A 70,679-nucleotide genomic window follows, 5' to 3' on the forward strand; every position below is an offset into this window, starting at 1 on the left:
CTATGCAGAAGGTTTTCTAGTGAAAGAGATTTTTCTAGTGATTTTCAAAGGAGATTTTTTTTGAAAGAGATTTTCAAAGCAGTTATTCAGACACAAAACATCATTGTGTTGATATTATCACCAAATCAGAGAAACAAAAGGTGTTTGAACACACAGGGACAATTCCCCAAGTCTCTCAGACATCTCAGCTCTTTCGTATCAAGGACCATTCACCGTGGAACCACGCAAAGCTGATAATGCCGTGGAGCGTATCCATTACTTTTGACTTCTGGTGCAATGTCTATTTCTTCCCGCTGCTCAGGCGTTTTCAGATGGAAGTTTTGCAACAGCGTTGTAAGGAATAAGAAGATTTCCATACGGGCCAAACCTTCACCAAGGCAAACTCTTTTTCCTGGAAAAGCAAGAAACAGGCGTTCCATTTATATATACAGGGTGAGTCCTAACCCAATATTTCCCAGGCCATACAATCCAACATTTTTTGCTCTTCTTTTGCATCCCCCTCTCTTTCCCACTACAGATCCTTAGATTCCCCCTAAGGTTAAGCCAAGCCAGCCCTCCCATACGCCCCCTCTCTCCATTCTGGACACATAAAACAGAGGTCCATCACCTGCTCCAAATGGCAGAAAAGCATCCACCTTCTTGAAGGCCCCAGTTTCATCCAGGAAGTGGCCAGGATTGAACTTCCTGGGTGTTTCGTAGTACTGGGAGCTCTTCATGATGGATGACAGGAATGGAATAATGGTGGTGCCCTGCAGAGGAAAGACAGAGACCCCGGAGGCAATGGTTACTGCAAGCGACCCGGTTCAGATATTTCCTCTTTAGCCTGCCTTTATCCCTGGTTCAAATCCCTTAAGGACTGGAAAATGCTCTGCTGATTAGGAGATGGTGCCTTCCATAGGTAATCATTCAATTTAAATGAACCTTAACATGTGGCCTGGGAAGAGTCTCATGACTTGGCAGGAGCCAGGGACAAACATGGTTCTCAAACTTAATCCATTCCAGGAGTCCATTCAACTCCTGAAACTGTTCAAAAACTGTAACAGTTACAGAACTATACATGGAAACAAGTTTCTATTGGAGCCCTGATAGAGGTTCAGTTAAAACATTGCATGTCTTGCCCTGGGTAGCTGCAGAACCATGGCTTCCTCAAGACCCCACCTCTCTGGATTACATCCTTCCAGTTTGAGAGTTGAGTACAAACGAAACAATCTCTCATTCTCCAGCACATAAGCTGTGCATGTGTAGGAACAGTTCTCACCGTGATGACCCTGCCCCCTGGTGTAAATAAACCAGCATTCCCACAGCTTCTGGAAACTTCCAGTAACTTTATCAACTTTGCATGTTCCTTCTGGGAATGAATGGCTCACCCCAACACTCCCTCCACTGTCAAAGGCAGCAGGCCTCAAACCACCAGTGGCTGGCTGACACAAGCAGGAAATAGGCTCTTGTGCTCCAGTTCTTCCTGTACACGTCACATGGGCATCTGTGGGGTGAAGATGCTGGACTTGTTGGGCCTGTGACCTCATCAAGCAGGTTCTTCTTATGTTTCCTTTAAAATACTAGCATTACTTTAGGTCAAACTACTTCAGATATAGGAGTAAAGATTGCTGAAGTTATCTAAGGTAGGTTAGTGCAGTTATTACAGGATGTACTGATGTATACTGATGTACATCACTGCCCTACTAGAGTCCTTTCCCACTGATGTGGGATTGCTTTTAGGCAATTGGGGAAAATATGAACTGTGAGTATATTGCCTCTCCACTTAGCGCTTTGGGTGCTGCAAACTGACAGCTTCTTCTTCCTCTAGATGCTTCCTCCTTCTGCTTCCTCTACATCTGGGCCACTGTTGATTTTGAACTCATGGTGATGTGAATACCTGGCTATTGTTTGGAAAGCAGACGTGCACACCTCCATCTCTAAGATCTTATCAAAACTTACCTTTCCTCTGCTCTTTCCAGGCAAGGTACATGTTCCATGTCTGAGTGCTGTGTTCTTGTTCTTCATGTTGTTGTTGCTGCTCGGGAACTTTCCGTGTGAAAACACACTCTTTAAAGCTCAATAGGAGCAAATGGCAACCCACAGAAAACCCAAATTGATGTTTGCTCCAACTGAGTGGCAAAGAGGAGGTTTTCGTGCAGCAAAAAGCAACAAAACCCAAACATGGAGCTTCTAAACGCAGACGTTTGTCTGGAAAGAGTGGGGCAAAAGGTGAGTGTGGATAAGCCCTAACCTGCAGGCGTAAATCTGAACTAATATTTCTGTTAGCCACACGGCTCACTTTACCTTGGGAATGGTGAACCCTCGGAAATGTGCTTCCTGGGTGACTAAATGAGGAGCTGCCACTGGGGAGAGGTCGAGAAACCGCTGGATCTCATTGATGAAGGCTTCTGTGTAGGGCATCTGATTCCGGTCCTCATAGGAGGGGCTGCGGTTCCTCCCAATGACCCGCTCAATCTCCTCTTGGATGTTTGCTATAAACAATACCGTTGGATTAGAGCTAACAGGCGATTAGGAATTGTTAGATATAGTTATAGGAGGAGGAACCATGGCTCAGTAGTTTAGAGGCTTGTAACACCCTACATTAATTTAATAACGAGGCAGCATAGAAAGTATGAGCAAGTTTGACCTCCTGCTTTGCATGTAGAAGGTTTGTTCTCTGGCTTCTCCAGTTAACAGAAGAATGTAGAAGGAGATGGAAAGGACCATTCTTGCATGTAGTCAGGGAGCAGGAGAGGCCTACAGACAGTTGCACATGGCAAAGGAAGGTGTGCTCTGCAACAGTGTGGAGGCAGGGGAAGTAGAGTGGAGGGTTGCCCTCAGTGCTATTTTTAAAGAAAAAGAGGTGCTGGAACTCACCATGTTCTCTTAGAATGGTCTCTTAGATCAGGATGTTTCGAAGTTCCAGAGAGACTGGAATAAATTTATTGTTTATTTAAAAGATAATTGAAAGAATCTGAAGACACTAGCAGAACTGAAGTAAATCCTACAATGTGGACTATAGTAAAGATTAAAAATTGTGCGATTGTATTGAAATAAGTTACCTGTTGAGGGGGGAAGTGATGTTGAAAGCTCGGTAGAGTTATCTGTTTTATTGTTTTAATGGCAATGGCGGCCACCTGAGTAGTGCCAGAACTGAGTTCCGGTGAGTTCCCCCAGAATAAAAACTGTAGTTGCCCTCCAATATTTTATTCAAGTTGGTTCCTATAAGTCCCAGTGTGATCGAAGGAAGGAACTGGGGTTTTGACCCAGTTGAAGGGAGATGATCCCATGATTTAGAGCTGGAAAAAGAGAGTCCTGGTTTATTTAGCAAGGGAGGAACCCATCAGCCATCCAAACAGACAGGAATCAAGAGTGAGCGAAACAGATTTGATCTTGTTGTTTTTTACCTTCCATCTCTGGGTATCGTAGGAGTGCCAGAAGCCCCTGCCTGATGGTGTTGGCGGTTGAATTTGTCCCTGCAAAGAATAGGCTGAGAACTGTAGCAACCAAGTTTTCATGAATGAATTCTGAAGCTGGGTTTGTTTTCTCCTGACACAGAAAGAAGAAGAAGAAGAAAAGAGCAATGTTATCAAACCTGGAGCTAATTCATACGTCTACAGAAAGGTTTTGTGGAAGGCTGGCTGGCAAGATTTCCTTTCCAATCTGATTCAAAGTATCACAGGATAGACTGGTAAAAAATAATGCTGAGTTACAGAGGTATGAGAAGCAGCATCCTGCTGGCCCATCTTGCCCAGCATCCTGTTCTCACAATGGTCAACCAGATGCCAATGGGAAGCTCACAAGCCCAGGAACCAGTTGAAACTACAGCAAGTGGTCAACTGTACAGGTAGAACCTAGCCATTGAGCAGGGAAGGTGTTAATTCAAAGAGCGATGGCAGGTGTTTGGGGGCATATATAGGATGTTCTGCTGGTTCCCCAGTTGTGTCTTCTATGAAAGAAATGAGAGCTAGGGAGAGCTTGGCAGATCCCAGGGAATCATGGAATTGTAAGGTTGGAAGGGACCACAAAGGTCCTCGAGTCACAGGGGAGAAGAGGAAGACAGAACAATGTCATACAACAATAATATTAGCATACAAATCCTAGATACTCCTACCTGCTCCATTTTGGCCAGGAAGCAGTCAATGAAGTCCCGAGGGCAATTTGGATCAAAGGACTCCTGGTGCATCTTGACCCTCTGAGAGATGAAGTTTGTTAACTTCTTCATGTACCTGGGCACTTTTTGCTGAGGCCCAGGCAGGATCCGCATTAAGCTTGGGAAAAAATTGCAGATCTGTGAAGCAAAAGCACATTCAGCCCCATCAAGACCTACCCTTCCTTATTGACATGCATCCCATGGTCTGGACCTTAATATTCAGCTCCTGAACTATGTCCCAATTGTCCCATCCTCCAGAAGCAATTAAGCTTACAAAAAATATAGACAGAGGCAGCTGAGGGCATTGACCAGCTCACACTCTTCCTTACTTCCTGTCGTAATACAGGAAGCAGCCTGTGACATCCAAGGGGCTGGTTTTAGGACTTGCATCGCCTCCCACCACTTCCTTACCTGTACCCAGGTGGACAACATAACTAATGAGGATTTCTTCATTGTGTCAAGTAAAAAGATGAAGTCCTTGTCCTCGTATTCAAACCGGTTGCCAAAAACAATGGAGCAGATAACGTTTGAGACAGCATGACTGAGGTGAATGGTTGGATCAAATGGGTGCCCTGTGGAGGGGGAAAGGGGTACAGCTGGAGTGTGTATTTACTGGGTAGCTAGTGTCTGCCATATCTAGTTTTGCATGCTGTGTCTGCCATATCTAGTTTTGCATGCTGCAGACAGTGCCAGCCTCCTTTTTACTTAACTTTTCGTAAAACCATGCAGAGACAATATTTAGTACATGCATATCCTGCTTTCCAAACCCAAGGTATTCCCCAGAAATAGTTCCTTAAGTGAGTGTTCACATAATGTGCTGAAAAATTCCATTCTTTCCTATGGGATCATTTCTGATCTGTGACTTGTCTGGTGTCTCTGGCCCCCACCACTCCATAGTTTCTTCTTGAAATGGCTGCTGCAGAGTGGGCAAACTCAGGCTGTTCGGATATCTGCATCTGTGCAGTACATAGCAAGGTTTGAGATAACCAGCCTCATATAGCCAACATAATTAAGTCTAATTAATACATGAAGGGGTTAAGACCATAGAGTAAGCTGTCTTGCGAGGCTTACCTCACCCTGGTATCCTTCAAATGTATTGGAGAAAATGATCTGGTGGGTAGCCTTGAAACACCTTAGTTTATTGTTGTTTCAAGCATCATGGTCATAGTGACTAGTCTTAAAGTAAGAGTCAACGGCCAGTCTGGTTGATTTCTGTATGTGAAAAGGGTGGGGCACCATCTTGGTCTTTTACTCGTGCATCAAAATGTCTTGGACTGGTAATGTTCATGGGGATGAGCTCCTTAGAAAAACAGTGCTGGTGTTGCTGTGGTTCTATTCCTTTCCTTCCTCTGTTATTTGTGCTAGTAGCTTTGCAAAAAAAAAGCCTTGGCAAACCTCTCAACCATTTATCCCACAGAAATAAGCAGCTTGCAAATAAATGCTGTTATAGTTTTTTTTTGTGGGGGACTACCCCTAAAAACTAGAAATTAATAAATGGTAGGATTTTTATTATTTGGGATATGAAGGGAGAAGTACAAGCTGCAGAGGGATTCCAGGGCTAACCTGTGCAAAATGACCTGGCCAAGCCAGGCCCTTAAGAAATAATACAGGGCCATTGAGAGCTATTAGCAATGCAAGAGAACTGCCCCCTACCCCTTGCCTTGAGGTGTGAACAGAGACTGGGGGTATGGACAGTGGGCAGGGTAACTGGGTGTGAGGTGACAGGACAAGGGAGACTTCAGCAAGAGATGCTGGGAAGAAGAAGGAAGAAGAAAGACTGGGATCCATATTCAGCAGACCCCTCTTGAAAGGATCATGCTTGCAAGATCTGGACTGGAAACACCATTTACCTTCCCAGCAGAGGGTTACCTATTTATCTACTTGCACTTCGATGTGCTTTCAAACTGCTAGGTGGGCAGGAGCAGGGACTGAGCAACGGGAGCTCACCCTGTTGTGGGGATCCGAACCACCGACCTTCTGATCAGCAAGCCCTACGCTCTGTGGTTTACCCCACAGCACCACCCGCATCCCAATTTTAATACACAAAAGCATTCTGCACCTAAAACTCAACTCAGTTAAAAATCATGAATGGGCTTTTTAGCAGTGTTGCCATATTCCCAAAAGTGAAGATCCAGAAAAGTTGTTGATGTTTGGGGGAACATCTCCCCCAAAATATTAAGTTTCGGGGCTTTTTGGTAATTTCTATGAATTTTTTAAAAAATTACCCCCCATGCCATATGTCTGTGTTTTCCCAGACATTTTGCCGATTTGCCAAAAATCTGCCTGGACGCCACTCTGCTGCCCAAATCTCAGTTGTGTCTGGGAAAATACAGGTGTCTGGCAGCCCTAGCTTTAAGAAGATGGAAGGACTAAGAATGCCAGCCAAGATTCAGAAAAAGAATCAAAAGGCAAACATGTTGTATCTGGGAGATTCACCAAACCTGAGCACAATTCCATGTTGTTTTCTTAGAAGAAAGAGCAATCCTTCTCTTGGCTACTGTGGCAATATTAAACCTTTTCACCCTGTTGAGGGAAAGCATAGATGAGTGGCCAGAATATTCACCTTCCGTTTTCCGCAGCACTTGCACCAGGAACTGGGCCTCCTCCTGGATCCGCTCCTCGATGGATCTCTTCCCCATCCCAAAGTTCCTCAGTGTTATGAGGGAGAAGCGACGGAGCTGCCTCCACCGTTCCCCGTTGGTTGGAACCACTCCTAGAAATGGAGAGACGCTCCACAAATCAGAGAAGGCAACATGGAAAAGAGCAGAAGAGTAAAATGAGAGAATGAAAGGAGCAGCAGAGCAGTAAAATAAGAGAAATAAAGGGGGTGAAGCAGGGGAAGAGTAAGGATGGAACTAGTTGGGAGACGTTTGGCCTTTGAAACCTTTTCCTCTTGTCCCCCCCTCCCCCCAGCTGCATCTCCATCCACCAAGATATTGTCAAAAATCAGTTTTGAAATCACACAGCAATAATCATTTTGACCCAGCAGTGTGCAGCAATATACCCATAATGCTGGTGATCTTGGTTGCCTCACACTGAGGGAAAACAAGGCAACCAATTGCGAGGCTCTGCCTTCCCCTCACGCTGATGGAGAACAGGGCAGATGATCGCCTTCACTTCGAGGCACTGTGGCACTACCGGAAAGCGGATCAATTTTTCTCAGCCAGCACAGCAGGAAAGCAGCAGCAGCCACAGAGGATGTGCATCTTCGCTGGCTGCCACCACTGGCTGCCCCACTGACAGAGGCTTGGTGCACCCATCTGATCCTTCCATCATCCCCATGCCTGTTCTCCAATTTCAGACATCACGATATATCGGAATTTCATGGTCTTTATCTCCTGGTTTATCATGATGTTGGAAACCAGATATCGCTCAGCCCTAATCTGTTTTTAGTATACCTAAAATGCTTTGTTTGTTAGGCTTGGCTACCCCACATGTTGTTCAAAAGATTGCTTTGCACAGGTAACTACCATAGAGTTATCAAAATTTTCAAAAGTAGGGGCTTCGTAGCTTGGCCTTTGAAAAACGGGATCCTTAGTAATTAGGAAGCACTGTCATAGAAGACCTAAAAAAAAATAAAAATGGATTTCTGTCATCCAGAGCAAACCAAGTCCTGTAGTGCTACCCCTAGAGTTGGCACAACCGAACAGGACAAATTCATGCCTGCACCATTCTTCAGACTCCACATGATTTTTAAAGCCTCACCCTTGTCTTCCATCATTCCCAGCACATTCACAAAGCCAGAAAGGATTAATAGGAAGAAACGGAACATAGGAATCTGCCTTAGATACATAGAGTTGGAAGGGATCCCCATGGTATTCTAGTCCAGCCTCCTGCAATGCAGGAATGCCTTCCACCGGCTCAGACCCCCTGGTCCATCTACCAGTAACTCAGCAAACTGACTGGCAGCTGCTCTCCAGGGCCTTGAGCAAATGCCAAAGACTGCAGCTGGGACATTCTGCAGATACAAAAGCAGATACTCCAACACAACCCTTCCTGAACTACCCTGAGGTTTAGGGGTATAGGCTGGTATACAGATTGGTTAATAATTAATTAATTAAAAGTCTTCCTCTAACATTGCATCCAAATTTCTCCCACCGTATTTCGACAAGGTGTCATCCAAGGCCGGAATTGGTCCCCTTCCTCCAAATGTTTCTGCGTTATCTACAAGTGCTTCCTTGATGATTTCATAACCGCACAGCACCACAATTGGCCGGGAGCCCATGTAGACAGTGAAGACTGGACCATACTGCTCCCGGAGCTGCCAAGAGATCAATCAATCAATCAATCAATCAATCAACCATGTCTCAAGACGAGGATCCCTGCTTGGGGACATCCGGTTCACACCCCCTCAAAATTGTGATCCTTGGGCCATGGCCCCCATGTCGTCCCCCCACGCTACGCTGCAGAGACCTATACTCACCTTCCTAAAAGACGTGACGATGTCCCGAATATTCAACTGAAGCAAGTTGCCCAGCAAAGGCAACGGGGTGGGGCCTGGGGGCAGTTTGCGCTTTGTGGCATCTCTCCTCCAGGTTAGGATAAGCAGGAAGGTGATGCAGGAGACCAGCAAGAAAGGAAACACTCCAAAGAAGTCCATTTGGGAGCTGACGGCCCTCGTTGACTTTGCTGCTCCTGGTACTTTGGTTCTGCAAAGAAGAGGATGGGCGTCCCAAGCGCTGCCTATAAATCCAAGGAGCCTCCCCCTCACCCCCACCCCCCACAGAGATAGACTATTATTTTCTGTAAAAGTGCAAGCAGAAAGAATAAAAACCTCTGATTCAGGGGAATTTTGACTTGCACAAGCATTTCTCTGGGCAATGCTGCTAGAAAGTTACATGCCCCTGTGGGACTCTCCCTCCCTGTCCATGAATGAGGAAGGAAGATTAGAAAGATTAGAAACTCAAGATGCCTGCAGCATCTCAGTATTATGGAGGACAGAGTCAGAACTTTAAGTCTGTGCAAATGAAGTGGACTAAAGTACCAAATCCACTTTAAAAAGAGGGAGTGGTCCTTTTTGCAGTTTGGAAAGCAACTGGGAAATGCATTGCAAAGTGTGGGATGAATCAACATTGTCGGGAAGGTGTGGGGAGGCCTTGCAATCAAACCAGGATGCATGGTCATTGCCATATAGCCACCCCCTATTTTTATCTGTGTGTTCCCCTAACAACACTCAACAACTTTGGCTGTCCTCCCTTCCCCCCCCCCCAACAAAAACCTAACTCCTTTCCTTGAATTCTGGAACCTGAATGAATAAAAGTTTATCTAAGGTATTATCTTTTTTTTTTTATAAGATTTTATTATTTTCCAATAAAACACCTTAAAACAAAATACAACAACAACACAAGGCATAAAAACAACAATAAAACAATAACAATAACAATGACAATAAACATGAAGAGAAAAAAAAAGAACATATACATACCTTAACCATTACCTATCTTTATACTTTCCTTGTTACTAACTTCTCAATTTGGGGACTTCCCCCATTCCCTCCACTGTCTTCAAAGTCAAAAACATCTTAAAGGTAGCTTTGTATCTTGTTCTTTTAACATTTGCTCAAATTTTCAATATGCTTAACTTTACACAGTCATAAACTTAATCAACTATAAATCTTATCTTAATAACAAATCTTAACTCCTCTTTAACAAATAAATCATTCATACAAAAATTTTCTTTTGCCAGTTTTATCTAATATTACCCTATTAAAGCCTCTAATTTATCTCTGCTCAAATATTCAATTTTACTGATTTAACTAAATAATCTTTAAATTTTTTCCACTCTCGTGACACCGTCTCCTCCCTCTGGTCCCGGATTCTGCCGGTCAGTTCTGCAAGTTCCATGTACTCCATCATCTTCATCTGCCATTCTTCCACCGTTGGTATCTCTTCTCCTTTCCATGTTCTTGCCAATAATATTCTAGCTGCTGTTGTGGCATACATAAAAAACACTCTGTCCTGACTGGGTATCTCTTCATTGGTCATGCTCAGAAGAAATGCCTCTGGTTTCTTACAAAAGGTAACTTTCATTACCTTCTTGAGCTCATTATAAATCTTATCCCAGAAAGCATTTACCGCTGGGCACAGCCACCACATATGATAAAAGGTACCTTTCGCATGTTTACATTTCCAACATACATCTGACATTTTGGTATTCATCTTAGCTATCTTAACTGGTGTCAAGTACCATCTGTAAACCATTTTCATTATATTTTCTCTTAAACTATGACAAGCAGTAAATTTGATACCTTTCTGCCACAATCTCTCCCAGTCATCCATCATAATATTATGTCCTACATCTTTCGCCCAATCTATCATTGACGATTTAACCAGTTCATCTTTCGTATGCCACTCTAGCAAGAGATTATACATTTTGGAAAGGTTCTTAAAGTTCGATTCTATCAGTTCTGTTTCCAGTTTTGATTTTTCTACTTGAAAACCAACTTTTTTGTCCATCTTAAATGTTTCATATACCTGATGATAGTGCAGCCAGTCGGGGACCTGACTTTTCACCTGATCGTAGCTTTTTAGCTTAAAAGAGTCCCCTTCCTGCTGCAATATGTCCATATATCTTAACCAGTTTGCAGACATGTTCGGTCTCTTATAGGCCTTGGCCTCCACTGGAGAGATCCATCTAGGGGTCTTTCTCTCTAACAAGTCTTTATATCTAGTCCAGACCTGATACAAGGATTTTCTAACTATATGAGACTTAAAAGTTCTGTGGATCTTAACTTTGTCATACCAAAGGTATGCATGCCACCCAAACATATTATCATGACCTTCCAAGTCCAACACATCCACGTTCTCTAGCTTAAACCAATCCTTTAGCCAGCAAAAGGCCGCTGCTTCAAAGTAAAGTCTTAAGTCCGGCAGGGCAAAGCCTCCTCTCTCTTTAGAGTCTGTTAAAATCTTAAACTTAATTCTTGGCTTTTTGCCCTGCCATATAAACTTTGATAAATCCTTTTGCCATTTCTTAAAGCAGTCCAGTTTATCCAAAATTGGTATGGCTTGGAATAAAAACAGCATCCTTGGTAGGACATTCATTTTTATCACAGCTATTCTTCCCATTAACGACAGTTTTAATCTTGTCCATATTTCCATATCCTTCTTTATCTCCATCCACAGTTTTTCATAATTATCCTTGTACAGGTTCAAATTCTTGGTTGTGAGATTGATACCTAGATATTTTACAGATTTAACAAAATTGAGGCCAGTGCCTTCTTGTATTCTTTGAATCTGTTCTGCACTCAAATTTTTACCTAAAACTTTGGTTTTCTGCTTATTTAATTTGAAGCCAGCTACAAGTCCAAATTGTTCAATTAGTTCCAAAGCTCTGGGGACACTGCTTTCCGGTTCCTGCAGGGATAGCATCAAATCGTCTGCGAAGGCGCGTAGTTTGTATTCTTTCTCTCCCACTCTAATTCCTTTTGTCTGTTTGTCTTTTCGGATCATATTTAGGAGGACTTCCAGGACCGTAATAAAAAGTAAAGGGGAGATAGGGCACCCTTGTCTTGTTCCTTTCTCAACTTCAATCTCCTCCGATATCACACTGTTTACTATTATTTTTGCTCTTTGTTCTGTGTAAATGGCATTGATGCCATTTAAGAATTTCTCTCCAACTCCCATCTTTTCCAAATTCTTTTTCATAAATGTCCAAGATACTTTATCAAATGCTTTCTCTGCATCAACAAACAATAGTGCCGCACCTGTGTTTATGTCTCTCTCCAGTTTTTCTAAAATGTCCACAATAATTCTCGTGTTATTGCTTATTTGTCTTCCTGGCAAGAAACCTGCTTGGTCTCTATGTATATAGTCTTTCAGCACTCTTTTCAGCCTTGTAGCCAAAACATTTGCAAAAATTTTATAATCCACATTCAAAAGGGATATTGGCCGGTAATTTTTCATTAGGGTCTTATCTGTGTCTAGTTTTGGAATCAGTGTGATAAAGGCTTCTTTCCACGTCTCTGGTGCCCTATCTCCTTCTAGTATTTTATTGCAAATTTCTCTTAACGGCTGCGATAGCCAATCTTTCAATGTCTTATAATATTTTGCTGTTAGTCCATCCGGTCCTGGAGCCTTCCCCATTTGCATATTGTTTATTGCATCTTCTATCTCTTGTGTCGATATTGGGTGGTTGAGGGTTGTTAATTTTTCCTCTGGGACTTTTTGCAATCCATTCTTTTCCAGAAATCGGTCTATCTCTGCTTCATCTATCTTCTCCTCCTTGTACAGTTGCTTGTAAAATCTCTGAAAACACCATCTGATTTCCTCCGGTTTCTCTACGTTTTTTCCATTTACTACCAAGTTGCTGATGACATTTGTCTTTTGTCTTTTCTTTAGTTGCCAAGCCAGTAATTTTCCACATTTATTAGCAGATTCAAATGTTCTTTGTTTCATCATTTTCACTTTCCATTCAATGTCCTGATTCATAATATTGGCATATTGGGATTGCAAGTATTTAATTTCTTTTTGGATTTTGATACATCTGGGATGTCCTCTTAATTCTCTTTCCTTTTCTTTGATTAATTTCAACAATCTCTCCATTTCTGCATTTTGTTGTTTCTTCTTTTTTGCTTTTTCACTTATGAGGAATCCTCTCATTACCGCTTTACTTGCATCCCAGGCAATCCTTTTCTCCACTTCTGAGCTCCAGTTGATTTGAAAATATTCTTTCATCTTCTTCGCTGCTCTTTCCACTAGCTTGGTAAAAGTTTATCTAAGGTATTATCATCAACAATGTCTTTTCTGAGATGAGGCCACCAGAATTGTACACAGTATTCTTACTACAGTGAATCATAGATGGGCATAATAACATTGAGATATTGACAATTTTATTTTCATTTCCTAATAGTCGCTAGCTTGAAATTTCCCTCCTTCACAGCCACCACACCCTGAATCCACATCTTCATGGAACTGCCTACGATGACCCCAAGGTCTCATTCCTGATCTGTCACTGTCGGTTCAGACCCTATGAAGATATATGTGAAATTAATATCTCATTGCCCAAGCATGCATCTTTTTATGCTTGTTGACTATTTTTCCACCACTATTTTTCTTCACCCACCGCTTCTTTGTAGGAGATGCTATCATTTCACCCAAGACCTTTCAGTGCCTGCGGTCTAGTGGAAGTCATACCAGATTGCCCCAGTTTGCCTAAACATAGGTGATGAGCAGGCTTTGGGTTACAACCAGTGTTTTTCATAACTGTCCAGAAGCAAAGGGCCTTGACTCCGAGGCACAGCATCTGTTTTCATGCAAAAGGCCCCAGGTTCAATCTCCAGGATCTCCTGGTATGGCAGGAATAGACCTCTTTTAGGAGATATCTGAAGGCAACCCTGTATCTGGAAGTGTTTAATGTTTGATATTTTACTAGTTTTATATATGCTGTAAGCCGCCCAGAGTGGCTGGGGAAGCCCAGCCAGATGGCGGGATATAAATGATAAAATTATTGTTGTTAAAACAAAATCGAAAATTCTTTCTAGTAGCACCTTAGAGACCAACTGAGTTTGTTCCTGGTATGAGCTTTCGTGTGCATGCACACTTCTTCAGATCTGAAGAAGTGTGCATGCACACGAAAGCTCATACCAGGAACAAACTCAGTTGGTCTCTAAGGTGCTACTAGAAAGAATTTTCGATTTTGTTTTGACTATGGCAGACCAACACGGCTACCCACCTGTAACTGCAATTATTGTTGTTGTTATTGTTATTATTTCTGAGTCCTTTCCAACTTCACATTATGATTTTTTCTGTTTTCATGCAAAAGGCCCCAAGTTCAATCCCCAGGATCTCCTGGTATGGCAAGAATAGACCTCTTGCTTCCCAAAACCCATCAGAGCCTGCTGGATCAGGCCAAAGGGGGCCCATCCAGGCCAGCATTGTCTTCTCACACTGGCCAACCAGATGCCTCAAAAGGGAAAACTGTAAGCAGGACCTGAGCACAAGAACATCATCCCTGTCACTTCCAGCAACTGATATTCAGAAACATTGCTACCTCCAACTATGGAGGCAGTTCATAGCCCTCCTGGCTAGTAGCCATTGATAGCCCTCTCCTCCATGAATTTGTTTAATCTTTTAAATCCAACCAGGTTGGTGGCCATCCCTGCCTTCTGACGGAACCACACACTTCAGACATCAGTTTACCGTATGCTGCGTTTACATTCTGCTAACTAGCCAGTCGGTGCGAAGACTGAGAGACTGTTATCTTCAGCCGTGCCAGAAAGAGGTCGCTGCTACCCTCCGGTCGATGGAAAGACTCCAGACGAGTTCCATCGTTCGACTAGGTGTTGCATAAAGAAAGACTTTCTTTACCTGTCCCGAAGGGTCCAAGATTCAACTTCATTGGATGTTCATAAATTCTAGTGTCATGAGAGAGGAAGGAAAACATCTCTCTATCCCCCTTCTCTATTCCATGTCATTTTATAAACTTCCATCATGTCACGTCTTGCACACCTTTTCTCTGAAAAACCCCACTACATCTTTTCTTCATGGGGGGACTCGCTCCATCCCCATAATCTTTCTGGTTGCCCTTTTCCAGGCAGAAGACCCTCCCATCAGATGTCAAGGAGATAAAGAACTATATAACTTTTAAGAGACATCTGCTGGCAGCCCTTGATCGGGAAGTTTTTAATGTTTGATGTTTTACTATTTTTATATATGTCATAAGCTGCCCAGAGTGGTTGGGGAAACCCAGCCAGCCAGCGGGATATAAATACTAAAATTGTTGTTGTTGTTGTTGTTATTTCTGAGTCTTTTCCAACTATACATTATGGTTTTTAGCTAAGGTAACCAGAACTGCATAAAAATATGTGTGTGTTGGTCAGCATAGGCAAATGGTATGCAAATCTGTGCCACAAGCTTGTGTCCTGAGTATTTCAAGGACTATGCTACACCTCCAAAAAGGCCAAAGCCAGATCCCCTGGGAGTGGAGAGAGGCCCTTTCCCCATCCTTTAGACACCCTTGGGAACTCGACAAACCTGCTGCGCCCAGAATTGGCAGCTGAATCGGACAGTCGGAGGAAGTACCATCCACCTTTTTCATGCCCATAAAAAGCATGTCTAGCGTGAGAGACTAGAGCAGGGGTAGGCAACCTAAGGCCCATGGGCCAGATGCGGCCCAATCGCCTTCTCAATCCGGCCCACAGACGGTCCGGGAATCAGCATGTTTTTACATGAATGGAATGTGTGCTTTTATTTAAAATGCATCTCTGGGTTATTTGTGGGGCATAGGAATTTGTTCGTTCCCCCCCCCCCCAAAAAAAATATAGTCTGGCCCACCACATTGTCTGAGGGACGGTGGACCGGCCCACAGCTGGAAAAGGTTGCTGACCCCTGGACTAGAGTGATGAAGAGCTCTTTCCAGGAGTTATTCTCATGGTAAGACTTTTGTAGGTGAGACAAGACTTTGTTTCGACCCTGGGTGATAAGAACCCAAAGGCTCTTTGTAATAACTTTGTATTACTGCAACATTTTTACATGTAACTGTATTTTTGTAATAGTTTGTTTACATTGTCTGTTATTGCTTCTTTTTTGTACACTGCTTAGAAATATTTTAAATATATTAAGCAGTATACAATTACAGAATCAAATAATGGCAAATACTTGGCAGTACATGTGTAAAGGATCTAGGGGTCTTAGTAGACCGCAAGCTTAACATGAGTCAACAGTGTGATACAGCAGCCCAAAAAAGAAATGAGATTCTAGGCTGCATCAACAGAAGTCTTGTGTCCAGATCAAGGGAAGTAATAGTCCCACTCTATTCTGCCTTAGTCAGACCATACCTTGAGTCCTGTGTCCAGTTCTGGGCAACACAATTTAAGAAGGGTGTTGACAAGCTGGAATGTGTGAAGAAGAGGGTGATCAAGATGATCAAGGGTCTGGAAACCAAGCCTTATGCAGAATGGTTGAAGGAGTTGGGTATGTTGAGACTGCAGAAGAGGAGACTAAGAGGAAATATGATAGCTTTCTTCCAATATCTGAAGTGCTGCCATATGGAAGATGGAGCAAGCGTGTTTTCTCCAGCTCTGGAGGGTAGGACTCAAACTAATGGATTAAAGTTACAAGAAAGGAGATTCTGCCAAAATATCAGAGAGAACTTTCTGAGATAAGAGCTGTTCAACAGTGGAATGGATTTGGAGAGGTTTGGACTAGATAACCCTCAGGGTCTCTTCCACCACTGATTCTATGAAATCAAATCCTGTTTCATTTCAATTGCACTGACTTCCATTTCGGAATCTGAGTGCTTTTAACAAATGGGCTTCTGCCATTCTACTTTTGCTGTGATTGTGTGTGATGTATGTCATGTGTGTGTGTTTGTGGTTTTACTTCTATTAATGTTTAATTGTTTTATGCCATTCTTATTTTATCTGAAAGCTGCCTTGAGTCCCTGTCAGGGAGGAAAGCTGGGGTATAAGTAAATTGTTGTTGTTGTTGTTGTTGTTGTTGTTGTTGTTGTTGTTAATAATAATAATACAGTGGTACCCCGCAAGACGAATGCCTTGCACAACGAAAAACTCGCAAAACGAAAGGGTTTTGCGATTTTTGGGTTGACTCGCGAGACGAATTCGTCTATGGCCGTGCTTCGCCAGACGAATTCGTCTTGCGCAGTACCACTGTAAGCCGGCAGGAGGCGCGCCGCGCCGCGTTTTAAAGCTGCAGCGAGCGTACAGCAGTGATGCTATTCGCTCGCTGCAGCCTTAAAACGCGGCGCGGCGCGGCTCTGGTGCCAGTCTGTACATGCGCAGTCGACCCAGGATGGCGATCGGCCGGCACCCCTTCCGACCGGAGCCGCGCCGCGCTGCGTTTTAAAGCTGCAGCGAGCGAACAGCAGCGCTGCAGCCTTAAAACGCGGAGCGGAGCGGCTCCGGTGCTGGTCGGAAGGGGCGCCGGCCGGTCGCACCTGCCATCTTGGGTCGGCCCAGGATGGCGATTGGCCGGCACCCCTTCCGACTGGCCGATCGTGCCCGCCATCTTGGGTGGACATGCGCATATACAGACATGCGCAGTTGACCCAAGATGGCGGGCGTGATCGGCCGGCGCCCCCGGACTTTTCCCCCCATAGGAACGCATTAATTAAATTTTAATGCATTCCTATGGGAAACGGTGCCTCGCAAGACGAAATTTCCGCAAGATGAAAAGTCTTGCGGAAATAATTAATTTCGTCTTGCGAGGCACCACTGTAATAACTTTCTCCAGCTCTACAATTTCCTTTAGGAGGTGAGGCAAACAGAATCACACATAGTACAGTGGTACCTCGGGTTACAGACACTTCAGGTTACAGACGCTTCAGGTTACAGACTCTGCTAACCCAGAAATAGTACCTCGGGTTATGAACTTTGCTTCAGGATGAGAACAGAAATCATGCGGAGGCGGTGACAGCGGGAGGCCCCATTAGCTAAAGTGGTACCTCAGTTTAAGAACAGTTTCAGGTTAAGAATGGACCTCCAGAACGAATTAAGTTCTTAACGTGTGGTACCACTGTATTCCAAGGGCAATTGCACCAATGATTCATATAGAATCATAGAATCATAGAGTTGGAAGTGACCACAACGGCCATCCAGTCCAACCCCCTGCCAAGCAGGAAACACCATCAAAGCATTTCTGACAAAGCATATATTTATAGAATCATATTAATCAAGGGAGATGGGGCATGTTCACACTTTCTTGTGTTCCTGTTTCGTACTCTTTTTCTCACATCTAGCAATGATTGCTCCACTTTCATTTTCTCATGTTCTTTAGTGGCAGGGAACAAAAAAGATACCGAAATTTCTATTATACGTTTAAATCTTTATTTCAACCATCAATCAAGCTTTCTGCTTTGCTTTAAACAATTTAATAATTACTTTCTTTTGTTTCTTCAGCAACAGAAGGCAGTACTCCAAAATCTTTAGTCTTTGGATTGCTTTTCTTTAACATGATGGCAATGAACCTTTGTTGTATGGAAGTCACGGTTGTTCTCAGAACTGGATTTTTTGTTGTTGTTGTTGTTGTTGTTGTTATTGTCACTGATATGGTGTCTCCCTTTCCAAATTTTTCTCCAGCTATAGATGAAGTGGGGCATCACCTGCCATTTCTGAACTAAGCTTTGTTGCCTGGAATTTAAGATTGCTCTCTGGACTGGTGCTTTTTTGTGGGTGTATTCTGCAACATACCATTTATGCAATAATAATGCATTCCCGAGGGATTTATACTGGACTACCCACCCGACATTCCACTTCATTAGTAATTCTCCAACGTTTTCCCAATGCAACTGCATGATTGCTGCCAAGAGGGGCACACTTGTGCAATAACACAACAAAAGCAAGATATAAAGCAATGCTCCACAACATTTGTCATGTGAAAAGGCCCGGGATGGTGTGTGGTTTTTTTTTATTATTATTATTTGGTTTTTCAAATGAAAATGTTACAGAGATATATCAAATATTAATCATAAAAACAAGATTCCAAGGAATCTCCTGGACTTCCATCCTCTCCTTTGTGGGTGCTATTATTAATCATTTCTTCCCACATCTTTTATGATGATCCACATCTTTTACATCTCCACTGTGTCCAGAATTCACCCTTAAACTACAAGAGATATTCCAACCCTGTTAACAATTTTAACTGTTTACAATGGTCTTTAAGATAAGTTATAAATATTCCCCATTCCTTATTGAAATTTTGGTCTTCCTGATTTCTGATTCTTCCAGTCATTTTAGCCATTTCAGCATAGTCCATCAACATCATCTGCCATTCTTTTCTGGTAGGAACTTTATCTTCTTTCCAACTCTGGGACAATAACATCCGTGCAGCTGTGGTTGCATAGATAAATAGTCTTTTCTGATCCCTTGGAATTTCGGCTCCTAAAAGGAAGACTTCAGGTTTTTTAGCAAAAGTTGGAGATGACCTGTTCCTCCAGATCAGCGGCACAGCAATGGGCACCCGCATGGCTCCACAGTATGCCAACATCTTCATGGCAGATTTGGAACAATGCTTCCTAAACTCCTACCCACTCAAACCTCTCTTGTACCTGCAATACATTGACAATATCTTTATTATCTGTACACATGGTCAGCAGACCCTGGACACCTTCCACCAGACATTCAATGACTTTCACCCCACCATCAACCTAACAATGAACCAATCTATGCAAGAAATAAATTTTCTGGACACTACTATAAAAATACAGGATGGGCGCATAGGCACCACCTTATACCGAAAACCAACTCACCAACAAACATATCTACATGCTTCCAGCTACCATCCCAAACAATCAATTGTATATAGCCAGGCTCTACGTTACAGCCATATCTGTTCCAACTCTACAGATAGGGATTCTCACCTAAGAGATCTACCGCAAACCTTTTGGGAACTAAAATATGTGCCTGATGAAGTTAAACAACAGATCAACAAAGCCAGACTGATACCCAGAGAGAACTTGCTGCAAGACAGACCCAAAAGAGAAAATAACAGAACACTCCTAGTAATCATATACAGCTCTCAAGTTAAAACTTCATCATCGGAGATTTACAACCTCTCCTAGACAATGAGAGTTCTCTTTCCCAAGCTCTGGGAGGAATACCTTTCATTGCCTACCGACAGCCACCCAATCTTAAACAATTCCTCACCCACAATAATACAGCAAGCAGACTTAACATGGACACTGGTACCAGAGCCTGCAATAAACCCAGATGCCAACTTGGCTGCCACATGCACCAAGACAACACAATCACTGGACCCAACAATATCAAACATACCATCTCAGGCCTATTTTATTGCTCATCTTCTAACATTGTGTATGCAATGAAATGCCAGCAGTGCCCTTCAGCTCTCTATATTGGGCAAACAGGCCAAACCCTACGACAAAGGATAAATGGACACAAATCTGACATCAGGAATCACAAGACAGAGAAACCAGTAGGGGAACACTTCAATCTCCCAGGACATTCAGTACAGAATCTCAAAGCAGCTGTCTTATTACAAAAGAATTTCAGAAACAGACTTGAAAGAGAAGTTGCTGAATTACAACTTATCACTAAACTGAAAACCTGGTCTTAATAGAGATATTGGATGCCTCTCATTACATATGCTAATCATCTGCATACTATCCCTTGCTTTTTCCTGTAAGACTAATTGCAGTCGTCAACAGGTTTACCATACACATTGAGTCAATCCCCCATCTCCTACTATCCTCCTGAAAGAAACCCCACCCCACCCTCCCACTATATAAAAGGGTCTGGTGACTTCTGTCTCAGTGTATCTGAAGTGTGCATGCACACGAAAGCTCATACCAAGAACAAACTTAGTTGGTCTCTAAGGTGCTACCTGACAATTTTTTTATATACTGTCATTCCACCTCATATGATAGAAGGGGCCTTCTTTTTCCTTACATTTCCAGCATACAATTGAACATGTTTTATATATTTTGGCTCATTTACCAGGAGTTAAATAACATTGGCTCATTATTTTCATATAATATTCTTTCAACGTATAGCATGAATTTTAAATCCCAATTTCATAACTTCTCCCAAGCTGTAAGTTGTATATTATACCCAAAGTCTCTCGCCCAGTGTATCATTACTGATTTGACCTGTTTGTCTTTTGTATAACATTCTAGTACTGATTTATACATTTTTGGAAGTAATTTTGTTTTATTCTCTAGCAGCTTTTTCAACTTTAGAGATTTCATTACAAAAAAAACTTTCTTTTTGTCCACCTTAAATATATCATTTATTTGATGGCAGTTAATAATTCTCTTATATCTTCCAACCTTATCAATTTCAATTGATGTTCTACTTCCATTAACAGGTCTTTATACGTTGCCCAATCATTTTTCATATTCAGTTTTTTTTAAGGATATTGCTTCTATTGGGGAGGGCCACCAAGGTGTTTTTTGCTCTAATAAATTTTTTATATTCTCCCCATATGTACTTCAGAAACCAATTTTCTTACAACATGATTCAAGAAAACTATTTACTTTCACCATTTCATACCACAAATAAGCATGCCAATCATATCTATTGTCATGAACTTCCAGGTCTAAAACACTAGTATCTAGCAGGGGAAGGAGCCAAGAAGAATAAAATATAAATTGTTGGTAGACTCTAAAGACAGAGGCAGATTCTCCCTGTCAGATTTAAGATATGAGGTGTCCTGTCTATGCTGGCTAAGGGAATGGATATTATTTAAAAATACTGATATCTTACACCTGGAAAAGTCCCAGGGTTTTAGCAGGAGACTGAGGGACAGGCACATCTTGCAAAAACAAAATACGAATGCCTGTAAGTGTTTGCAGGAGCAAACAGTACTGAAAGCATGATCCCATATAAACACCCCAATTGCACTATGAGCACTGATCATGAACAGTCCTCAGTAAAAATGATGTCTGTGTCAGGAGGTCCTGCACACGAGTAGGCATCCGGTAGAGACCCATGCCCAACTGGCAAGTTCCCTCCCTCCTGGTCAGTCGTTTGGAAGTTTCAAAAGCTTTCTCCAGCCCGAACATCACAGCGACAGATACCAAGAGGCATCAGCACACTTTAGGATCAACAGAGTATAGCCAGTCAATGTTCAGACTCAGTAGCACAGCATTTTGGCTAAACTACTTTATTTACATATAATACATTCTAACTCAGCTCCTTCCTCATCAGCATCAAACAGGAAAGAGAAGGGACAAAGGACAATAGTCCCACATCACATAACACAGTAATACAAACATCATGTCACCGTCACTTCCCACAATGTGGAATGAAAACATACACTGTCATGTGATATGAACAATCCCATGACTGCAGCATAGGGAATGAATCATAACAGTCTGGAGGGGCCATTCCATGATTCCTATCCCTAAATCCTTCCATTATCATTTGACTTGCTCTAAGGAAGGACATTTTTGCCTTTGTATCTCCTATTTTCTTTGACTTAGAATGCATATGTATACTAAGACAGAACACTGAGTCTATATGTACAAGAGCTTCCACCTAATTCCCTTCTGGAATTCCTTTAAGGTTAAGACTTGGTTTACATTGTGGATTATCAAGCTCCTTAAAGGTAAAGGAACCCATGACCATTAGGTCCAGTCGTGTCCGACTCTGGAGTTGTGGCACTCATCTTGCGTTACTGGCCGAGAGAACCGGCGTACAGCTTCTGGGTCATGTAGCCAGCATGACAAAGCCGCTTCTGGCGAACCAGAGCAGCGCACGAAATCAAGCTCCTTATGTAAGTCCAAGTTCTTCTCATTTGCCTGATTGAGTTTCAAATTTAATACCTGAACTTTTCCCCCTAAGTGAACTACCTCAGTTGTCATTTCTTTGATATTCAAATTATGAAGTTCACCTTCAGTTTCAAGATCTTTGCTTTCTTCTCCTGGGTAATAATTCACTTACCTTTTTCTACCATGAGAACAATCAGAAACAGAAGAAATTCAGAATGGGCAGATTCTTTTTATATTGAGATCTATGCATAAGGCAATATAGTCGTAGAGATTTTCAAAGCAGTTATTCAGACCTTCATTGTGTCAATATTATCAACAAATCAGAGAGAAAGAAGGAGTTCAGATTAAGAAGAGACACACACAAGGGAGAGGCACCCAAGTCCCTCAGACATCTCAGCTCTCTTGTGTCAAGGACCATTCACCGTGGAACCACGCAAAGTTGATAACGCCGTGGAGCATATCCATTACTTTCCACTTCTGGTGCAATGTCTATTTCTTCCCGCTGCTCAAGCGTTTTCAGATGGAAGTTTTGCAACAGCGTTGTGAGGAATACGAAGATCTCCATACGGGCCAAACTTTCACCAGGGCACGCTCTTTTTCCTGGAAAAGAAAGAAACAGGAGTTCCATTTATATATACACGGTGAGTCCTAACCCAATATTTCCCAGGCCATACAATCCAACATTTTTTGCTCTTCTTTTGCATCCCCCTCTCTTTCAAACTACAGATCCTTAGATTCCCCCTAACGTTAAGTTAAGCCAAGCCAGCCCTCCCATTCGCCCCCTCTCTCCATTCTGGACGCATAAAACAGAGGTCCATCACCTGCTGAGAATGGCAGAAAAGCATCCACCTTCTTTAAGGCCCCGTTTTCATTCAGGAAGTGGCCAGGATTGAACTTCCTGGGTGTCTCGTAGTACTGGGAGCTCTTCATGATGGATGACAGCAAAGGAATAACAGTGGTGCCCTGTAGAGGAAAGGCAGAGACACTGGAGGCAACGGTTACTGCAAGCGACCCAGTTCAGATATTTCCTCTTTAGCCTGCCTTTATCACTAATTCAAATCCCTTTAGGACTGGACAATTCTCTGCTGATTAGGAGATGGTGCCTTCCACAGGTAATCATTTAATTTATTTGAATCACTACATGTGGCCTGGGAAGAGTCTGATGGCTTGGCAGGAGCCAGGGACATACAGTGGTACCTTCGTACTTTGAAACCGGTCAAAAACTTTAACAGTTACAGAACTATACAGGGAAACAAGCTTCTATTGGAGCCCTGATAGAGGTTCAGTTAAAATGTTGCAGCCCTTGCCCTGGATAGCTGCAGGATTCCACCTCTCTAGTTCGAGAGTTGAGTATAAACGAAACAATCTCTCATTCTCCAGCACAGAAGCTGTGAATGTGTAGGAACAGTTCTCACCATAATGACCTTGCCCTAAGCTGCAGGCGTAAATCTGAACTAATATTTCTGTTAGCCACACGGCTCACTTTACCTTAGGAATGGTGAACCCTCGGAAATGTGCTTCCTGGGTGACTAAACGAGGAGGTGCCACTGCGGAGAGGTCTAGAAACCGATGAATCTCATTGATGAAGGCCTCCGTGTAGGGCATCTGAATCCGGTCCTCATAGGAGGGACTGCGGTTCCTCCCAATGACCCGCTCAATCTCCTCTTGCATGTTTGCTATAAACAATACTGTGGGATTAGAACTAACAGGCCTTTAGGAATTGTTAGATATAGTTATAGGAGGAGGAACCATGGCTCAGTAGTTTAGAGGTTTTTAAAACCCTACACCTATTTAATATCGAGGCAGCATAGAAAGTATGAGCAAATAGGACCTCCTGCATTGCATGTAGAAGGTTTGTTCTCTGGCTTCTCCAGTTAACAGAAGAATGTAGAAGGAGATGGAAAGGACCATTCTTGCATGTAGTCAGGGAGCAGGAGAGGCCTACAGACAGTTGCACATGGCAAAGGAAGGTGTGCTCTGCAACAGTGTGGAGGCAGGGGAAGTAGAGGAGTGGAGTGTTGCCCTCAGTGCCATTTTTATAGAAAAACAGGTCCTGGAACGCACCATGTTCTCTTAGAATGGCAATGGTGGCCACCTGAGAAGTGCCAGAACTGAGAAGAAGAAGAAGAAGAGTTTGGATTTGATATCCCGCTTTTCACTACCCGAAGGAGTCTCAAAGCGGCTAACAATCTCCTTTCCCTTCCTCCCCCACAACAAACACTCTGTGAGGTGAGTGGGGCTGAGAGACTTCAGAGAAGTGTGACTAGCCCAAGGTCACCCAGCAGCTGCATGTGGAGGAGTGGAGACGCGAACCCGGTTCCCCAGATAACGAGTCTACCGCTCTTAACCACTACACCACACTGGCTCTCTGAGTTCCTGTGAGTTCGCCCTGGAATAAAAACACTGGTTGCCCTCCTCCAATATTTTCTTCAAGTTGGTTCCTATAAGTCCCAGTGTGATCATAGGAAGGAACAGGCGTTCTGACCCAGTTGAAGTGAGAAGATCCTATGAGTTAGAGCTGGAAAAAGAGAGTCCTGGTTTATTTAGCAAGAGAAGAACCCATCAGCCATCCAAACAGACAGGAAACAAGAGTGGCCGAGACAGATTTGACCTTGGTTTTTTTACCTTCCATTTCTGGGTATCGCAGGAGGACAAGAAGCCCCTGTATGATGGTGTTGCTAGTTGTATCTGTCCCTGCAATGAATAGGCTGAGAACTGTAGCAACCAAGTTTTCATGAATGAATTCTGAAGCTGGGTTTGTTTTCTCCTGACACCGGAAGAAGAAGAGGAAGAAGAAGAAGAAGAAGAAGAAGAAGAAGAAGAAGAAGAAGAAGAAGAAGAAGAAGAAGAAGAAGAGGAGGAGCAGTGTTATCAAACCTGGGGCTAATTAGTACATATACAGAAAGTTTTTATGGAAGGCTGACGGGCAAGATTTCCTTTCCAATCTGATTCAAAGTATCACAGGATAGACTGGTAAAAAATAATGCTGAGTTACTGAGGTATGAGAAGCAGCATCCTGCTGGCCCATCTTGTCCAGCATCCTGTTCTCACAATGACCAACCAGATGCCAATGGGAAGCTCACAAGCCCAGGAACCAGGTGAAACTACAGCAAGTGGACAACCGTGCAGGTAGAACCTAGCCATTGAGCAGGGAAGGTGTTAATTCAAAGAGCGATGGCAGGTGTTTGGGGGCATATATAGGATGTTCTGCTGGTTCCCCAGTTGTGTCTTCTACAAAAGAAATGAGAGCTAGGGAGAGCTTGGCAGATCCCAGGGAATCATGGAATTGTAAGGTTGGAAGGGACCACAAAGGTCCTCAAGTGACAGGGGAGAAGAGGAAGACACAACAATGTCAGAAAACAATAGTATTAGCATACAAATCCAAAATACTCCTACCTGCTCCATTTTGGCCAGGAAGCAGTCAATGAAGTCCCGAGGGCAATTTGGATCAAAGGACTCCTGGTGCATCTTGACCCTCTGAGAGATGAAGTTTGTTAACATATTCACGTACCTGGGCAATTTTTGCTGAGGCCCAGGCAGGATCCGCATTAAACTTGGGAAAAAATTGCAGATCTGTGAAGAAAAAGGACATCCGACCCATCAAGACCTACCCTTCCTTATTGACATGCATCCCCTGGTCTGGACCTTAATATTCAGCTCCTGAACTATGTCCCGTCCTCCAGAAGCAAAATGAGCAATTAAGCTTTCAAAAAATATAGGCAGAGGCAGCTGAGGGCATTGACCAGCTCACACTCTTCTTTACTTCCTGTAGTTATACAGGAAGCAGCCTGTGACATCCAAGAGACCGTTTTTAGGACTTGCACGCCCTCCCACCACTTCCTTACCTGTACCCAGGTGGACAACAGAGCTGATGTGACTTTCTTCATCGTGTCAAGTAAAAAGATGAAGTCTTTGTCCTCATATTCAAACCGGTTGCCAAAAACAATAGAGCAGATAACGTTAGAGATAGCATGACGGAGGTGAGTGGTTGGATCAAATGGGTGCCCTGTGGAGGGGGAAAGGGGTACAGCTGGAGTGTGTATTTACTGGGTAGCTTCTGAGGCCTGTGTCTGCCATATCTAGTTTTGCATGCTGCAGACAGTGCCAGCCTCCTTTTTACTTAACTTTTCATAAAACCATTCAGAGACAATATTTAGTACATGCATATCCCGCTTTCCAAACCCAAGGTATTCCCCAGAAATAGTTCCTTAAGCGAATGTTCACATAATGTGCTGAAAAATTCCATTCTTTCCTATGTGATCATTTCTGATCTGTGACTTGTCTGATGTCTCTGGCCCCCACCCCTCCATAGTTTCTTCTTGAAATGGCTGCAGCTAACCAGAAAAAGAGAGAGAAAGCAAAAGCGGATTTGTCCAATCCTTACTACTCTCTGATTTATCTGATCACTCTCCCTCCCTCCGACCCTGCATGGTTTCTGCTGGAAAATGGCTGCTGCAGAGTGGGCTGTTCAGATATCTGCATCAGTCCAGTACAGTACATAACAAGGTTGTGAGATAACCAGCCTCATATAACCAACATGAATAAGTCTAATTAACACATGAAGGGGTTAAGACCATAGAGTAAGCTTTTCTGCCAGGCTTACCTTACCCTGGTATCCTTCAAATGTATTGGAGAAAATGATCTTGTGGCTAGCCTTGAAACACCTTAGTTTATTGTTGTTTCAAGCATCATGGTCATAGTGACTAGTCTTAAAGTAAGAGTCAATGGCCAGTCTGGTTGATTTCTGTATGTGAAAAGGGTGGGGCACCATCTTGGTCTTTTACTCATGCATCGAAATGTCTTGGACTGGTAATGTTTTCCTTTCCTTCCTCTGTAATTTGTGCTAGTAGCTTTGCAAAAAAAAAAAAAAGCCTTGGCAAACCTCTCAACCATTTATCCCACAGAAATGAGCAGCTTGCAAATAAATGCTGTTATAGATTTCTAAACCCTAGAAATTATTAAATGGTAGGATATTGATTATTTGGGATATGAAGGGAGAAGTACAAGCTGCAGAGGGATTCCAGGGCTAACCTATGCAAATTGACCTGGCCAAGCCAGGCCCTTAAGAAATAATACAGGGCCATTGAGAGCTATTAGCAATGCAAGAGAACTGCCTCCCCACCCCTTGCCTTGAGGTGTGAACAGAGACTGGGGGGGGGTATGGGCAGTGGGCAGGGTAACTGGGTGTGAGGTGACAGGACAAGGGAGACTTCAGCAAGAGATGCTGAGGAGAAGAAGAAGGAAGAAGGAAGACTGGGATCCATTTGGGCAGGCCCCTCTTAAAAGGATCAAGCTGCAAGATCTGGACTTCCTTAAAGCTACAACGGTCTCCACTGTGTCTCAAATCTCCAAAGGAACACAGAAGATGATGGAAGGATTATGAGTGCCAGCCCAGATTCAGAAAAAGAATCAAAAGGCAAACATGTTGTATGTGGGAAATTCAACAAATCTGAGCAAAATTCCATTTTGTTTTCTTACAAAAAAGAGCAATCCTTCTCTTGGCCACTGTGGCAATATTAAACCTTTTCACCCTGTTGAGGGAAAGCATAGATGAGCGGCAAGAACATTCACCTTCCGTTTTCCGCAGCACTTGCACCAGGAACTGGGCCTCCTCCTGGATCCGCTCCTCAATGGATCTCTTCCCCATCCCAAAGTTCTTCAGTGTTATGAGGGAGAAGCGACGGAGCTGCCTCCACCGTTCCCCGTTGGTTTCAACCATTCCTGGAAATGGAGAGACGCACCACAGATCAGAGAAGGCAACATGGAAAAGAGCAGAAGAGTAAAATGAGAGAATGAAAGGTGTAGCGGAGCAGTAAAATAAGAGAAATAAAGGAGATGAAAGTGAATTGGGGGTAGATTAAGAATGGAAAGTTTTGGGAGACTTTTGGCCTTGGAAACCTTTTTCTCTTGTTCCCCCCCCCCCCCGCCAGCTGCAGCTCCATCCACCAGTGTCATGATCATCCTTGAAAAGTTCCCCCTATGGGGGAATGCAGTTTTCAGGCTGAAAAGGGTTCTCCACTTCTGAGCTACAAGGTCAGAGAATTTGCTGCCTGCTATGAAAGTGTCTCTTTGCGGCCAACATACATTGTTTGTGTGCAGTTGTTAATAGAATGAATCTCATAGAACAGTGGCTCCCAATTCGGAGTTCTGGGACCACTGGAGGTCCACGGAACGTACCCAGGGAGACTGCGGCTCCATCCCTTGCCTCCCCCCAAACTAATTTAATGCCATTTTGGCATGGTATCATAAGAAATATTATGGACTGTTTTGGCGCTGTGCAATTTTTCAATATATTGGCCAGAATCAGTTTTGAAATCACACTGAAATAATCATTTTGACCTGGCAATGTGCAGCAATATACCAATAACGCTGCTGATCTTGATTGCCTCACGCTGAAGGAAAACAAGGCAGCCGATTGCGAGGCTCTGCCTTCCCCTCATGCTGATGGAGAACAGGGCAGATGATCGCCTTCACTTCAAGGCACTGTAGCACTAACCTTTCTCAGCTAGTTGATATCTGTTATCCAGAGTAAACCAAGTCCTGTAGTGCTATCCCTGGAGATGGCACAACCGAACAAGACAAATTCATGCCTGCAGCTCTCGTTGGACTGCTCGTGATTTTTTAAGCCTCACCCTTGTCTCCCATCATTCCCGGCACATTCACAAAGCCAGAAAGGGATAATAGGAAGAAAAGGAACATAGGAATCTGCCTTAGATACATAGAATTGGAAGGGATCCCCCTGGTCTTCTAGTCCAGCCCCCTGCAATGCAGGAATGCCTTCCACCGGCTAGAGACCCTTTGGTCCATCTAACTCAGCAAACTGACTGGCAACTGCTCTCCAGGGTCTCGAGCAAATGCCAAAGACTGCAGCTGGGACATTCTGCATGCAAAAGCAGATACTCCACCACAACCCTTCCTGAACTACCCTGAGGTTTAGGGGTCTAGGGTGGTATACAGATTGGTTAATTAATTAATTAAAAGTCTTCCTCTAACATTGCAAGCCAAATTTCTCCCACCGTATTTCGAAAAGGTTTCATCCAAGGCCTGTATTCGTCCCCTTCCTCCAAATGTTTCTGCATTATCTACAAGTGCTTCCTTGATGACTTGATAACCGCACAGCACCACAATTGGCCGGGAGCCCATGTAGACAGTGAAGACTGGACCATACCACTCGTGGAGCTGCCAAGAGATAAAACATTCAATCAATCAACCATGCCTCAGGACGGGGATCCCTGCATGGGGTCATATGGTTCGCACCCCCTCAAAATTGTGATCCTTGGGACATGGCCCCCATGTCTCTCCCCCCCCCCCCAAAAAAACGCTACGCAGCAGAGACCCACACTCACCTTCTTAAAAGACTTGACGATGTCCCGAATATTCAACTGTAGCAAGTTGCCCAGCAAAGGCAATGGGGTGGGACCCGGGGGCAATTTGCCCTTTGTGGCATCTCTCTTCAGGATTAGAATAAGCAGGAAGGTGATGCAGGAGACCAATAAGAAGGGCAACACTCCAAAGAGGTCCATTTGGGAGCTGACGACCCTCGTTGACTTTGCAGCTCCTGGTACTTTGGTTCTGCAAAGAAGAGGATGGGCATCCCAAGCACTGCCCATAAATCCAAGGAGCCTCCCCCTCACCCCCCGCACAGAAATAGACTATTTTTTCTGTAAAAGTGCAAGCAGAAAGAATAAAAACCTGTAATTCAGGGGAATTTCGACTTGCACAAGCATTTCTCTGGGCAATGCTGCTAGAAAGTTACATGCCCCCATGGGACTCTCCCTCCCTGTCCATGAATGAGGAAGGAAGATTAGAAAGATTAGAGACTCAAGATGCCTGCAGCATCTCAGTATTATGGAGGACAGAGTCAGAACTTTAAGTCTGTGCAAATGAAGTGGATTAAAGTACCAAATCCACTTTAAAAAGAGGGAGTGGTCCTTTTTGCAGTTTGGAAAGCAACTGGGAAATGCATTGCAAAGTGTGGGATGAATCAACATTGTCGGGAAGGTGTGTGAAGGCTTTGAAATCAAAACAGGATGCATGCTCATTGGCATATAGCCAACCCCTATTTTTACCCATGTGTTCCCTATGAAAATTCAACAACTTTGGCGGATCCTCTAAAAACGCTGAACAATTTTGGCTGTCCTCCCCCCCCCCCCCAAAAAAAAATCTAACTCCTTTCCTTGAATGGCTGGCTGGAACCTGAATGAAAAAAGGTTTATCTAAGGCATTATCAACAATGTCATTTATGAGATGAGGCCACCAGAACTGTACACAGTATTCTTAATACAGTGAATCAATTTTATTTTCATTTCGTAATAGTGCCTAGCTTGAAATTTGCCTCCTTCACAGCCACCACACCCTGAATCAACATCTTCATGGAACTGCCTACAGTGACCCCAAGATCTCATTCCTGATCTGTCACTGTCGGTTCAGACCCTATGAGGATATATGTGAAATTAATATCTCATTGCCCAAGCATGCATCTTTTTATGCTTGTTGACTATTTTTCAACCACCGCCTTCTTCACCCACTGCTTCTTTGTCTGAGATGTTATCATTTCACCCAAGCCCTTTCAGTGCCTGCGGTCTAGTGGAAGTCATACCAGATTGCCCCAACTTGTGATGAGCAGATTGCCTAAACATAGGTGATGAGCAGGCTTTGGGTTACAACCAGTGTTTTTCATAACTGTCCAGAAGCAAAGGGCCTTGACTCCGAGGCACTGCATCTGTTTTCATGCAAAAGGCCCCAGGTTCAATCTCCAGGAGCCAGTGTGGTGTAGTGCTTAAGAGCAGTAGACTCGTAATCTGAGGAACCGGGTTCGCTTCTCTGCTCCTCCACATGCAGCTGCTGGGTAACCTTGGGCTAGTCACACTTCTTTTAAATCTCTCAGCCCCACTCACCTCACAGAGTGTTTGTTGTGGGGGAGGAAGGGAAAGGAGAATGTTAGCCGCTTTGAGACTCCTTCAGGTAGTGATAAAGCGGGATATCAAATCCAAACTCTTCTTCTTCTTCTTCTCTTCTGGTATGGCAGGAATAGACCTCTTGCTTCCCAAAACCCATCATAGAGTTGGAAGAGACCACAAGGGCCATCCAGTCCATCCCCCTGCCAAGCAGGAAACAGAGCCTGCTGGATCAGGCCAAAGGGGGCCCATCCAGGCCAGCATTGTCTTCTCACACTGGCCAACCAGATGCCTCAAAAGGGAAAACTAAGCAGGACCTGAGCACAAGAACATCATCCCTGTCACTTCCAGCAACTGATATTCAGAAACATTGCTACCTCCAACTATGGAGGCAGTTCATAGACCTCCTGGCTAGTAGCCATCAATAGTCCTCTCTTCCATGAATTTGTTTAATCTTCTTTTAAATCCAACCAGGTTGGTGGCCATCCCTGCCTTCTGACGGAATGAGTTCCATAGTTTGAGTAGGTGTTGCATAAAGAAAGACTTTCTTTTACCTGTCCCGAAGGGTCCAAGATTCAACTTCATTGGATGTTCATAAATTCTAGTGTCATGAGAGAGGGAGGAAAACATCTCTCTATCCCCCTTCTCTATTCCATGTCATTTTATAAACTTCCATCATGTCACGTCTTGCACACCTTTTCTCTGAAAAACCCCACTACATCTTTTCTTCATGGGGGGACTCGCTCCATCCCCATAATCTTTCTGGTTGCCCTTTTCCAGGCAGAAGACCCTCCCATAAGATGTCAAGGAGATAAAGAACTACATAACTTTTAAGAGAATCTGAAGGCAGCCCTGGATAGGGAAGTTTTTAATGTTTGATGTTTTACTATTTTTATATATGCCGTAAGCCGCCCAGAGTGGTTGGGGAAACCCAAGGAAACCCAGCCAAACGGCAGGATATAAATAATAAAATTATTGCATGGACAGGCGGAGTCCCCTGAACCCTGGGCGACCCCCGAGCGGAATAATGACACACAACAACGTGCTATGGGATTAAAATTGGCCATAACTGTATTAAGATTCAGGTGTAGGCAGACCTTGGCTCAGGCATTGGGCATTTATCCTTCCCAGCCCCCAGCCGGGGATCTGGGAAACTTCAGGGTTATCCAGAATGTGTGGGGATTGGGCTAGCTCTGGAGAACATATGTTCAAGCAGAGAGCCCGCCCCCCCCCCCCCGTTTGCAGCCACTGGTGGGGGAGAGCAATGACCTCTCGGCGTATGGACAATGCCTCCCCCCAATACCCCTTTAACAGGGAACCCTGTTATCGCCGCCACACTGGAGAGTCACCGTCCCTCCCCCCCTCATTTAGGAAGATGACTAAAGGATTCCGCCCAAGGCCTGAAACTGCCAAATTTGTGACGAATTGCTACGGGAAAGGCGAAACCTGCCAATGCAGGGAAATTCCTTTCCGACCCCTCAACAGCGGCCTTGACATAGTAGCGCCTGCATGCCTGTGTGCCTGTGGAAAAAAGGTTAACCTGTAAAGTAAGTGTTAATTGAGGGTGTGGAGGGTGGGAGAAGCTCTGGAGCCGACTGCTGCTTCTCAGGTAAGCTACACACTCTATTGTGTGGGCTGGGTAGTCCCTCCCCTTACCTGGCCAATCGCTTGGCAACGCCTCCCCCAGGCGGGATTGGACAGTTAACTGGGCAGGCGGAGACCCCAGGTATCCCTTCTGGGGGAGGGCGCAGCCAGCCAAACTACCAGGTGTCACCCAGGAATTCAGGGGGCTGCGCACGACCACGCAAACGTCACCCCCCATTTAATGTGGGGAGTGGTCGTTGTTGTTGTTGTTGTTGTTGTTGTTATTTCTGAGTCTTTTCCAACTATACATTATGGTTTGTAGCTAAGGTAACCAGAACTGCATAAAAACGTCTGTGTGCTCGGGCCTACAAGTAAATTTTGCAAAATCAGAAGCTATGTGCTTCAACACCCCTCCCCACACCCAAAAAGAACTCACTAATATCACCAAAATAAAACTTTGTCATACCAAGTTCAGATACCCAGGAGTACAAATAACCAGAAACCTCAATAAATTATACCTCCATAACTACAAGCCCCTGTGGTGACAAATAAACACAGACCTAAAGAGATGGAACAACATGAATTACACTCTCTCAGACAAAATAGCCATGATCAAAATGATCACACTTCCAAAACTAACGTACCTATTCCAAACCCTCCCAATCTGGATTCCCCAAACCCAACTCCACAGATGGTAGAGAAAACTACACTCCTTTATCTTCTCACACAAAAAACCAAGAATAAGCCCCAAATACCTGCACCTCCCCACCTCAGAAGGAGGATGGGGAATCCCTAACATAGAAACATACTACATTGCCAACCAAATACGCCATATAATCCCATATATACTAGAAGATGACAATGGACACACCTAGAGAGGGACACAATTGAAAATACCTGCACCACAGCATACCACCTCCTCCCAAACAAACTAAGGAAAATCCCCACAACACTTAACAGGTACACATAGACCATGCTCAAAGCATGGAAAACAGTAATAGGCAAACTATCCCCAACCCCATCCCCACTAATCCCCCTGGCATACCACCCATTATTCCACCACAAAACCTCCAGATTAAAACCTGGCAAACCAAAGGCTTATATCGCTTAATAGACTTCTATAAAAACAACAAACCTTTGTCAACACAAGAAATACAAGACAAACTAGAAGACACCCAAATGCCCTGGTTAACACATCACCAATTACATGCCTTCTTAAACAATCCAGTAGTAAAATCAGCAGCAACTAGGCCCCCGACAACCTTTGAAAACCTCATCCTAACAATGAAGGGACACGGCAGAGGGATGGTATCCGCAATATACAATATACTACTCCAAAATCCCACGAACTCCCTAGACACAATCAAAAAACAATGGGAGGATGACATGAGATTAACCCCACTCAATGGACCAGAATGTGGTCTAAACCCCCCTTTAAGATGACTTCCGGCGGCGACGCCATTGCGGGTGGTCGTGGGCTGCTTCGGCTGCGAAGCGCCCAGTCCATCCCGGGGGTTGGAGCCCCGCTACCGCAAAGCGGGGCTCCGGTGGGGTGCGGGAAGAGCGTCCCGCACCCTGGGCTCCCCGGCTGTGCCCATTGTGGCTCCGAACCCTTCCCTCGCTCCCCCTGTAAAGGGGGAGTGGGGGTGAAGGGACGACGGAGCCGGGCTATAGGGGACATGCCCCAACCGGGATGTAAATGCGGCGACAAATCCTGTGATGAGCGTCTAAGTTCTACCTGTCTTTAATGATCTGAAAGAACCCGGTGGTTGTGAGTACTTGATTGGCTTTTATATCTTTGGAACGATCCAGGGGGAAGAGGAAAGGGAGCCTGCCTTCCTCCCTTCGGGAGAGAAAGAAAATAACCAGTTTAAGTGACTGCTGCTACAATAATGGATACAAAGTGTTTGGAATTTGGAAACTGAGACTGCTGAGATTTCCCTCTGGGGATTAAGTGGGCAGAAAATATCTCCATTTAAAGTTTTGGTCTTTATGCTCTGGCTTCAGAAAAAATGGCGATGGAAAATCTGGACTGATGTGGGAAACAATTGAAACAAAGGAAGGAAGAGACAGGAACTGTAATTTGACACTCACCCTCTCCCCCAAAATGCTGGACTTTGTGTTTGAACTTGTTTTGAATTCTGGACTAACGGATGAAGAAATGCTTACTGTCTTGAGGCTGGAACTGCTTAATCGGAAATTGCAAGTCTTGAGTGGGATTATAAATAAAAAAAATCAATTTTCCACAGAGGAGGCTTTTCAAAAGTTTTACACAATGGAAGAAAACCTTGGCAAAGAGTTAGAAGGGATGCTTGAAGGATGGTCTGAAATGGCTGGGCGACTCCGGGAAAAGGAACCGTTCTTTGGGGGTGGCAGTCCCGGAACGGCAAAATTTGCAATATCCAGACCCCGAGGTGGGAGCTCGGGGGCAAGGGACATAGAATTAAGATATCTACAAGAAGAAGAAGTTTGGTACAAAGAAGCGGAGGAGCCCAGAAGAGATGTGATGTGTATCCTGAAGCTCGATGCAAGGTTTGTTGTGAATGCTGCCTGGATCTGTGGACATTTGGGAAAAGAAGTCAACTGGAAGATTGGTTCCGGCGAAAGACAGAGAAAGACAATGGACAGAGGGGGTGTGGGGTGAAGTATTAAATGTAAAATTTAAATGGTCTGTTATGGTACCTGAAATCGGAGTGTGAAGGTTGTTAGTTATAAGTTTATCTTGAATAAGTAAGGGGATATTGGATCTTAAGTTTAAAAGCAGCATGATAAAGGACAGAAGAAATAAGTTTAGATTTTATAAGAATATTTTGATAAGATTTATGATATAATAGGATGATTAAGATAATTGTGTTATTTTTAATTGAAGTTAAATTCCTTTTTTTAGAGAAAAGCTGTTAAGAAAGTAAAATATGGATTTAAAACCGAAGGTGAAAAGGCAGGGGAAGTCAAATGTCAAGATTTGGAAATAGAAATTTTTTTTGTTAGGTGTACAAATAAGAAGAAGAATCCTGGCAATATATGTATTTGTATTTGTTTTGTATTTGTAGGTGTGGGTCTGGGTGTGTGTTGTATTATGAAAATGCTAATAAATTCTTCATAAAAAAAATAAAAAAATAAACCCCCCTTTAAATCCATATCAATGAAAAGAAAAGAACTCACTCTGAAACTCACCTACAGGTGGTACCCAACACCAAGTAAATTAGCATTAATACGCCCAGGAACCTCACCAAAATGCCGGAGAGGGTGCACCTCCACAGGCACATACCTCCACATGTGGTGGGAGTGCCCCAAAATCCAACTATTCTGGACAACAACCATACGAGAAATATATAAAATAACCAAGCAAGTAATAGAAATCACCCCAGAATTGGCCCTACTAAACATCTTCCAAGACAATAATGCCCACTTACACCACAAAGAACTCATAACCCACCTACTTTCAGTAGCCAGAAACATCATAACCAGACACCGGAGAGACCTGTCAGGAGTAAGTATGAATCAATGGTACCAAATAGTATGGGAAACAGCCTTACTAGAAAAATTAACCAATAAGCTGAAACTGGCACGGGGACAAATAGCAGAAGACACCTTCACCCTGATATGGCTCCCCTTTATCACATACACAGCCCAACAAGATAATGACAAAAACCCACCAACAGCATACAAATCAATATGGCTAAACTGATCCAAAACACCCACCCAGCCCACTCATACATGAAAACAAAGACCACCACAGCCAACCGCAAATGAACAACAACACCCTAAGCCATAGCTGTCAAGTTTCGGATTTGAAAATGAGGGATCAGCAGTCTCACCTATCCTGGGGACAGTCACATGTCAGTGGTGGGCGGAGTCAGAAGCAAAAGTGGGCGGAGCATCAATGTAAACTCCAAGCGGCCTCGGGCTTAGAGCGGAGCAAAGAGGAGGGCAGCCAGCAAAGAGGAGGGCAGCCATGTGCTCCGCGCGATGGAGCCCCATTGTCTTCTTGTCTGATCCCATCAAAACAGGACAGGAAGCAGCAGCTGCTCAAGGGCAGCCAGGCTCCGCCCACCAGCTAACCCTATTGGCCGGCTGAGGAGCTCGGCGGCAACGGATAGGGGCTGATGCAGGGGGAGGAATACACCCCCCTGTAAGCACGGGAAACGGCTCCCACTTGCTTTGAGGGCTGAGGCTTTTCTCTCCAAGTAGGCGAGGTCTTCCCACCCAGTCCCTGGCCAGCAGGGGAGGAGCTGCTTCCATTAAAAACGGGAAATTTAAGGGAAATAAAAAATAAGGGAGAGCAGCGGGAAACTGCTTAAAATAAGGGAGAATCCCGGGGAAAACGGGATACTTGACAGCACTGCCCTAAGCCAACCCCAACTTCTCTCACCACCAAAGGAACACAAGCGAACAACAGAGAACCTGCACAAGCAATGCTGACACCAAACCCCACATATATTAAGTAAAATAAAAACATCCTCACCCCACCCCATCTCCCCACCCCCTTTTCTTCCTAATGTCTCAACAAATGAAACAGATTTACAAAAATGATACATGGAAAAAATACGAGAGACATTGCACATACTTTGTAAATCAAGAATTTTTTTAATAAAAATACATTTAAAAAAAAATGTGTGGGGGGGGTCAGCATAGGCAAATGGTATGCAAATCTGTACCACAAGATTGTGTTCTAAGTATTTTAAGGACCTTGCCATGCCTCCAAAAAGGCCAAAGCCCCTGGGAGTGGAGGGAGGCCCTTTTCCCATCCTTTGGACGCCCTTGGAAATTCGACAAACCTGCTGCACCTGGAATTGGCAGCTGAATCGGACAGTTGGAAGAAGTACCATCGACCTTTGCCCTGCCAATAAAAAGCATGTCTAGCATGAGAGACTAGAGTGATGAAGAGCTCTTTCCAGGAGCTTTTCTCAAGGTAAGACTTTTGTAGGTGAGACAAGACTTTGTTTCGACCCTGGGTGATAAGAACCCGAAGGCTAAGATGCAGGGTGTATCAGAAGAAAGGTGAATTGGTATTGACATATATATTAGTAACTTTGTATTACTGCAACATTTTTACATGTAACTGTATTTTTGTAATAGTTTGTTTACGTTGTCTGTTATTGCTTTTATGTACACCGCTTAGAAATATTTTAAATATATTAAGCAGTATACAATTACAGAATCAAATAACGGCAAACACTTGGCATATCAGCAGTACACGTGAAAAGGATCAAAGGGTCTTAGTAGACTGCAAGCTTAACATGAGTCAACAGTGTGATGCAGCAGCCCAAAAAGCGAATGCGATTCTAGGCTGCATCAACAGAGATCTAGTGTCCAGATCAAGGGAAGTGATAGTCCCACTCTATTCTGCCTTAGTCAGACCATACCTGGAGTCCTATGTCCAATTCTGGGCACCACAATTTATGAAGGGTGTTGACAAGCTGGAATGTGTGAAGAGGAGGGTGACCAAGATGATCAAGGGTCTGGAAACCAAGCCTGGACTCCCCCCCCCCCAGATGAGCGGGGTACAAATAATAAATTTATTATTATTATTATTATTATTATTATTATTATTATTATTATTATTATCAGCATCAAACAGGAAAGAGAAAGGACAGAGGACAACAGTCCCACGTCACATAACACAGTAATACAAACATCCTGTATCCGTCACTTCCCACAATGTGGAATGAAAACATACACCGTCTGTTAGGATTTCACCCCCTCCCTTTGTGAGAATCGTATGACTTGTGGTCTGAGAGAAGGGGGAGGGAACTGAGTCTTTGATCTCTTATTTAGCTTCTCTGTGTCAGACTGGATGTGTGTGTGTTAGAGACAGGGTTTGTTCTGTAGATAAGATGTGTGGAAGAAACTTAGCCACACAGGCTGTGTATTTATGTATATAATGTAGCTTGTAGAAAATAAAGAAGAACTGTTTCAAGTTAACATAGCCAGCGCTTTATTCGACCTCTGAGTTAGTGAAGATCCTCATGACAGACAGTCCTGAGTCCAGTTATCCTGATTAAGCTGAAGGTGTTCCAGTCTTCTCGCCTGGCCCAGTCGGGGCACAAAGAGGGGCACAAGACGTGGATAGATCCTGGCTTAAATCAACACCGTCATGTGATATAAACAATCCCATGACTGCATCATGGGGAATAAATCCTAACAGTATGGAGGGGCCATTCAATGATTCCTACCCCTAAATCCTTTCATAATCATTTGCCTTGCTCTAAGGGAGGACATTTTTGCCTTTGTATCTCTTATTTTCTTTGACTTAGAATGCATATGTATACTAAGACACAACACTGAGTCTATATGTAGGAAAGGTAAAGGAACCCCTGACCATTAGGTCCAGTCGTGTCCGACTCTGGAGTTGTGGTGCTCATCTCGCGTTACTGGCCAAGAGAGCCAGTGTACAACTTCCGGGTCATGTGGCCAGCATGACAAAGCCGCTTCTGGCAAACCAGAGCAGCGCACGGAATCAAGCTCCTTTTCTCATTTGCCTGATTGAGTTTCAAATTTAATACCTGAATATTTCCCCCTAAGTGAACTGCCTCAGTTGTCATTTCTTTGATATTCAAATTATGAAGTTCACTTTCAGTTTCAAGATCTTTGCTTTCTTCCATTTACCTTTTTCTACCATGAGAACAATCTGAAACAGAAGAAATTCAGAACGGGCAGATTCCGTTTATATTGAGATCTATGCAGAAGTTTTTCTAGTGATACAGATTTTCAAAGCAGTTATTCAGACCTTTATTGTGTCAATATTATCACCAAATCAGAGAGAAAGAAGGAGTTCAGATTAAGAAGAGACACACACAAGGAAGAGGCACCCAAGTCCCTCAGACATCTCAGCTCTCTTGTGTCAAGGACCATTCACCGTGGAACCACGCAAAGCTGATAACGCCGTGGAGCATATCCATTACTTTCCACTTCTGGTGCAATGTCTATTTCTTCCCGCTGCTCAAGTGTTTTCAGATGGAAGTTTTGCAACAGCGTTGTGAAGAATACGAAGATCTCCATACGGGCCAAACCTTCACCAAGGCAAGCTCTCTTTCCTGGAAAAGCAAGAAACAGGAGTTCCATTTATATATATACACGGTGAGTCCTAACCCAATATTTCCCAGGCCATACAATCCAACATATTTTGCTCTTCTTTTTCATCCCCCTCTCTTTCCCACTACACATGGGCGTACCCAGCGAGGGGCAGGGGGGGCAGCAGCCCCCCGAAGCAAAAAAATTTAAATGGTTATAAAGTGATGAAACAAAACAAAATTAGGTAGGGCAATGGCAAATAATCAGTTGTTTACCACACTGAAATGGAGTAAAAACCAAGAAGTATCTAGAGCCACCTAGCAACTGGTAGAGGAATCTATGTCAGCCAGCCAGTGGGATTCAAGGGAGAGAGAGGTCTCTAGCGGGCTCTAGCAGAAAGAAGAGGGAACCTTCTAGAGGGGTCTAGTGAGTTCCGCGTCATCATATAAACTGAGCCGCCCGCCACTGGTTGATCAGTATTTTAAGTGCTTTCCCATCCACCACGGCTACTGTTGAATGATCTTTCAGTACCCTTCAAAGGGTAAAGACCTGGCTCAGAAGTACAATGGGAGAGGACAGACTGACTGAGTTGTGTTTGATGAGCATCCATCGGAAATTCTTCAAGTAAAATCAGGACTGGATTGAAACGAAAGTTTTGAACAAGTTTTCTTCAAACGCCAGAAAAATGATATTAGTATAAGACATGTAACTAGAATAAAAATTGTAAAAAAAAAATTCAAGCAAATAATTGTAATAACTACCGTAATAAAACACTGCTATAATTATATATAATTTTCTTAAAATGTTGGTTTCATTCGCCTTTTCCGTGCTGAAATGTCACAACCTGAATGACCATGGCTTGCCCCCCCCCCTAGTTTTGATGCTGGGTATGCCCCTGCCACTACAGATCCTTAGATTCCCCCTAAGGTTAAGCCAAGCCAGCCCTCACATTCGTCCCTTCTCTCCATTCTGAACGCATAAAACAGAGGTCCATCACCTGCTCCAAATGGCAGAAAAGCATCCACCTTCTTGAAGGCCCCGTTTTCATCCAGGAAGTGGCCAGGATTGAACTTCCTGGGTGTCTCGTAGTACTGGGAGCTCTTCATGATGGTTGACAGGAATGGAATGAAGGTGGTGCCCTGCAGAGGAAAGACAGAGACCCCAGAGGCAACGGTTACTACAAGCGGCCCAGTTCAGATATTTCCTCTTTAGCCTGCCTTTATCACTAATTCAAATCCCTTAAGGACTGGACAATGCTCTGCTGATTAGGAGATGGTGCCTTCCATAGGTAATCATTCAATTTAAATGAACATCAACATGTGGCCAGGGAAGAGTCTCATGACTCCGCAGCTGCCAGGGACATACAGTGGTACCTTGGTTCTCAAACTTAATCTGTTCCGAGAGTCCATTCACCTCCTGAAACCGTTCAAAAACTGTAACAGTTACAGAACTATACAGTCGTACCTCGGGTTACAGACGCTTCAGGTTACAGACTCCGCTAACCCAGAAATAACACCAGGTTAAGAACTTTGCTTCAGGATTAGAACAGAAATTGTGCTCTGGCGGCACAGTGGCAGTGGGAGGTCCCATTAGCTAAAGTGGTGCTTCAGGTTAAGAACAGTTTCCATTTAAGAATGGACCTGTGGAACAAATTAAGTACGTAACCAGAGGTACCACTGTACAGGGAAACAAGCTTCTATCTGACCCGTGATAGAGGTTCAGTTAAAATGTTGTAGGCCTTGCCTTGGATAGCTGCAGGACCCCACCTCTCTGGATTACATCCTTCCAGTTCGACAGTTGAGTAAAAACGAAACTGTTGTGTATTGAAGTTCTCACCCTAGGCCACTAGGGGTGTTGTGTATATAGTTTCACTCTGCCCACCGTGACTGCAGTTCTCACTCAGGTTCACGTGCAAACGAAGGATTGAGAGTGCCGTTCACGGATTGGGTAGCTAGAGAAAGTTGTTACTGTTGCATGTTACTGAGTACTATATAAGCAGGCTGGCTCTTCCCTTCAGTTCAGTCCTGTTCCAGCATGAGAATTAAAATTGGTGCTTGGAGAATCACTGTGTCGTCTACTATGTCCACCCACTACTTAATAGAAACAATCTCTCATTCTCCACCACAGAAGCTGTGAATGTGTAAGAACAGTTCTCACCATAATGACCTTGCCCTAAGCTGCAGGCGTAAATCTGAACTAATATTTCTGTTAGCCACATGGCTCACTTTACCTTGGGAATGGTGAACCCTCGGAAATGTGCTTCCTGGGTGACTAAATGAGGAGCTGCCACTGCAGCGATGTCTAGAAACCGATGAATCTCACAGATGAAGGCTTCTGTGTAGGGCATCTGATTCCGGTCCTCATAGGAGGGGCTGCGGTTCCTCCCAATGACCCGCTCAATCTCCTCTTGGATCTTTGCTGTAAACAATACGGTGGGATTAGAGCTAACAGGCAATTAGGAATTGTTAGATATAGTTATAGGAGGAGGAACCATGGCTCAGTAGTTTAGAGGCTTGTAACACCCTACATTAATTTAATAACGAGGCAGCATAGAAAGTATGAGCAAGTTGGACCTCCTCCTTTGCATGTAGAAGGTTTGTTTTCTGGCTTCTCCGGTTAACAGAAGAATGTAGAAGGAGATTGTTATGTACTGAGTTGAATAGGATCCAAACTGCAGCAGTCTGATTGGTCCTAGCACAATAGGATTGAGATTGCAGCAGTCTGACTGGTCCCAGAACAATAGGATTGAGATTGCAGCAGTCTGACTGGTCCCAGAACAATAGAATTGAGATTGCAGCAGTCTGATTGGTCTGCAGGAGTCACCCAATCCAGCTCCAGGTGGAAGTGAATCCGCACTCTGATTGGCATACAGGAGTATCCCGGAATTAGCCAATCACGTGGGGCCCATTGTGTAAATAGTGTATATAAAGCAAACGTTTTGGGGAAACGACTCCTCACTACTATGAGCTGAATAAAGAGCATGAAAATCACACTGGACTCCGAGTATCTTTCACTGGCGACGAAGGTGGGATCCCGCTGAGCTGACTGCCACACACAGCACCGCAGCAACGCCACCTGCCGCACAGCTGCCTCGCACCGTGTATCCAGGCTTCAGCTCCGGGTCCCAAGGAACTCAAGATGGCAACGGACAGCAGCTTCTCGCCGTTCAACCCAGCATCAGGAGACTGGGAAGGATACGCCACCTGTTTCACCTTTCTTCTAGAAGCTAAAGGGGTCACCAACGATGCCAAGAAGAGGGCGATATTCTTCAGCGTCTGCGGAGAGGAGACATTCGAAATCGCCCGGGCTCTCCTTGTGCCTGATGATGTCGCTACCGTTCCTTACAAAACAATAGTGGAACGGCTGAAGGGGCACTTCTCGCCACAGCCCTCGGTGGTGGCTCGTCGAAATGCCTTCTATGCAAAGCGGCAAGCCCCTGGGGAAACCATAACGGGGTTTGTGACCTCCCTCCGCCAAGCCGCTCAGTTTTGCAACTTCTCAGAGTTGGAGAACATGCTGCGTGACCGCCTCGTCGGTGGCCTGAGGGACGAGAAGCTGCAACGACGCCTCTATGCCAAGAAGGACCTAACGTTCCAGGTCGCTCTGGAGGAGGCCCTGGCAACAGAAGCCACCGAGAGGTCGATGCAAGAGGCACGGCCAAGCGTGCCGTCCCAACCAAGAGTCCACCAGGAGGACCTCATCGACGATTCAGGATCAGACAGGGAGGAGGTGCACAGAGTACAGCGGCGCACTCAAGCCGTGCACACACCACAGCTGCCTCGACCAGAAGGAGGGAACTGCGCAAGCTGCGGGGAGAATCACGAGAGGAGGACCTGCCGTTTCCGCAATGCCGAGTGCAGGCAGTGCAGAAAATCAGGCCACATCGCCCGTGTGTGTCGGGCTCGGCCCATCCGACGCCAGGCATCAGATGACCGCCCCAAGAGCCCCAGGTCCCGGGGCCCAACGCACCAAGGCAACTCGACGGAGACCACGGACTACCAGGTATACCAGTTGCCCCACCCCAACATAGAGAAAATTTATGTAGAGGTACAGATAGAGGGGGCCCCGTGCCGCATGGAGCTGGACACAGGTTCAACCCTATCCATAATCTCGGCACGGACTTTAAGGAAACTGTGCCCTAGTGGGGGTCCCAAACTCAGGCCGGCCCCATTCACCCTCCGGGACTTCCAGAAACGTAAGGTCCCCACAATGGGGGTGGGGACCTTCAGGGTGCAATATCGAGGGCGGACGCGGCAACTGGACTTGCTCGTGGTCAAGGGCTCCTACGTTAGCTTACTGGGATTGGCATGGTTTGGACCACTGGGGCTAGCCGTCACCGGGGTGAACCGCACTAGCTTACAAGTGGATGTGGACGCCATATGCAAGGAGTTTCCGGCAGTTTTCGATGGGAAATTGGGACAGTATACGGGCCCCCCATTGCCCTACAGCTGGACCCCGCAGTACGACCTGTCAGGCTCAAGGCCCGCCGGGTCCCGTTCGCCCTGAAACCCCGTATAGACGAGGAATTGGACCGGCTCGTGGAGCAAGGAGTGCTGGAGCCTGTGCCTAATGCCACCTGGGAAACCCCGATCGTCACACCCGTCAAGCCTAATGGTTCGGTCCGCATCTGCGCAGACTACAAATGTACCATAAACAAGGCCCTTATGGCCCACGCATACCCAGTGCCAGTGGTCAGCCATGTCCTCGCCACCCTGGCTGGGTCAAAAATTTTTGGCAAGCTGGACTTGGCCCAAGCCTATCAACAGCTGCCGGTAGATGAAGCCACAGCAGAGGCACAGACGATTGTGACGCACAGGGGAGCGTTCAAGGTAAAGCGGCTGCAATTCGGTGTCAGCGTGGCACCAGGCATATTCCAGAATCTAATGGACTCGCTGCTTAAAGGGATTCCTGGCGTCACCCCCTTCTCGATGATGTGTTGATTGCCGGGCCCACGGCAGAGGAGTTTGAGGACCGCCTTCGCACCGTTCTGCACCGTTTCCAGACAGCGGGTCTCAAGGTGAAGCGGGAAAAGTGTCTACTAGGAGTGCCTCAGGTGGACTTTCTGGGATTTATGGTGGATGCAGAAGGGGTCCACCCGACTGGGGACAAGGTACGGGCCATTTGTGATGCCCCAGCGCCCAAGGGCAAGACTGAACTTCAGGCCTTCTTGGGGCTATTGAACTTTTACCATGCCTTCCTTCCCCATAAGGCAGCAGTAGCAGAGCCCCTACACAGACTCCTGGACAAGCGGGCCCCTTGGGTGTGGGGCCAGCACCAGGAGGCCGCATTCCAGGCAGTCAAGGACTTGCTCGTCTCAAACTCGGTCTTGGCACACTTCGACGAGAGGCTGCCGGTGGTGCTACCATGTGACGCCTCACCCTACGGCATCGGTGCTGTCCTTGGACACCAACTCCCAGATGGAAGAGAGGTGTCAGTGGCATACTTTTCCCAGACACTCACCACAGCTGAGAGGAACTACTCGCAAATCGACAAGGAAGGTCTGGCAATCGTGAAGGGAGTAAAAAAATTCCATGATTTCTTGTACGGGCGGCCCTTTACCGTGGTGACTGATCACAAGCCGTTGCTTGGTTTGTTTGCCCCCGAAAAGCAGACCCCCCAAGTGCTGTCTCCTCGCGTCCTCAGGTGGTCAATTTTCCTTGCTGGCTATCAGTATGCACTGATTCACCGCCCTGGGAAAGCGATGGGCCACGCAGACGCCTTCAGCAGGCTACCCCTACCAGAAACAGGCCCCGACCCAGCACCCGCACAAGAGGTTATGAGCCTGGAGCTGCTTCCCGACCGCCCTATTCAGGCACAAGAAGTTGCACACCATTCCAAGAAAGATAGGGTCATCTCCCGGGTCCTGGACTGGGTGTGGAGGGGATGGCCCAGCAGCAGCCCCGGGCCAGAATTCGCTGGCTACACAACCCGTAAACATGAACTGTCGGCCCACAAGGGGTGCCTGTTATGGGGAAGCAGGGTCGTCATTCCTGAGCCCCTTCGCAAAAGGGTCCTGGCAGCCCTACACGAGACACACCCAGGGGTAGTGAGAATGAAGGCCCTCGCCAGGAGTTATGTATGGTGGCCAGGGATTGACGGAGAGATAGAGACCTGGGTCAAACACTGCCAGGCCTGCCAAGAATCCCGCCCAGATCCCCCAAGGTCCCCAGTGCAGTCCTGGGAGTCCGCCCAAGCACCATGGTCACGCCTGCACATGGACTTTGCGGGCCCCTTCCAGGGGAAAACATTCTTCATAGTGGTGGACTCCTACACCAAATGGCTGGAAGTCGCACGGGTACCATCCACTTCTACGTCCGCAGCCATCCGGGTACTACGCAGGCTGTTTGCAACCCATGGACTCCCTGACACTCTCGTCTCAGACAACGGAACCGCATTTACGTCAGAAGAATTCCAGACCTTCACAGCGCAGAATGCCATCCGCCACATCCGCTCAGCACCATTCCACCCTGCCACCAATGGCCAAGCAGAGCGCATGGTGCGGACCACCAAGGACACCCTACGCCGCATAACGCAAGGGGACTGGGAGTACCGCCTTGCCACATTCCTTCTAGCACAGCACAGCACCCCCAGCTCAACGACTGGCCGGAGCCCCGCTGAACTACTAATGGGCCGGCGCCTCGCAATCAGACTGGACCGCCTCCACCCTGACAGAGCTCAGGATGAGGTAGTGGTGGGGGAAGGCAGGAACCCCCGGACCTTTGTGGCCCAGGATCCAGTGTACGCAAAGAATTTTGGGGCAGGCCCGGCATGGGTACTCGCCACAGTCACCAGGGTGACGGGCCCCGTGTCATACGAGGTGCTAACAGAGGGGGGGCAATGCTGGCACCGCCACTGCGACCAGCTGCGGCGACGATTCCCAGGAGAAAACCAGGAGGAGGACAGGTCAGAGGAGTCCCAAGGGAACAGTGGGGCATTGAGACCCGTAGAGCAGGAGGGGCCGGCAGGGGAGGCAGAATCAGTAAATACTGAGAGGACCCGTGAGGCCGAAAGGGCACCGGAACCAGAGCCACGACAGAGCGAGCTGGTTGCGCCAGACCAAACAGCCCCATCACAACCAGCAGCCTCGGAACACGAGCCTGAACCAGAACCCCTGACCAGGGAACAGCCCAGGCCGCAACGCACACGTAGGCGGCCAGCGTACCTTGAGGACTATGGATGCAACCTCCCAGGCAGGACTGGAACTTAGAGGGGAGGGGTGTTATGTACTGAGTTGAATAGGATCCAAACTGCAGCAGTCTGATTGGTCCTAGAACAATAGGATTGAGATTGCAGCAGTCTGACTGGTCCCAGAACAATAGGATTGAGATTGCAGCAGTCTGACTGGTCCCAGAACAATAGGATTGAGATTGCAGCAGTCTGATTGGTCTGCAGGAGCCACCCAATCCAGCTCCAGGTGGAAGTGAATCCGCACTCTGATTGGCATACAGGAGTATCCCGGAATTAGCCAATCATGTGGGGCCCATTGTGTAAATAGTGTATATAAAGCAAACGTTTGGGGGAACTGCATTCCTCACTATTATGAGCTGAATAAAGAGCATGAAAATCACACTGGACTCCGAGTATCTTTCAGAGATGGAAAGGACCGTTCTTGCATGCAGTCAGAGAGCAGGAGAGGCCTACAGACAGTTGCACATGGCAAAGGAAGGTGTGCTCTGCAACAGTGTGCAGGCAGGGGAAGTAGAGGAGTGGAGGGTTGCCCTCAGTGCTATTTTTATAGAAAAAGAGATGCTGGAATTTACCATGTTCTCTTAGAATTACAATGGCGGCCACCTGAGAAGTGCCAGAACTGAGTTCCTGTGAGTTCAACCGAAATAAAAACCCTGGTTGCCCTCCTCCAATATTTTCTTCAAGTTGGTTCCTATAAATCCCAGTGTGATCATAGGAAGGAACTGGGGTTCTGACCCAGTTGAAGGGAGAAGATCCCATGTTTTAGAGCTGGAAAAAGAGAGTCCTGGTTTATTTAGCAAGGGAGGAACCCATCAGCCCTCCAAACAGACAGGAAAAAAGTAAGCGAAACAGATTTGATCTTGTTTTTTTACCTTCCATCTCTGGGTATCGTAGGAGGGCCAGAAGCCCCTGCCTGATGGTATTGCCGGTTGAATCTGTCCCTGCAAAGAATAGGCTGAGAACTGTAGCAACCAAGTTTTCATGAATGAATTCTGAAGCTGGGTTTGTTTTCTCCTGACACAGAAAGAAGGAGAAGAAGAAGAAAAGAGCAATGTTATCAAACCTGGGGCTAATTAGTACATCTAAAGAAAGTTTTTGTGGAAGGCTGGCGGGCAAGATTTCCTTTCCAATCTGATTCAAAGTATCACAGGATAAACTGGTAAAAAATAACACTGAGTTACAGAGGTATGAGAAGCAGCATCCTGCTGCCCCATCAAGTCCAGCATCCTTTTCTCACAATGGCCAACCAGATGCCAATGGGAAGCTCACAAGCCCAGGAACCAGGTGAACCTACAGCAAGTGGACAACTATTCAGGTAGAACCTAGCCATTGAGCAGGGAAGGTGTTAATTCAAAGAGCGATGGCAGGTGTTTGGGGGCATATATAGGATGTTCTGCTGGTTCCCCAGTTGTGTCTTCTACAAAAGAAATGAGAGCTAGGGAGAGCTTGGCGGATCCCAGGAAATCATGGAATTGTAAGGTTGGAAGGGACCACAAAGGTCCTCGAGTCACAGGGAAGATGAGGAAGACACAGCAATGTAATAAAAGTATTAGCTTACAAATCCCAAATACCTGCTCCATTTTGGCCAAGAAACAGTCAATGAAGTCCCGAGGGCAATGTGGATCAAAGGACTCCAGGTGCATCTTGACCCTCTGAGAGATGAAGTTTGTTAACTTCTTCAAGTACCTAGGAACTTTTTGCTGAGGCCCAGGCAGGATCCGCATTAAGCTTGGGAAAAAATTGCAAATCTGTGAAGAAAAAGCACGTTCAGCCCCATCAAGACCTACCCTTACTTATTGCCATGCATTCCATGGTATGGACCTTAATATTCAGCTCCTGAACCATGTCCCATCCTCCAGAAGCAAAATGAGCAATTAAGCTTACAAAAAATATAGGCAGAGGCAGCTGAGGGCATTGACCAGCTAACACTCTTCCTTACTTCCTGTCATAATACAGGAAGCAGCTGTGACATCCAAGAGACCGGTTTTAGGACTTGCACCCCATCCCACCACTTCCTTACCTGTACCCAGGTGGACAACATAACTGATGTGGCTTTCTTCATCGTGTCAAGTAAAAAGATGAAGTCCTTGTCCTCATATTCAAATCGGTTGCCAAAAACAATGGAGCAGATAACGTTCGAGACGGCATGACTGAGGTGAATGGTTGGATCAAATGGGTGCCCTGTGGAGGGGGAAATGGGTACAGCTGGAGTGTGTATTTACTGGGTAGCTTCTGAGGCCTGTGTCTGCCATATCTAGATTTTCATGCTGTGGACAGTGCCAGCCTCATTTTTACTTAACATTTTCTAAAACCATTCACAGACAATATTTAATACACGCATGTCCCGATTTCCAAACCCAAGGTATTCCCCAGAAATAGTTCCTTAAGCGAATGTTCACATAATGGGTTGGAAAATTCTGTTCTTTCCTATGGGATCATTTCTGATCTGTGATGTGTCCAGTGTCTCTGACCCCCCACCCCTCCATAGTTTCTTCTTGAAATGGCTGCAACTAACCAGCAAAAGAGAGACAAAGCAAAAGCGAATTTGTGCGATCCTTACTACTCTCTGATTTATCTGATCACTCTCCCTCCCTCCGACCCTGCATGGTTTCTTCTTGAAATGGCTGCTGCAGAGTGGGCGAACTCTGGCTGTTCAGATATCTGCATCAGTGCAGTACATAGCAAAGTTGTGAGATAACCAGCCTCATATAACCAACATGAATAAGTCTAATTAACACATGAAGGGGTTAAGACCATAGAGTAAGCTTTTCTGACAGGCTTACCTTACCCTGGTATCCTTCAAATGTATTGGAGAAAATGATCTTGTGGCTAGCCTTGAAACACCTTACTTTACTGTTGTTTCAAGCATCATGGTCATAGTGACTACTCTTAAAGTAAGAGTCAACGGCCCGTCTGGATGATTTCTGTATGTGAAAAGGGCAGGGCACCATCTTGGTCTTTCACTCATGCATCGAAATGTCTTGGACTGGTAATGTTCATGAGGATGGTAAAGGTAAAGGGACCGCTGACCATTAGGTCCAGTCGTGTCCGAATCTAGGGTTGCGGCGCTCATCTCACGTTACTGGCCAAGGGAGCTGGTGTACAGCTTCCAAGTCATGTGGCCAGCATGACTAAGCCGCTTCTGGTGAACCAGAGTAGCGCACGGAAATGCCGGGTTTTTTTGGGACGCAGGTGGCGCTGTGGGTTAAACCACAGAGCCTAGGGCTTGCGGATCAGAAGGTTGGCGGTTCGAATCCCCACAATGGGGTGAGCTCCTGTTGCTTGGTCGCAGCTCCTGCCCACCTAGCAGTTCGAAAGCACGTCAAAGTGCAAGTAGATAAATAGGTACTGCTCTAGCGGGAAGGTAAACGGCATTTCCGTGTGTGTTTTCTTTTTTTTTCAGGAGGATGAGCTCCTTAGAAAAACAGTGCTGGTGTTTCTGTAGTTCTATTTCTTTCCTTCCTCTGTTATTTGTGCTAGTAGCTTTGCAAAAAAAAAAGCCTTGGCAAACCTCTCAACCATTTATCCCACAGAAATAAGCAGCTTACAAATACAGGTGAAACTCGAAAAATTAGAATATCGTGGAAAGGTGCATTTCTTTCAGGAATTCAACTTAAAAGGTGAAACTAATATATGAGATAGACTCATGACATGCAGAGCGAGATACGTCAAGCCTTCATTTGTTATAATTGTGATGATTATGGCGTACAGCTGATGAGAACCCCAAATTCGCAATTTCGACTTTGGCTTGGCATATCTCGCTTTGCATGTCATGAGTCTATCTCATATTTTAAACTCCAGTAGCTAATGAAAACAATTGCTTACATAAATGGACTTTTCCACGATATTCTAATTTTTCGAGTTTCACCTGTAAATGCTGTTATAGATTTTTTTTGGAGGGGACTCCCCCTAAAACCTAGAAATTAATAAATGGTAGGATTTTGATTATTTGGGATATGAAGGGAGAAGTACAAGTTGCAGAGCAATTCCAGGGCTAACCTATGCAAATTGACCTGGCCAAGCCAGGCCCTTAAGAAATAATACAGGGCCATTGAGAGCTATTGGCAATGCAAGAGAACTGCCCCCCACCCCTTGCCTTGAGGTGTGAACAGAGACTGGGGGTATGGGCAGTGGCCAGTGTAACTGGGTGTGAGGTGACAGGACAAGGGAGACTTCAGCAAGGGTTGCTGGGAAGAAGAAGGAAGAAGGAAGACTGAGATCCATTTGCGCAGGCCCCTCTTAAAAGGATCAAGCTGCAAGATCTGGACTTCCTTAAAGCTACAACGGTCTCCACCTTGTCTCAAGTCTCCAAAGGAACACAGAAGATGATGGAAGGATTAAGAGTGCCAGCCCAGATTCAGAAAAAGAATCAAAAGGCAAACATGTTGTATCTGGGAGATTCGCCAAACCTGAGCACAATTCCATTTTGTTTTCTTAGAAGAAAGAGCAATCCTTCTCTTGGCCACTGTGGCAATATTAAACCTTTTCACCCTGTTGAGGGAAAGTATAGATGAGTGGCAAGAACATTCACCTTCCGTTTTCCGCAGCACCTGCACCAGGAACTGGGCCTCCTCCTGGATCCGCTCCTCGATGGATCTCTTCCCCATCCCAAAGTTCCTCAGTGTTATGAGGGAGAAGCGACGGAGCTGCCTCCACCGTTCCCCGTTGGTTGGAACCACTCCTGGAAATGGAGAGGCACGCCACAAATCAGAGAAGGCAACATGGAAAACACCAGAAGAGTACAATGAGAGAATGAAAGGAGCAGCAGAGCAGTAAAATGAGAGAAATAAAGGAGGTGAAAGTGAATCAGGGGTAGATTAAGAATGGAAAGTTTTGGGAGACATTTGGCCTTGTTTACCCGTGTCGTGAACATCCTTGGAAAGTTCCCCCTATGGGGGAATGCAGTTTTCAGGCTGAAAAGGGTTCTCCACTTCTGACCTACAAGGTCAGAGAATTTGCTGCGTGCTATGAAAGTGTCTCTTTGTGTCCAACATGCATTGCTTGTGTGCAATTGTCAATAGAATGAATCTACCCAGGAACATACCCAGGGAGACTGCGGCCCCCCAAACTAATTTAATGCCATTTTTACATGGTATTATAACAATTTTTAGCAATAACAAATTATAACAATAACAAATTTTATGGACTGTTTCAGCGCTGTGCAATTTTTCAATATATTGGCCAATATCAGTTTTGAAATCACACTGCAATAATCAATTTGACCCGGCAATGTGCAGCAATATACCGATAACGCTGCTAATCTTGTTACAGGTGGGTAGCCGTGTTGGTCTGCCATAGTCGAAACAAAATAGGAAATTCTTTCCAGTAGCACCTTAGAGACCAACTGAGTTTGTTCTTGGTATGAGCTTTTGTGTGCATGCACACTTCTTCAGATACCTCACGCTGAGGGAAAACAAGGCAGCCAATTGCGAGGCTCTGCCTTCCCCTCACACTGATGGAGAACAGGGCAGATGATCGCCTTCACTTCGAGGCACTGTAGCACTACCGGAAAGCGGATCAACCTTTCTCAGCCAGCACAACAGGAAAGCAGCAGCAGCCACAGAGGATGTGCATCTTCACTGGCTGCCACCACTGACTGAGGCTTGGTTCACCCATCCGATCCTTCCATCATCCCCATGCCTATTCTCCAATTTCAGACATTGTGATATATCAGAATTTTGCAGTCTTGAGCTCCTGGTTTATCATGATCTTGAAAACAAGATATCGCTCAGCCATACTATGTTTTTAGTATACCTAAAATGCTTTGTTTATTAGGCTAGGCTACCCCACATTTTGTTCAAAGGATTGCTTTGCACAGGTAACTACCATAGAGTTATCAAAATTTTCAAAAGTAGGGGCTCCGTAGCTTGGCTTTTGAAAAACAGGGGTTCCTTAGTAGGTAATTAGGAAGCACTGTCATAGAAGACCTAAAAAAACCCAGAGGAAACCAAGAGGAAACCAAGTCCTGTAGTGCTACCCCTGGACATGGCACAACCAAACAAGACAAATTCATGCCTGCAGCTCTTATCGGACTGCTCGTGATTTTTTAAGCCTCACCCTTGTCTCCCATCATTCCCAGCACATTCACAAAGCCAGAAAGGTATAATAGGAAGAAAAGGAACATAGGAATCTGCCTTAGATATATAGAGTTGGAAGGGATCCCCCTGGTCTTCTAATCCAGCCCCCTGCAATGCAGGAATGCCTTCCACCTGGTCAGACCGCCTGGTCCATCTAACTCACCAAACTGACTGGCAGCTGCTCTCCAGGGTCTCGAGCAAATATGAAAAGACTGCAGTTGGGACATTCAGCATGCAAAAGCAGATACTCCACCACAACCCTTCCTGAACTACCTTGAGGTTTAGGGGTATAGGGTGGTATACAGATAGATAGATAGATTAATTGATTAATTAAAAGCCTTCCTGTAACATTGCAAGGCAGATTTCTCCCACCGTATTTCGACAAAGTGTCATCCAAGGCCGCTATTGGTCCCCTTCCTCCAAATGTTTCTGCGTTATCTACAAGTGCTTCCTTGATGACTTCATAACCGCACAGCACCACAATTGGCCGGGAGCCCATGTAGACAGTGAAGACTGGACCATACTGCTCCTGGAGCTGCCAAGAGATCAGTCAATCACACCTCAGTGCTTAAAATTTGGACAAAAAGTGGGTGCAAAGAATATAAATTAAGAACATTTACAAATGACCTTGTAATGGAAAACCCATTGGTGAGTATACCTAGGGTGTTAGATAAAATACATGTGTTTGGACATGTAGCAGGTTTTAAGTTACATAAAAATAAAACAAAAGTAATGGTTACAAATATGACTGAAAAAGTAAAAATGAATTACAACTAGCAACGTAATTATACTTTGAAAAAAAGGTGAAATATTTGGGTGTATGGCTAACTATTAGGAATATAAATATATTTAAGGATAATTATGTAACAACTTGGAATGAGATGAAGAGGAATTTGGAGATTTGAGGAAGAATGAAGAATGAAGAATGAATTTATCACTTTGGGGAAGAATTTCTGTTATAAAGATAATGTATTGCCAAGAATGGCCAGTAGGGGAGGGACACTTCAAGCAATGGCAGAAAGATATAACTAAATTTATCCTGCATGGGATTAAATATAAATTATTAACAGATGATAAAGAAAGAGGGGGCTTCTCTCTGCCAGATTTAAAATTGTATTATGAGGCATCCTGTCTCTGCTGGCTAAAGGAATGGATAACTTTGAAAAACACAGATATTTTAGACCTTAAAGGTCATGATAACAGATTTGGATGGCATGCATATTTGTGGTATGAGAAGACCAAAGTGCATAAAGTTTTTTAAATCATGTAATAAGAAATGCAATTTATAGTGTATGGGGAAAGTATAAAAACTTGTTAGAACAGAAAACCCCATGGTGGCTCTCACCAATAGAAGCTATATCCTTAAAAAAAGTTAATGGAAGAACGGAATCGGCAGCTTATAAAGAGCTGTTCATTGAAAGAGAACAGCAATTGAAATTTAAAAATATTGAGGACATAAGACAGCTAGTCACAGATTGGTTGCAATACTACCAAATAAACAGTGTGTTTAGAGTAGATAAGAAAGCAGGATTCAGTACAGAATTTTCAAGGTTTGAATTATTGCAAAATGATGAAAAACTATTATCTAGAATGTATAAATTGTTGATAGAATGGCATACAAAAGATGAAGAAGTCAAATCAGTAATGATAAAATGAGCACAAGATATAGGGCATAACATTCAACTTGAGTCTTGGGGGGAAACTATGGGAGGAAAATTTAAAATTGGCAGTGTGCTGTTCATTGAATGAAAACTGTATGAAAATGATGCATAGATGGTATTTAACACCGGTGAAATTAGCAAAGATGTATAGAACTGCTTGGAAATGCAAAGAAAAGGAAGGCACGTTTTTCCACATGTGGTGGGCGTGCAAGGTAACAAAAGCATTCTGGGAAATGATATATAATGAGATGAGTTGAATGAAAAGAGATGGGAAATGGAAACCAGAGAAGGGTGGGGGGAAGTCAAGGGATTCCTAGAATCCTAAATGTAAGGTGATTGATATGTTTTAATTGGAATTTGTTATGTAAAACTTAATTAAAAATATTTATAAAATTTGGACAATAAGTTACCGCATCCCGGTGGAAATGTCAACGCTAAGAAGCTGCCCATGAGCCCCCAAGCAGCTACTTGCTGATAACAGGAAGAAATAACTACTTGTATTGAAACATTATCAGGTGGCACAGCAAAGGAAAGATCCTGAATACACTAGAAATACCAGTATACCTGAAGGAGCGTCTCCACCCCCATCGTTCAGCCTGGACACTGAAGTCTAGTGCCGAGGGTCTTCTGGCGGTTCCCTCACTGCGAGAAGCGAAGTTACAGGGAACCAGGCAGAGGGGAACGCCCTGCCATCAGATGTCAAGGGAATAAACAATCACCCCCTTGGCTCCCCTCCCTCCCAACACTATGCAGCAGAGACCCACACTCACCTTCTTAAAAGAAGCGACGATGTCCCGAATATTCAACTGGAGCAAGTTGCCCAGCAAAGGCAATGGAGTGGGGCCCGGGGGCAATTTGCCCTTTGTGGCATCTCTCCAGATTAGGATAAGCAAGAAGGTGATGCAGGAGACCAGCAAGAAGGGGAAAACTCCAAAGAGGTCCATTTGGGAGCTGACAGCCCTCGTTGACTTTGCAGCTCCTGGTACTTTGGTTCTGCAAAGAAGTGGGTGGGCATCCCAAGCGCTGCCTATAAATCCAAGGAGCCTCCCCCGCACCCCCTCACAGAGATGGACTTTTTTTTTAAGTGTAAGCAAAAAGAGAAAAAGCCTGTAATTCAGGAATTTCAACATGCACAAGCATTTCTGGGAATGCTGCATGAATGAGGAAAGGAAATTAGAAACTCAAGATGCCTGCAGCAAAGGGCCTTCTCGGTAGTGGTGCCCACCTTGCAGAACGCCTTCCCGTCAGACGTCAAGGAAATAAGCAAGTATCTGACTTTTAGAAGACCTCTGAAGGCAGCTCTGTTTAGGGAAGTTTTTAATGTTTGATATTTTATTGCTTTTTAGTTCTGTTGGGAGCCGCCCTGAGAAGCTGCGGGAGCGCAGCCAGATGGACAGAGTAGGAATAATAAATCATCATCATCATCATCATCATCATCATCATCTCAGTTTTATGGAGGAGAGATTCGAAACTTTAAGTCTGTGCAAACGAAGTGGATTGAAGCAACAAATCCACTTTAAATAGAGGGGGTGGTCCTTTTTGCAGTTTGGAAAGCAACAGGGAAGTGCATTGCAAAGCGTGGAATGAACAAATCGTTGTTGGGAAGGACTCAATTCTGAAATGGATCTCAATTGTTTCATTTGATTTTTTTTACTTTCTGACTGTTAAATTGTACTGTACCTTTAAATTTAATATCCTTTAATTCAGTCTCTTTGCAATGAGCACCACCTGGGATCGGCTTTTTATATCTCTGGTAACATACAGTCAATAGCAGTGGTTGCATAACTTTGTGACCACTGCTCCATAGAAAGTGTTGTTATTCATTTTCATTTTCATTCATCAAATAGATGGGGTATGTACCTTTGGTCTCATTCTACATTATTTTGACATCAGAGTTGAAGTATATAGTTTGGAATGTTTTGAGTCTATGTAGTTACTCCCGGGAAAAGACCCTGATGTTGGGAAAGATGGAGGGCACAAGGAGAAGGGGACGGCAGAGGATGAGATGCTTGGACAGTGTTCTCGAAGCGACTGGCATGAGTTTGGCCAAACTGCGGGAGGCAGTGAAAGATAGGCGTGCCTGGCGTGCTCTGGTCCATGGGGTCACGAAGAGTCGGACACGACTGAACGACTGAACAACAAGTTACCATGTATATGCAGGTCATCGTTTCGATAATTCTCTTGTAGTTTATGAAGCATTTCTGTATCCTCTGCTGTGCTGAAGAAGATTCCCGTGAAACAGTTGATATATCCGGAATCACTGTTCACAGCGGTTGTTTGCGAACTACTTCGGCAACGTTGGACGCCATAGAAAAAGCTACACAGCTTGTTTCACCAGATAAGAATCTGATACATTGCTTCCTCCAGAGACTTATATATTGTTTTCAAAGGTTTTCAGAGACTTATAGACTCGTGTTCATTTGCTTCTAGAATCTTATAAGTTTACATATTTTCATATTGTACTATGTTAGAGACCAACTAAGTTTGTTTGGTATGAGCTTTCGTGTGCACACAGATATATGTATCTGAAGAAGTGTGCATGCACATGAAAGCACATACCAAGAACAAACTTAGTTGGTCTCTAAGGTGCTACTGGAAGGAATTTTTTATTTTATTTTGTTTTGACTATGGCAGACCAACACGGCTACCTACCTGTAACTGGAACTATGTTCTGAATAGATTTTATAAAGAGTTATAGTGCTATTGTATTGTAATTGGTCATCGTGTTGCTTTGGTTATCGTTGATTTCAGTTTGCAACACAGGGGTTAATTGTTTGGTGACTTGGGGTAATTTCTGCAGCTTATCCAAAAAGTCTGCACTTGTGGATTTATTTATCCTTGGTGCGCAAAGCATTTGCACTGGCTGGTGAGGCAGCGGCCATAGGCTATGATGAGAGTTTTCGTCGTAGGGCCGCTAAGATCCCTTCAGCTCGATGGGATCGAAAGGATCTCGGTGTGTGGACTACTTACGTTTCCCCACACTTTGAGAGCAAGTCCACCGAGCACCAGAAATCCAGGATAGAGTTTAAGAAGCCTGCAAGGCCTCCTGTTTGCTGGGAATATAACAAAGGGTTTTGCCAGCGTCAGGGTTGCCGATATTCTCATGTCTGCAATAAATGTTCCAGGAGTCACCCTGCCGCTTCTTGTCAGATCAAGCGGCCCTTTCGAGGGGCGAGGAGAGGCTCTCAGCGAGAGCAGAAGGCAGCCTCTCCTCAAGCAGCCCGAGACATTAAAGTGAGGTCCATTATTATTATTATTATTATTATTATTATTATTATTATTATTATTATTATTATTATTTAAACTTTATTATTTTAAAAACATTCATACAATTCACACACTTAATAAACACATCAAAAAGGATGACACACTATACAGAAAAGGAAGAAAGAAAGAAGGAAAAATAAAAAAAAGAAAAGAATTACAAAAAATTACAAAAAAACAAAACAACACAAAACAATCTTTTTACATATTTTCCAAAGTTTAAAACATTCTTGTTTTTAAATAATTTTTTTTAAACTTTTTTTAAAATTTTATTTAAAAGACATTAGGTGAGGTCTTAAGGACCCTTGCACATACTCCCATTAAGTTGCCCGCCTTGAGGGCTTGGCTTAATTAATACCCTGACAAGGTTGTTGTTGTTGTTCAGTCGTTCAGTCGTGTCCGACTCTTCGTGACCCCATGGACCAGAGCACGCCAGGCACGCCTATCCTTCACTGCCTCTCGCAGTTTGGCCAAACTCATGTTAGTAGCTTCAAGAACACTGTCCAACCATCTCGTCCTCTGTCGCCCCCTTCTCCTTGTGCCCTCCATCTTTCCCAACATCAGGGTCTTTTCCAGGGAGTCTTCTCTTCTCATGAGGTGGCCAAAGTACTGGAGCCTCAACTTCAGGATCTGCCCTTCCAGTGAGCACTCAGGGCTGATTTCTTTGAGAATGGATAGGTTTGATCTTCTTGCAGTCCACGGGACTCTCAAGAGTCTCCTCCAGCACCATAATTCAAAAGCATCAATTCTACGGCGATCAGCCTTCTTTATGGTCCAGCTCTCACTTCCGTACATTACTACTGGGAAAACCATAGCTTTAACTATACGGACCTTTGTCGGCAAGGTGATGTCTTTGCTTTTTAAGATGCTGTCTAGGTTTGTCATTGCTTTTCTCCCAAGAAGCAGGCGTCTTCTGATTTCGTGACTGCTGTCACCATCTGCAGTGATCATGGAACCCAAGAAAGTGAAATCTCTCACTGCCTCCATTTCTTCCCCTTCTATTTGCCAGGAGGTGATGGGACCAGTGGCCATGATCTTAGTTTTTTTGATGTTGAGCTTCAGACCATATTTTGCGCTCTCTTCTTTCACCCTCATTAAAAGGTTCTTCAATTCTTCCTCACTTTCTGCCATCAAGGTAGTATCATCAGCATATCTGAGGTTGTTGATATTTTTTCCGGCAATCTTAATTCCGGTTGGGGATTCATCCAGTCCAGCCTTTCGCATGATGTATTCTGCATATAAGTTAAATAAGCAGGGAGACAATATACAGCCTTGTCGTACTCCTTTCCCAATTTTGAACCAATCAGTTGTTCCATATCCAGTTCTAACTGTAGCTTCTTGTCCCACATAGAGATTTCTCAGGAGGCAAATGAGGTGATCCGGCACTCCCATTTCTTTAAGAACTTGCCATAGTTTGCTGTGGTCGACACAGTCAAATGCTTTTGCATAATCAATGAAGCAGAAGTAGATGTTTTTCTGGAACTCTCTGGCTTTCTCCATAATCCAGCGCATGTTTGCAATTTGGTCTCTGGTTCCTCTGCCCCTTCGAAATCCAGCTTGCACTTCTGTCTCTTATTTGTGGCTGGGATTTTCTGAGGGCTTTCACATTCCTGTCACATTCCCGCCCAAGGCTGCGAAGGTGGAAAATCAGAAATCAATAAGACAAATGCCTGAGGTGGCAAGGCATAAGATTAGGAAGGAATTGGCATTGGGTAGGATAGCTGGTCCATTTCACACCCTGATTTGCACCTTTCCCCTTTGGGCGTAGGGCCTAAAAAGGCCCCCCCCCCCGGTGAATTTTGTTAGATTCGTAACTTGTCTTACCCTCAGGGTACTTCAGTAAATGATGCTATCCCTTCTGAGTTGTCTTCCGTTAATATGCAACCTTTGACCAGGCAGTCAAGTTAATCAGGAATTTTGGGGAACATGCTCTTCTAGCAAAGTGTGATGTGGAAGCTGCATTCCGTTTACTTCCTGTGCATCCACATGATTTTAAAATTGCTTGGGTTCCAGTTTGATGGAGCTTATTACAGTGGTACCCCGCAAGACAAATGCCTCGCAAGACGAAAAACTCGCAACACGAAAGGGTTTTGCGATTTTTAAGTTGCTTCACAAGACAAATTTCCCTATGGCCGTCCTTCGCGGTGCCACTGTAGTTGTTAAACAGAACCCTCCCCGCTCGCCCTCCCAGCTCGCCACTTGCTCTCCCCCTCGCCCTTGCCGCTTGCTCTCCCCTGCCGCTCGCCGCTCGCAAAGTCGCCACGGAAGCGGCAGCGCTGGCCCAGGCGCAAGTGCGGCAGCAGCCCCACAAGCCGCCTTTTCACTCAGAGGGCTTGCAACGTCGCTGCAGAAGCAGCAGCGGTGGCGGGAGCCTAGCGACGGAGTGCGCACGCACGAGAGCGAGTGAGTGAGCGGTGGCATCGGCGGCGGCGGGAGGAAGCCGGAGAGCGGGTGAGTGAGAGCGGGGGGGGAGAGCGGGTGTCTGGGGGGAGAGTGGGTGAGTGAGCGGCGGCAGCGGCGACGTCGGGAGGAAGCCAGAGAGCGGGTGAGTGAGAGCGGGAGGGGGAGAGCGGGTGAGTGAGCAGCGGCGGGAGGAAGCCGGGCGTGGGGGGGAGAGCGGGCGAGTGAGAGCGGGGGGGAGAGCGGGCGTGGGGAGGAGAGTGGGTGAGCGAGCGGCGGCGGCTGGAGGAAGCTGGGTGTGGGGGGGAGCGAGCGGCGAGCGGCAGGGGAGAGCGAGCGGCGAGCGGCAAGGGCGAGGGGGAGAGCAAGTGGCAGGCCGCAGGAGGCTCCAGCTGGGCCCAGCCAGGCCCAGTTGCTGCCTCGGCTTCTCCCTGACTGTGGCCGGCAACAAGCCCCGACTTTTTCCCCCCATAGGAACGCATTAATTAAATTTCAATGCATTCCTATGTGAAACTGTGCTTCGCAAGACGAAATTTCCGCAAAACGAAAAGACTTGCGGAATGAATTAATTTCGTCTTGCGAGGCACCACTGTATGTGGATAAGGCTATGCCCATGGGGTGCTCCATATCCTGCATGCTTTTGAGGCATTTAGTACATTTTTAGTCTGGGCCTTGCGTGCAAAAACAGGTTTTAGGGGCATGACCCATAACCTTGATTTATTTTTTATTAAGTTCTGCAGCCAATTCAGATGAATGTTTGCTGTTATTGCAGGCTTTTAATGACCCAACGGTAGAGCTAGGTGTTCCTTTGGCGGCTGATAAAACCGAGGGCCCAGTCACAAAGTTATCAGCCAGATGGGCGGGGTACAAATAATAAATTGTTATTGTTATTGTTATCTTACCTTGGAATCCAGCTGGATACCGTGGCACAGACGTCCAGCTTGCCTGAATTAAAATTAGTGGCCTTGTGTGTCTTAATTTTGCAGTTCCTGCCCCGAGAGAAGGTTACCCTGAGGCAGATTCAGTCCCTATTGGGTCACTTGAATTTCGCCTGCAGAGTGGTGGCTCCTGGCCGCCCCTTCTGTGCATGCTTGGCCAAGCTGTCTGCTGGCCTGCGTTCACCCCATCATTGGGTGTGTTTGCCTAGCGAGGTCAGGGCTGACCTACAAATCTGGCTTGAATTCCTGAGGGAGTTCAATGGCGTATCCTTATGGCAGGATACTATGAATTTGCAATTTTCAGGTCCATTCAGACGCTGCTGGCTCTTTTGGGTTTGGGGCTTTATTTCAGAGGTCACTGGTGTGCTCAAAAGTGGCCGGAGCATTGGCAGGGTACAGCCGTTACACACGACTTAACTTTTCTTGAGTTTCCCCCCATTGTAGTAGCAGTGCACATCTGGACCAAGGAGTTCAAGGACCGGCGGGTCTGTTTCGGTTTGATAACCAGGCTGTGGGGAGCGTTTTGGCAAAGCAGTCAGTAGAGTCTCTGCCCTGTTGCGCACATTTGTGCTGCGATGCCACAAATTTAACATTGTTTTTCCTGCGCATTTCATTCCTGGCGCTAATAATAATATTGCTGATGTCCTATCCTGTTTTCAGATGGAGCGCTTCAGATCCCTGGTGCCAACCGCACAGCAGCTACCGGAATATTTCCCACTCCAACTTTGGAACCTTGGCAACTGATAGTTGTGCAGGGAGCAGTAGCATCTATTTCTCCTTCCACTTTGAGGTCTTATAAGAAGGCCTGCATGGACTTTTTAGCTTTCAGAGCACAACTCACGACCAGCTCGACCACAGAGTATCCCTCCACTCAGCAGGTGTCGCAGTATTTGGCACATCTGCGCCTTATGGGTCGTGCTGTAAAGTCCATCCGAATTCAGTCCTCTGCCATTTCATTTTTCTGCAAGTCCCTCTATTCTAGGGACCCTTGCTCAAAATTTGTAGTGCGTAAGGCCCTTGAGGGCTGGGCCAGGCTTCAGCCTCCCAGAGCGCCAGATAGGAGACCAGTCACTTTTGACATTCTTTGCACTATGCGCAAGAAATTGGGGCTTATATGTTGGTCTACTTATGAGGCGAGACTCTTTTCAGCAGCATTTTCAATTGCTTTCTTTGGTGCACTGCGTGTGGGTGAAGTGGTGCTGGAGTCAGCACGGGACATGGGTCCCAGGGGCTTACTTTTGCAGGACATTCAGTTGTCTGATGCTGAGCTGCTGCTCACTATTCACAATTCAAAAACTGACCAGATGGGCAGAGGTGCCTTGATGAGGCTGCCTGCCACTTGTAAGCCTGGCCCTTGTCTGGTTAAAGATATCAGGAGATATTTGTCCCTTCGTCCGCCTGGGGATGGTCCCTTCCTGGTTCACGAGGATGGGTCTTTGCTAAAGAGGCATCAATTTGCTGCAGTAATGCGTAAGGCAATAGCAGCATGCAGCCTGTCGGCCAGCGAGTTTGCACCTCATTCATTCTGTATTGGGGCAGCTACCACCGCTACGCATTGGGGCCTGTCCGTCAACAGGATTAAAGAGCTGGGCTGTTGGAAATCCAAAGCCTACAAGGGTTACATTCGGAAACGGCACTGAAGTGCAGTTGCTAACATTATTTTGTTCATTCCTAGGTCCGCCTCCCTTGCACATTTGGATAGTCAAACACACACCAAACATAACCAGCTGAATGAATTTACAAATAAATATTGACCACTACAAAATGTGTGTGTGTGTGTGTGTGTGTGTGTGTGTGTGTGTGTGTGTGTGTATAATAATGAAGAAACAACAAATAAAGAGTGACCAAGTGGATGAAAGCCCCAAAGGTTTGATAAAGTTTTTCAGGTTCCACATGAATCTTCAAAAGGTGTTTTTTTCTCTAATGAATTTTTATATTTCCCCTATACCTCAGAAACCCATTTTCTTACAACACGATTCAAGAAAACTCTATTTACTTTTCATACCACAAATAAGCATGCCAACCATATCTATTGTCATGACCTTCCAGGTCTATAACACCAGTATCTGGCAGGGGAAGAAGCCAATAATAAAATATAAATTGTTGGTAGACTCTAAAGACAGAGGTAGATTCTCCTTGCCAGATTTAAGATATGAGGCGTCCTGTCTATGCTGGCTAAGGGAATGGATATTATTTTAAAATACTGATATTTTAGAACTGGAAAAGTCCCAGGGTTTTAGCAGGAGACTGAGGGACAGGCACCTCTTGCAAACATCAAAATACAAATGCCTGTAAGTGTTTGCAGGAGCAAACAGTACTGAAAGCATGATCCCATATAACCACCCCAATTGCACCATGAGCACAGATCATGAATAATGCTCAGTAAATCTGATGTCTGGAGTGGCCATTCCATGATCCCCCCCCCCTAAATCCTTTCATTATCATTTGACTTGTTCTAAGGAAGGACATTTTTGCCTTTGTATCTCTTATTTTCTTTGACTTAGAATATATATGTATACTAAGACAGAACACTGAGTCTATATGTACAAGAGCTTCCACCTTATCCCACGCCGGCACCCTTGGCCTATAGAGCAAGATGAGCGCCGCAATCCCAGAGTCGTCAGTGACTGGACCTAACGGCCAGGGGTCCCTTTACCTTTTAGGTTTACATTGTGGATTATCAAGCGCCTTTAATAAGTCCAAATTCTTCATATTTGCCTGATTGAGTTTCAAATTTAATACCACTACTTTTTCCCTTAACTGAACTACCTCAGTTGTCATTTCTTTGATATTCAAATTATGAAGTTCACTTTCAGTTTCAAGATCTTTGCTTTCTTCTCCTGGGTAATAATCCATTTACCTTTTTCTACCATGAGAACAATCAGAAACAGAGGAAATTTAGAATGGGCAGAATCCTTTTATATTGAGATCTATGCATAAGGCAATTTAGTCGTAGAGATTTTCAAAACATTTATTCAACCACAAAACGTTTATACTGAAATCTGTGCAGAAGGTTTTCTAGTGAAAGAGATTTTCAAAGCAGTTATTCAGACACAAAACATCATTGTGTCAATATAATCTCCAACCAGAGAAACAAAAGGTGTTTGAACACACAGGGACAATTCTCCGAGTCCTCCAGACATCCCAGCTCTTTTGTATCAAGGACCATTCACCGTGGAACCACACAAAGCTGATAATGCCGTGGAGCATGTCCGTTACTTTTGACTTCTGGTGCAATGTCTATTTCTTCCTGCTTCTCAAACCTTTTCAGATGGAAGTTTTGCAACAGCGTTGTGAGGAATACGAAGATCTCCATACGGGCCAAACCTTCACCAGGGCATGCTCTCTTTCCTGGAAAAGCCAGAAACAGGCGTTCCATTTATATATACAGGGTGAGTCCTAACCCAATATTTCCCAGGCCATACAATCCAACATTTTTTGCTCTTCTTTTGCATCCCCCTCTCTTTCCCACTACAGATCCTTAGATTCCCCCTAAGGTTAAGCCAAGCCAGCCCTCCCATTCGCCCCCTCTCTCCATTCTGGACACATAAAACAGAGGTCCATCACCTGCTCCAAATGGCAGAAAAGCATCCACCTTCTTGAAGGCCCCAGTTTCATCCAGGAAGTGGCCAGGATTGAACTTCCTGGGTGTCTCGTAGTGCTGGGAGCTCTTCATGATGGATGACAGCAAAGGAATAACAGTGGTGCCCTGTAGAGGAAAGACAGAGACCCCGGAGGCAACAGTTACCGTATTTTTCGCTCCATAAGAAGCACTTTTTCCTCCTAAAAAGTAAGGGGAAATATCTGTGTGTCTTATGGAGCGAATGGTGTTCCCTGGAGCTGAATTGCCCAGGGGCCAAAAGAGGATCATGCTTTTTATTTTACAAAGAGAAGAAGGAGTGTTGAAAGGACCCCACTCAGCAGCTGATCAGCAAGAGATCAGGAGAGAGATAAGAGTCCCGGCTCCCTTTCAGCCCCGCCCCCTTGCCCAGGCCTCCATTGTTGAATGTGCTGCAGAGGGAGGTTGTTTGTTTCCCCAGCGACATGGGACTGGCTGATTAGATTATCTGTCTGGAAACTGTAGAAAAGGCTCCCTTTCCTTTAGAAGCTGCAGAAATGTGAGTTGAACACCATAAAAATGGGGCTTTTCCTCTTGGCTTTTCCCCCTTTGCAAAAGGAGCTTTGCTTTCCCCCCTTTGCAAAAAAAGCTGCAAAAAATTTAGCTGATCCTCAAAAAAACAGGGCTTTTCCCTTTGCAAAAAAGCTGCAAAACTTTTAGCTGATCCTCAAAAAAAACAGGGCTTTTAGAAGAGGAAAACCAGAAAAATTATTTTTTTTCCCCTTGTTTCCTCCTCTAAAAACGAGGTGCGCCCTATGGAGCGAAATATACGGTGCTGCAAGTGACACGGTTCAGATATTTCCTCTTTAGCCTGCATTTATCACTAATTCAAATCCCTTAAGGACTGGATAATGCTGTGCTGATTAGGAGATAGTACCTTCCATAGGTAATCATTCATTTTATCTGAATCACTTCATGTGGCCTGGGAAGAGTCTCATGACTTGGCAGGAGCCAGGGACATACAGTGGTACCTTGGTTCTCAAACTTAATCCATTCCAGGAGTCCATTCAACTCCTGAAACCGTTCAAAAACTGTAACAGTTACAGAACTATACATGGAAACAAGCTTTTATTGGAGCCCTGATAGAGGTTCAGTTAAAACGTTGCATGCCTTGCCCTGGGTAGCTGCAGGACCCCACCTCAAGACCCCACCTCTCTGGATTACATCCTTCCAGTTTGAGAGTTGAGTACAAACGAAACAATCTCTCATTCTCCAGCACATAAGCTGTGCATGTGTAGGAACAGTTCTCACCGCGATGACCCTGCCCCCTGGTGTAAATAAACCAGCATTCCCACAGCTTCTGGAAACTTCCAGTAACTTTATCAACTTTGCATGTTCCTTCTGGGAATGAATGTCTCACCCCAACACTCCCTCCACTGTCAAAGGCAGCAGGCCTCAAACCACCAGTGGCTGGCTGACACAAGCAGGAAATAGGCTCTTGTGGTCCAGTTCTTCCTGTACACTTCACATGGGCACCTGTGATGCTGGACTTGTTGGGCCTGTGACCTCATCAAGCAGCTTCTTCATATGTTTCCTTTAAAATACTATCATTACTTTAGTTCGAACTACTTAAAATATAGGCGTAAAGATGGCTGAAGTTATCTAAGGTAGGTTAGTGCAGTTATTACAAGATGTACTGATGTATACTGCCGTACTAGAATCCATTCCTACTGATGAGGGATTAAAAGGTGAAGGTAAAGGTACCCCTGACCATTAGGTCATCGTGGACGGCTCTGGGGTTGCACACTCATCTCGCTCTATAGGCTGAGAGAGTCAGCGTTCGTCTGCAGACAGCATCCGGGTCATGTGGCCAGCATGACTAAGCCACTTCAGGTGTGTTCTTGTTCTTCATGTTGTTGATGCTGCTCGGGAACTTTCCGTGTGAAAACCCACTCTTTAAAGCTCAATAGGAGCAAATGGCAACCCACAGAAAACCCAAATTGATGTTTGCTCCAACTGAGCGGCAAAGAGCAGGTTTTTGTGCAGCAAAAAGCAACAAAACCCAAACATGGAGCTTCTAAACGAAGATGTTTGTCTGGAAAGAGTGGGGCAAAAGGTGAGTGTGGATAAGCCCTAAGCTGCAGGCGTAAATCTGAACTACCGGTAATATGTCTGTTAGCCACACAACTCACTTTACCTTCGGAATGGTGAACCCTCGGAAATGTGCTTCCTGGGTGACTGAATGAGGAGCTGCCACTGGGGAGAGGTCTAGAAACCGCTGGTTCTCATTGATGAAGGCTTCTGTGTAGGGCATCTGATTCCGGTCCTCATAGGAGGGGCTGCGGTTCCTCCCGATGACCCGCTCAATCTCCTCTTGGATCTTTGCTATAAACAATATGGTGGGATTAGAGCTAACAGGCAATTAGGAATTGTTAGATATAGTTATAGGAGGAGGAACCATGGCTCAGTAGTTTAGAGGCTTGTAACACCCTACATCAGGGGTGGCCAGCTCCCAAGAGACTGCGATCTACTGACAGAGTTAAAAACTGGCAGTGATCTAAAAAAGTTGTTGAGCTTTTTTTAGGAAGGGGGAAGGCCCATTTGCAGAAGAAGTAAAATATTGAGGAGGTAAGCCAAAATTGTTCAGCTTCTTTGGGGGAACCAGTGATCTACCTCAGATGTCCACTGATCTAACAGCAGATCACGATCTACCTGTTGGACATACCTGCCCTACATCAATTTAATATCAAGGCAAAATAGAAAGTATCAGCAAGATGGACCTCCTGCTTTGCATGTAGAAGGTTTGTTCTCTGACTTCTCCAGTTAACAGAAGAATGTAGAAGGAGATGGAAAGGGCCGTTCTTGCACGCAGTCAGGGAGCAGGAGAGGCCTACAGACAGTTGCACATGGCAAAGGAAGGTGTGCTCTGCAACAGTGTGGAGGCAGGGGAAGTAGAGTGGTAGAGGGTTGCCCTCAGTGCTATTTTGATAGAAAAAGAGATGCCGGAACTCACGATGTTCTCTTAGAATGGCAACGGCGGCCACCTGAGAAGTGCCAGAACTGAGTTCCTGTGAGTTCCCCCTGGAATAAAAACACTGGTTGCCCTCCTCCAATACTTTTTTCAAGTTGGTTCCTATAAGTCCCAGTGTGATCATGAAGGAGCTGGGGTTCTGACCCATTTGAAGGGAGAAGATCCCATGATTTAGGGCTGGAAAAAGAGAGTCCTGGTTTATTTAGCAAGGGAGGAACCAATCAGCCATCCAAACAGACAGGAAACAAGAGTGAGTAAGACAGATTTGACCTTATTTATTTTTTTTACCTTCCATTTCTGGGTATCGCAGGAGGACAAGAAGCCCCTGCATGATGGTGTTGCCAGTTGTGTCTGTCCCGGCAAAGAATAGGTTGTGAACTGTAGCAACCAAGTTTTCATGAATGAATTCTGAAGCTGGGTTTCTTTTTTCCTGACACGGAAAGAAGAAGAAGAAAAGAGCAATGTTATCAAACCTGAGGCTAATTCTTACGTCTACAGAAAGGTTTTGTGGAAAGCTGGCTGGCAAGATTTCCTTTCCAATCTGATTCAAAGTATCACAGGATAGACTGGTAAAAAATAACGCTGAGTTACAGAGGTATGAGAAGCAGCATCCTGCTGGCCCATCTTGTCCAGCATCCTGTTCTCACAATGACCAACCAGATGCCAATGGGAAGCTCACAAGCCCAGGAACCAGTTGAAACTACAGCAAGTGGTCAACTGTACAGGTAGAACCTAGCCATTGAGCAGGGAAGGTGTTAATTCAAAGAGCGATGGCAGGTGTTTGGGGGCATATATAGGATGTTTTGCTGGTTCCCCAGATGTGTCTTCTACAAAAGAAATGAGTGACCAACCAGATGCCAATGGGAAGCTCACAAGCCCAGGAACCAGGTGAACCTACAGCAAGTGGACAACTGTTCAGGTAGAACCTAGCCATTGAGCAGGGAAGGTGTTAATTCAAAGAGCGATGGCAGGTGTTTGGGGGCATATATAGGATGTTTTGCTGGTTCCCCAGATGTGTCTTCTACAAAAGAAATGAGTGACCAACCAGATGCCAATGGGAAGCTCACAAGCCCAGGAACCAGGTGAACCTACAGCAAGTGGACAACTGTTCAGGTAGAACCTAGCCATTGAGCAGGGAAGGTGTTAATTCAAAGAGCGATGGCAGGTGTTTGGGGGCATATATAGGATGTTCTGCTGGTTCCCCTGTTGTGTCTTCTACAAAAGAAATGAGAGCTAGGGAGAGCTTGGCAGATCCCAGGGAATCATGGAATTGTAAGGTTGGAAGGGACCACAAAGGTCCTCAAGTCACAGGGGAGAAGAGGAAGACACAACAATGTCATACAACAATAATATTATCCTACCTGCTCCATTTTGGCCAGGAAGCAGTCAATGAAGTCCCGAGGGCAATTTGGATCAAAGGACTCCTGGTGCATCTTGACCCTCTGAGAGATGAAGTTTGTTAACTTCTTCATGTACCTGGGCATTTTGTGCTGAGGCCCAGGCAGGATCCGCATTAAGCTTGGGAAAAAATTGCAGATCTGTGAAGAAAAAGGACGTGCAGCCCCATCAAGACCTACCCTTCCTTATTGCCATGCATCCCATGGTCTGGACCTTAATATTCAGCTCCTGAACTATGTCCCGTCCTCCAGAAGCAAAATGAGCAATTAGGCTTACGAAAAATATAGGCAGAGGCAGCTGAGGGCATTGACCAGCTCACACTCTTCCTTTCTTCCTGTCATAATACAGGAAGCAGCCAGTGACATCCAAGAGACCGTTTTTAGGACTTGCACCCCCCTCCCACCACTTCCTTACCTGTAACCAGGTGGACATCATAACTGATGAGGCTTTCTTAATTGTGTCAAGTAAATAGATGAAGTCCTTGTCCTCATATTCAAACCGGTTGCCAAAAACAATGGAGCAGATAACGTTAGAGACAGCATGACTGAGGTGAATGGTTGGATCAAATGGGTGCCCTGTGGAGGGGGAAAGGGGTACAGCTGGAGTGTGTATTTACTGGGTAGCTTCTGAGGCCTGTGTCTGCCATATCTAGATTTGCATGCTGTGGACACTGCCAGCCACCTATTTGCTCAACTTTTCCAAAAACCATTCAGATACAATATTTCATACACGCATGTCCTGTTTTCCAAACCCAAGGTATTCCCCAGAAATAGTTCCTTAAGCGAGTGTTCACATAATGGGCTGAAAAATTCCATTCTTTCCTATGGGATCATTTTTGTGCTCCGTGGCGATAGAGTAAGCTGTCCTGCCAGGCTTACCTTACCCTGGTATCATTCAAATGTATTGGAGAAAATGATCTTGTGGGTAGCTTTGAAACACCTTACTTTATTGTTGTTTCAAGCATCATGGTCATAGTGACTAGTCTTAAAGTAAGAGTCAGTGAAAAGGGTGGGACACCATCTTGGTCTTTTACTCATACATCAAAATGTCTTGGACTGGTAATGTTTTCCTTTCCTTCCTCTGTAATTTGTGCTAGTAGCTTTGCAAAAAAAAAAAAGCCTTGGCAAACCTCTCAACCATTTATCCCACAGAAACTAGCAGCTTGCAAATAAATGTTATAGATTTGGGAGGGGGCAGTGGCGAACGGAGCCGCTTGGCTGCCCGGAGCGGCAAATGTAGGAGCACCCCCCGGGGCTGGGTGTCACTCCTCAGCACGCATGCGCCGTGCATCGAGATGAAACGACGCATGCGCGCTATGAAGCTATGGGGTTCGGCTTGGGAGTTGTGGGG

At 45.1% G+C, this 70,679-nt stretch overlaps 4 protein-coding genes across 4 annotated transcripts in view; all 4 read right to left on the bottom strand.

Annotated features, from left to right (window-relative positions):
- Positions 1-521: 521 nt before the first annotated feature.
- Positions 522-8,732, bottom strand: LOC117052082 (cytochrome P450 2C20-like). Its single transcript, XM_033158806.1, has 8 exons — positions 8,556-8,732; positions 8,231-8,393; positions 6,696-6,845; positions 4,544-4,704; positions 4,094-4,270; positions 3,387-3,528; positions 2,284-2,471; positions 522-749 (listed from the first exon to the last, which is right to left on the bottom strand). Exons 1-8 carry the CDS (start codon positions 8,730-8,732, stop codon positions 522-524), a joined length of 1,386 nt encoding a protein of 461 aa, XP_033014697.1.
- Positions 8,733-22,705: 13,973 nt separating this feature from the next.
- On the bottom strand, positions 22,706-29,878 carry LOC117051855 (cytochrome P450 2H2-like). Its single transcript, XM_033158552.1, has 9 exons — positions 29,665-29,878; positions 29,335-29,497; positions 27,890-28,039; positions 26,164-26,324; positions 25,715-25,891; positions 24,944-25,085; positions 23,807-23,994; positions 23,140-23,281; positions 22,706-22,918 (listed from the first exon to the last, which is right to left on the bottom strand). The coding sequence occupies exons 1-9, from the start codon at positions 29,839-29,841 to the stop codon at positions 22,737-22,739; spliced, it is 1,482 nt and encodes a 493-aa protein (XP_033014443.1). The 5' UTR covers positions 29,842-29,878; the 3' UTR covers positions 22,706-22,736.
- A 9,749-nt stretch (positions 29,879-39,627) lies between these two features.
- On the bottom strand, positions 39,628-55,783 carry LOC117052083 (cytochrome P450 2C23-like). The gene is made up of 9 exons (XM_033158807.1): positions 55,504-55,783; positions 53,451-53,607; positions 51,533-51,682; positions 49,022-49,182; positions 48,573-48,749; positions 47,874-48,015; positions 42,044-42,231; positions 40,811-40,952; positions 39,628-39,836 (listed from the first exon to the last, which is right to left on the bottom strand). The coding sequence occupies exons 1-9, from the start codon at positions 55,681-55,683 to the stop codon at positions 39,655-39,657; spliced, it is 1,479 nt and encodes a 492-aa protein (XP_033014698.1). The 5' UTR covers positions 55,684-55,783; the 3' UTR covers positions 39,628-39,654.
- Positions 55,784-64,510: 8,727 nt separating this feature from the next.
- LOC117052084 (cytochrome P450 2C29-like) overlaps positions 64,511-70,679 on the bottom strand; it is a 12,570-nt gene continuing 6,401 nt past the window's right edge. The window contains exons 4-10 of the mRNA XM_033158809.1: positions 69,744-69,904; positions 69,606-69,663; positions 69,293-69,513; positions 68,220-68,361; positions 67,098-67,285; positions 64,909-65,050; positions 64,511-64,692 (exon numbers count right to left, since the gene is read on the bottom strand). Coding sequence (XP_033014700.1) covers positions 64,511-64,692; positions 64,909-65,050; positions 67,098-67,285; positions 68,220-68,361; positions 69,293-69,513; positions 69,606-69,663; positions 69,744-69,904 — 1,094 coding nt within the window. The remainder of the gene's footprint in view (positions 64,693-64,908; positions 65,051-67,097; positions 67,286-68,219; positions 68,362-69,292; positions 69,514-69,605; positions 69,664-69,743; positions 69,905-70,679) is intronic.

This window comes from Lacerta agilis, chromosome 8, assembly GCF_009819535.1.
Source record: "Lacerta agilis isolate rLacAgi1 chromosome 8, rLacAgi1.pri, whole genome shotgun sequence".
NCBI classification, from domain to species: domain Eukaryota; kingdom Metazoa; phylum Chordata; class Lepidosauria; order Squamata; family Lacertidae; genus Lacerta; species Lacerta agilis.

Coding starts and splice junctions, on each gene's coding strand:
- LOC117051855 (XM_033158552.1), bottom strand. CDS start 29,841: ATGGACCTCTTTGGAGTGTTGCCCTTCTTATTGGTCTCCTGCATCACC. Junction 26,325..27,889: donor AGTGCTGCGGAAAACGGAAG/GTGAATGTTCTT, acceptor CCCCCTCCACAG/GGCACCCATTTGATCCAACC. Junction 25,086..25,714: donor TCCTGGCCAAAATGGAGCAG/GTAGGAGTATTT, acceptor TTCCGGTGTCAG/GAGAAAACAAACCCAGCTTC.
- LOC117052083 (XM_033158807.1), bottom strand. CDS start 55,683: ATGGACCTCTTTGGAGTTTTCCCCTTCTTGCTGGTCTCCTGCATCACC. Junction 51,683..53,450: donor TGACACTTTGTCGAAATACG/GTGGGAGAAATC, acceptor CTCCATTTCCAG/GAGTGGTTCCAACCAACGGG. Junction 48,016..48,572: donor TCTTGGCCAAAATGGAGCAG/GTATTTGGGATT, acceptor TTTCTGTGTCAG/GAGAAAACAAACCCAGCTTC.
- LOC117052082 (XM_033158806.1), bottom strand. CDS start 8,732: ATGGACTTCTTTGGAGTGTTTCCTTTCTTGCTGGTCTCCTGCATCACC. Junction 2,472..3,386: donor ACGATACCCAGAGATGGAAG/GTAAAAAACAAC, acceptor TATTGTTTATAG/CAAACATCCAAGAGGAGATT. Junction 750..2,283: donor GAGGGTTCACCATTCCCAAG/GTAAAGTGAGCC, acceptor TTTCCTCTGCAG/GGCACCACCATTATTCCATT.